Source organism: Myodes glareolus, chromosome 14 (assembly GCF_982192425.1).
Source record: "Myodes glareolus chromosome 14, mMyoGla1.1, whole genome shotgun sequence".
NCBI lineage: Eukaryota > Metazoa > Chordata > Mammalia > Rodentia > Cricetidae > Myodes > Myodes glareolus.
Window position 1 is genome coordinate 76,021,727 of NC_142039.1, and position 60,984 is coordinate 76,082,710.

Here is a 60,984-nt window from a genome sequence, read left to right on the forward strand (position 1 = left end):
CACACGAGCCGTGCTGGGGGAAACTGTGATCTGTTCTTTAACACTGGAAAATCATGAAGATGGACGAGTTGCTGAGACACTCTCTGATTTGACATCCAGCATTCTAAGGAGAGTGTTCCAAAAGGTTTCCTGCAGGACAGCTTCCAGTAGACCCATACTATCTCCATGCTCTGGGTCACCCTTGGGGACCTAGAGCTAGGGCCGAAGACAGCCGGTATCTGTCTGCACTGCGAACTATCCTTGCTTCAGGTCAGTATGGAGGCGTGTGAGCACACACTGTGTGTGCACAGCACTGTGCAGCTGGAGCACTGAGGGTTCCTGAGCACAAAGCAACTTGCATACAGTGATTGCCAGGGTGCCAGGGAGGCTTTATGACTCTATGGCTTTTCCAAAGTCATCTGAAAATGAATCCACCTAGCAAGCTCTTCTATATTGGGACTGGGACTCTGCTCCCTTGAGGAGGTGGGGGTCTTTGTCACATGTGTGCAATCAACAGACTGGATGGAGACTGTGCTGCACAGCTTCAAAGACTGGGTCACAACAAGGTGATTTCAACTGCTGGACGATGTCCAGCTAGGCCACCGCTTGAGAACCCTGACAATTTGTCTGCGCTCCAGCCTACTGGTCGAGTATCTAAAGACCCATCATGCACCACACCTGTGAGTAATGAGCATTTAATACAAAGATAAACTGTCTTCACCGTGCCCTTGCTTAGCTCGTGGCCCACTGAAACCGTAAACATCACATGACGATTAGCCCTTGCTCTTGAGTGTTGGCGTGATGTGGTACACAGCAGTAATGACCGCCAGCAAGATGGCCTGGGTGGACATAACTATGTCTCAGGAGTTGTGCTCTGATCTACACATACATGTGTGTGCGTCCCCAAGTAAATGTAAAATAAAGTTAAATAACTGAATAAATCACAGCAGTCCTCAAAGTGACACCAAAGTGACCTTTTGTGAGTCTCTGTGCTTTTGCTTGCTCTGAAATCCAAAAGCTGTCATACTCAGCTGACCTCATCCTAACACTCCAGCCCTCGTAACCGGCCCCCCATGGCGCTCCTCAATTTCAGATGCCCCAGGTCTCCACCTGTGCCTGCATCTCATCGGCTGCTGCACGCCTTTGCGCCTTTATATATTTCTTTGTTCTGGTTGAAAGTCTTCCCTATTCTACCTGAAGAATAGCCACCAAGGCGTACACTCAGCATGAGGCTGCCTGGTCATCCCCACCCTCCTACGACTGCTCCCTCTGCGTATCTGCACAGCCCCATGGGACTACCAGCCCTGCAGAAATTCAGCCCTTCTCCCCAGCCCTTCTGCCACAGGAGCGCTAACCACTGACAGAGTGTGCATGCATCTGTTTTCTTCGGGGCCTGGTCTAGGAGCCTATAGGAGGACACAGCACTCCCTTACTGCAGCTTGTCCTGCAGGTGCTTGCCTGCCTCCCCTTGAGTATTGATGTCCATACCCTGCACACACGGTAGGTGCTGTGTCCCACACCTCCTACAGGTTTCAGCCTAGAGAAGCTGTCACTTCTGACCGTGGCTTCCCCACCCCACAAACAAGGGGATTGGGTCCTGAAGGCCATGAGGCTAACAAGCAACAAGGCCAGGGAAAAATCCCAGTCTACCCACAAAGCCTGCATTCTTTCTGGGGCATAAGATGCCCCACTGATAACTAATGATTTCACACCATATACTCACATGGATGTGGTTCTTGTCAGTCAACACAGGATGCATTGAGTTATAGAAGCAGATAATCCCAGGTCTTAGCGACATGAAATGACTCTGAGAGGCAAAAACCACGCTGCAGGGCAACATCCTCTGGGATGGCTCAAAAAGTAAGCAGTAACTGCTCTGCCATGACACATCCCCATAGAGGATGAAGCAGGGACAGGAGACTGGAGACATGTCCATATGGATGAGCAGATTCAACTCTGGGAAGCAGCATGTTCCATTGGTCAAAGCGAGCCACAGCCACACCTAACTTCAAGGGGACGGTGAGGGCCCCTCTTCTAGACACTGGTGTGGAGTGACTACATGAGCCATACAGTCAAGGGTCACAAGTAGACCAGGGCTGAGAGTCAGAGCAGACCCGACTTGAGGTTACTATTCCCTGTAACATGAGGGCCGGCTTGTTGGGGTTTCTGTCCCTCCCAGTACCCCAACAGCCGGCAAGCAACAAAGAAAATCACTCACAAGACTCCATAAGATTATAAACTGATTGGCCCATTAGGTCAGGCTTCATGTTAACTCTTATAACTTATATTAACCCATTATTCTCATCTATGTTAGCCATAATGGCTCCATACCTTTCTCAGCTGGGCAGGTTACATGCTGCCTCTTCGGTGTTCTGCGCAGGAGTGCTGAGGGAGCTCTGCTTCCAGAATACTCCCAGTCTCTTTGCTCCACCCCTACTTCCTGTCTGGCTTTCCCGCCTATACTGCCTGCCTGGCCAATCAGCGTTTTATTAAAATATGATTGACAGAATACAGACAATTCTCCCGCATCATTTCCCTCTTTTTTTTTTTTTTTAACAAAGGAAAGTACCCATAGTCCATTTGTTGGGAATGTGGGCGTAGTATTTCAGGCTACTTCCTGCTGGTTGGGGGCGCTGATAGTCTTAAGGGGACCTAAAGAAAATTTAGAGTTATAATCAAGTCATGACTGGAGTATCCTGTGAGTCTCGATCATCTCAGGCAGCAGTCTTGGATCAGTTCTGGATGTAGACCTCTGTCATCTGGGCCATCTGTTCCTATCGGAGATTTTTCAGGCGGCCTCCCTTGGTCAAAGGTGATTATTCTTAACTCTGAATAAATCCAGAGTCTCTCGTTTTCTGTGGAAACAAAAGCAGAATCTCTTCTCCAAAGTAACATACCTTTTGACTTCAGTTTTGAAGCCAAGGTATTTTCAAAATATCTATATTGGATTAATTCAGCAGCATTTATAAACAAAAGTCTTTTAGCAGCTGTAGCTCCTTCCTCAGCATTCAAACAATTCAAAGAGAGCATAATAACATACGTTATCAAGATTCTCTGTGTATTTTCCATCTTTATTTTAACCTCTATTTCTTTTACTTTTACTTTGAGACAGGTTCTCTGTATATCTTTGTCCTGGAATAACACTGTAGACCAGGCTGTCCTTGAACTCACAGAGATCCTTCTGTCTCTGCCTCCCCAGTACTGGGCTCAAAGGTGTTTGCTACCACACCTTGAACTCACAGAGATCCACATGTCTCTGCTTCCCCAGTGCTAGGATTAAAGGTGTGTACTACCATACCTTGAACTCACAGAAGTTAACTACTTCTGTCCCTTAAAGTCTCAGAGGTCAACGTACCTCTGCCTCCCAGGCATTGGGATTAAAGGTGTGTTCTACCACACCCAACTACTCTCTTTCTTCCCTTTTTACCCTAAGAACTTTAACCTTTAACCTGCATGTATTTTTAACACATAGTAAACCATTTAGAGGTTTTTTTCCTCTTTGAATCTCTCTTTTTCTGACTACATGAGCCTTTAATTTACTAAGCAATATGGAAAGCCGTGGCTTTGATGGCTAGATCCATTTCATTTCTTAGCTCTCCAGTCTCATGGCTGAGATACCAGCCACAGCTGTGTTCACTGCCACAACTCTGTTTCAAGGTCCTTGCCAGCAAGCAAGCTGCAGCATTCTGCTCACAGACCACACTCAGTCGGACTGCCTGCCTGAAAGAGTCAGAGTTTGCTCTGGCAGGACAGCCCAGATAGCCGGCATTTTAAAACAGCACAGCTTTTCTCCTGCTACAGCTGAAAACTGAAAAGAATGCGTTCAGCTTGTCATCAACAACATTTAAGTATTTTGTGGCAGGACCTCTTTAAAGAGCTGCAAGGTTTTGCAGCTAAAGCTGAGTCAGGAAGCCTCTCTAAGATGAGAGCACTTGCTTGCCTCTAGCAAGCAAAGTAGACCTGAGAAATTGCTGCCACCAAGAAGCCATGCTTTACTCTATTCTTTTCCAAGCTTTCTCAGGCTTTCTGTGGATTCAGTTATCCACGTCTGGGCGCCATATGTAGTGAGGACCTGCGGGCAGGCCTGCTTTTCATCCTGCCCGGCTCCCGCATGGCTAGCTTAACCCCAGAAATAATTACACATAAGTTGTATTCATTTAAATACTGCCTGGCCCATTATCTCTAGAGTGTTAGTTACTGACTAACTCTCATATCTTGATATTAACCCATTTCTATTAATCTGTATCACACCACGAGGTGTGGCTTACCGGGAAAGATTCATCATATCTGACCTGGTGGCTGGCTCCATGGCGTCTGGCTCATAGCCCTCTTCCCAGCATTTTGTTCTGTTTACTCCGCCTACCTAATTTTCTGTCCTATCAAGGGGCCAAGGCAGTCTCTTTATTGACCAATGAAAATAACACAATAGACAGATAACCCTCCTCCATCAATTCCCTAAATCTGTAAGGTTCACTAATACAAGGAAACACGAAAAAGTGAGTGCAGTGGGTTTCTAGGCTTAAACCCCACTTAATTCTGACAATAACAGCAAGTCATGTTCCTGCGACCACAATTGAAACCACAACCAGCATTTATAGAGTGCTTCGCAATTTGCATGACATTCCCATTTATATCTTCGCTCCGTGAAACGTGAAAGCCTGCAAAGAGTGTTTTGAAATAATCCATTTCCTTCAGCTTTGCTCTATGTGATTAAATAAAACGGTGGGACCTGTCCAGGGTAGATAAATGTGGGTTCTGTAACAGAACGCCAGCTGCAAAGCGTGGCCAATGAAGACCCGGCGTCACAGAGACCTTCGACAGCAGGAGCCCATACTGCAGGGAGAGCCATGCGCCCCCTCAAGGATTGTGTGTCGACATTGCTCACCCATAGTCTATACTTGCCCTACTGCCCTGGCTGCTTCTTAGTTCCTTTCTATGGTGTAACAAAACACCTGAGACTAGGAGATGTGTGTGCCTGTTGTTATAAAGACATTTGCTTCTTAAAGTCTAGGAAATGGGAATTCTAACAAGGAGGGGGCATCTCCTTTGCTGCTGGTTGGGCCCACATATGACAGATGACATCACTTAGAAAACCAAAATCAGTACTCCATGAATGCCTCGCTCTTATAATTAATCCACTCTCTTGGTAACCTAATAATCTATCAATGCACAAATAGAGTATTCTTGTGATCCAATCACACCCCAATGTCCAACATAAGCAATCTAATGTCTGGGACACCTCAGACAACAGAAGACAGGCAGACTCTGGGCTTGGTAACACATATATCTCATAAAGCAGAAGCTGAAAAGCAATAGCCTGCTCATAAGCTGAACCTAGCCCACGATGTGATTAGTTTGGCCCACGTTTTAATAAATGAGTTGCTGCTGCCGTCTTAGAATTGAGGATCACACAGGAAAATTCTGGATTTCTAATACTGTCTTTAAAGCTGGCCAACCCAGCTGCCCGGGTCTCCACTCTGCAGAGTGTTCAGGACCACAGATCCGCAGACGCTGTTCTGTGGGGCGGGGCTCCCTGCCATCTCTGTCGCTGCCAGAGGCTTTAGTCCTGGTCTCTTTTGCTGATATTTGTTTATCCACAGACTTCTGCGCTCACAGCAACTGAGATAGGATGACAACAGAAACAGATTACAACCGCCTGAGGAGTGGGGAGACAGCTCAGGGAAGGGTGCTTGCTGCCCAGGCGGGAGAACCCGAGTTCAGAGAAAAAGAGAGAGAGCTCCCACTGATGTCAGCCCTTCCCCGAGTTGTCATTACAGCCTCTCTCAACTTGTACTGCTCTGTCCACTCCCACAGAGCATTGCCCCTCACTCCCTAAGTCAGGCCAAACATTAACGTCCAGTGAGCTGACTGCCTTCCAGCACGCCCAGGGACTGTGAGGATGCCCGGCCCCTTCTCTGTGCAACTGCTCTCCCCAGCAATTGCTACCCAATATCCTAGCCCATGGATTCTCTACTCTTATCCCTGCTGTGTCTACTGCTTAAAAAAATCTCACCTCCCAGCTGGACTTGAACATAAATTCCAGGAAACCAAGGTCCCTGCCTACTTTCTTACCAATGGAACTGAGCAGTTTATAAAGCCCCGGCACACAGTAGGCGCTCAGTCAACCTCAGTGAATGAATGAGTGAGTGTCTCAAGTTCAACTAACATGAGAACTTGTTAATTTTGCTGTTGGCTCATTTTCTGTTTCTTAGTTGTGTAGACTCTGCAGTTGAGATGTCACCTCTGTAACAATATCTGAATGTCTTAGCTACCTGTCTTTAACACAGATTCCTTTTACCTGTTTTCCTGGGGCTGGCTCCACAGTTAAGAGCCCTTGCTGCTCTTGCAGAGGACAGGGCAGCTTACGACTGTCCATAACTCCAGTTCCAGAGGCTCTGGCACCCTCTTTGGGCCTCTATTGGCATCGGGCATACACTTGGTACACATGCATACTTGCAGGAAAAAGACTCATACATATAAAATAAAAAATAAAAGTACCTGAAAAGGCAGACAATGTTTTCACACATTCTGTGTCCCCAGAGTTCCACAATAAGCATCGGTGGCTTGTGAGGGGGCGGTACAAACAATGACACCAGATACATGACCGCTTCATCTCTACAACCTATCGGGTATCAGCTTACAAAGACTTCACAGGTGTATGGAAGCAAAGGATCTGGAGATAGGGAGATGGTTCCTAAATACAATCACAGAACCCTTACAAGAGGGAGGAAGTGGGTGACTCATTTCACATACAGAAGGGGAAGGAATGTGACCACAGAGACAGAGGTGGGGGGTGTAGTCACACACTAAGACCACAGCAGCTCTGAGAAGAAAGCACAGGGCTCTGTCCTGGAGCACCCAGAGGGCAGGTGGCCCTGAGCAACTCAGCTCAGCTGGGAAAAGAACAGACCTCTAGAACACGAGAGAATAAATTTCCTTTTGAAATTTGAAGCCAAATATGTGGTCTTTTATTCCAGAAGTCATATTAGAAAGCCACTGTGACTCATACGAAGGTCTCCTGTCGCTAGATGTGGAAGAGACGAGCTTCCCTGACACTGTGAAGCATCCAGACACAGGGACAGCCAAGGCCTGGGCTGTATCTCTCCACCCAAACACCCCCAGGAATAAGTGGCAGCAAAATGCTCCCCCAGAAGATCCCAAGAAGTGACTCACCACTACTTTCCTACTAACAGTAGGAAAGATAAACCAAGACACCTCACTGTGGCAAATGGAGGCTGGACAGAGAAGCAAGGAAGGACACCGGAGGCTGTCCTCCCTCTCCTGTCCCCTCCACATGCTGGGCTCCAGTTTCCCCTGGGAATAAAGGAGGGAGGAGGCCACTGGTCTCAGAGACTTCACTCCTGGGGGTTCAGGAACATCCCCAGAGGTCCTGACCCCTTCAGCTCCTCACACCCTACTCTGCCTGCTGCATTTCTTTTTAACAAAAGGCCTTGCTGCTGCTGAGGTTTAGAAACAACTGGTCCCGCTCTCCTTAAGGTCATCCGGAATCTCCGAGGTTCCAAACTCCAGGACAGCAGCAGCGACTCCTACTCAGCGTCTGTCGAGTTTGCTGCTCCGCAACCAGGTGGAAGGGGTCATCCTAGAATCAGAAGGCCCCGCAGAAGGGCGGGTCTTGGTGTCTGGGTTGTGTTGGAGACCTCCTGTTCACAGGCTGTGCTTGAGCCACAGCACTTTTCCAGACATCCAGCCCCTGTCACCGTGCACTTAAGGAGACAGTTCTGGGAGTACCAAAGACGGGTTCTTCCTCAGAATCTGTCCTACGCAGTCCGATGACAACTACCCCAGCGAAAACAAGCCCAAACCAGAGTGCGCATGGGCGCTGTGAGGCCATTCATAAAGATCGGGCACCTTCAGTAGGATCTTCCCGAGTTTCCCCCGCGGGTCATACTCCTCCACCCTTAGGTGGCTGTTCTGTTCTCCTCGATTCACTGTGGCTCCTGAGAGAAAATGCATTCTTAGAAGAAACCAGCGCTTTGTAAAAGGGACTGGGCCCTCTGTCGTTTTATTTGCTCTGAGACCGGCTAATAAAAAGGCAGATGGGCAGGAGTGCCCACCAATGTTGCTAGATGATTGACTAAGCATGGTCGCCTTCAAGAATTCACCCCGTACAATTCCTGCAACCTGGCTGCAGAGAGAACCAAACACGCTTACCTTCCCAGTTCTTTATGAAATATGAAAACACTTGCTGCATGACCTCCCCCACCTGGGCTGTGATTAACTGCCCACTGTGGTAACAATGAGTCCGTTGTTTTTGCCTTCATAATTATATTGAAATTACTGAAAATTTTGAGAGCTCTTACCATAATGAAAATGATGGTCTGGAAGGGTGACTGACTTTGCCAAGGTCACAGAAGACTCACACATCCATGCCGGCAAAACACTGACAGGTGAAATAAAGTGAAAAATCTAAAAAGAGCTGTTGTAAAGAATGCTCGGGAGAGTTGTAGCGTTTGTACTGCATGTGCTTCAGAGAAACAACCAATAGGCCACAATTGCTCATACATGGTAGATGTTTGTTGAGGACCAAATGGATGGAGAGGCCACCAGAAGCCCAGGGAAGAGCAGCTGGAGCCCAAAGCCATCTGTGGGCAGAATTTCTTCTTCCTTGGCGGAGGACAGGCTTGGGGTTAGTCTTCGCATTACTAAAAGTTGTCAGAATGGCTCAGCAGTTAATGCTCTTCCAGAGGACCAGAGTTCGGTTTCCACATGAAGTTCACAACCACCTGTAACTCCAGCTCCAGGGGCTCCAACACCCTTCACAGGCACTTATGTGCACACACACACATCCATACACACACACACGTACACGCACACATACACACAAAATTAAAACTAAAATTAGCCGGAGAATTAGTGTAATCTGGGAGCCTGCATGGCATTCCCCTCTGGTCCTTGCCGGCCACCTCACCTGTAAAACGAGCTTGTGGTCCCGACAGGACTTCTGTGAAGATGAAATAAATGAAAGCCCAGCCCCAAGGACAGCACACAGTGTGTGTTTCCTATGATGCCACGCACAAAGCACAGCCTCTTGGGCACGGCTGAGAGGGTCCTGCAGCCCAGGCTGGAATCATTTCTAAGATACCCGCATGAGTCTTCTTAAAAATGGAAGCACCACAATTCTTGTATTGCTTCTGTTTGACATGGGGTTTCATGTGTGGCTTTGGACGTAAACACATTGTGGAATGGTACAGTTGAGCTGACAATTGTGTGGCCTCACATGGGCATCCCTACAGGGCAGTGGCAGTGCTTAACTCGATGTCAGTTCTACTGAGAAACAAAAGTGCTAGCTAGGATTGTAAGCCAATCAAGCACGATAGTGCATGTCTATAACCCAGCATTTAGGAGGCAGAGGCAGGAGGGTCAGAAGTCCAAGGTTATCCTCAGTCACATAGCAAGTCAAAGGCCATCCTGAGCTGCCTGAGGCTTCATCTGAGAAGCAAACAAATGAACATGGGTTGGTAACAGGCTTCCCAATATCTACAGGTATCAAACCTCCAAAGGAAAATCATTTGGGGATATTTTCTACCCTCAAATTACAGGCTAGGTATTTCAGTGTGACCACTATCCACATATAATTACATGTTTATCTCATGTAGTGTATGTTTTGCTTTTCTTGCCAGTGTAATTAATGCCTCCCACCAACGACACATCTAGGGACAGAGTTTATTCTGGTGCACGTCTCAGAAGTCTCTCTTTGGGAGGGTGTGGCAGAGCAAAACAGCTCACAGCTTCACAGAGTGTGAAGATGAGAGAGGAAGAGAAAGCAGAGGAGGAGGGGGAAAAGGAGGGGAAGAGGAGGAGGAGAAAAGTAGAAGGAAAGCAAGGGGAAGAGGGTCAGGGAGAAGGGGAGTAAGGAGGATCTACCTTCACTTTCCAGGGCTCTCTCCTTCCCTTTGTTCCACCCCAGCCTGGGGGGTAGCGCTGCCAGCATTTAGGGCAAGTTTCTTTCTTTAGTTAATCCCCCTGTAAACACACAGCCGCACACTCTCCTGATTGCCTAGGTGCATCTCAGTCCTATTAAGTCAATAGGATTAACCTGCTCTCCCCACAGAATGGGCCGTATAAACTTGACAGGTGTCTCTCATATACATATTAGATTCTCAGCCTCAGCCACAGAAGCCACTAAGAACTTTCATGCACCCAGGACACGGCAGTAGCGATACAGTGTGATCCATGTGTGTGGGTTCTCTCGGCCCTCCCCACAGCTCCTCACCCAGGCCTGGGCTTTGGGACACATGAGTTCAGTGTCCACTATAAGGGTGGAGAGGGTGGGAAAGGACAGGAAGGAGAGGCTTCAGAGCTACCGGAGGCCTTGATAAGAGAAAGACAAGGGTGAGTCTCATGGCACAGCCCTAAGGTTCTGCCCAGTCCCCGCTCCTCTTCCTAGACCACAGGGGAACCTTTGTGTCAAGGAGCGTGTCTTGACTAAAATGCCGTTTATGGAGCGAGGGGTTTTTGTTGTTGTTGTTTGGTTTGGTTTGGTTTTTTTTCTGCAGTCGTGTGTGTGGTTGCCTATTCGTGTGAGCACACGTGTTTGGATGTACATGCTAGTGTGTAGACATACAGAATTTATATGTACATACATAGGATCATTCTTCAGGACCCATGTGCCTTATTATTTGTTTCTTTGTTATTCTTTATTTACTTATTTGCTTGTTTATTTTGAGTCAGTGCTTCCATTGGCCTGAAGCTCACAGTGTATGCTGGGCTTTCTGGTCAATTAGGCCCAGGGATTCAGGTGCCTCTACCTCCCCAGCCTACACCAACCCACAACATTTTTTATATGGGTTCTGGGACTGAAACTCAGGTTAAAGGCAAACACTTCACAGGCTGGGCTATCTCTCCAGCACAGATGTACAGAGACGAAGCCTTGAAAAGTCCTCTTATTCATTGTCTTTACAGACAGCCCTATATGTTCACCCCCTGACCTAGTGAGGGTCGTGACCTCCACAGCCCCTCCCACGGTGACCCAGCCAGCCTGGTGTGTGCAGATCCTCCTCTGGGCAGCTTTGTTACATCTCCTAGGCCCCAAGCCTCCGGAACTCGCTGGCAAACATGTTTCTTCATTGTGGTTCTTGGCACCATGTACCAACCCTTTGCCTTCTGGAGACCCCACCATCTATGTCTGCCCGCAGTGTCTGGGACTCCTCTATGGCCAGGCTGTCCCTCCACCTGGCTGCTCAGTCCCCTTCTGAGTTTAGTCAAACTCAGGGAAAGGCAGGCTGCCTCCCTCTTGCCAGTCAGCCTTGGCCCCAACTCCAGACGGTCTCTGTTTTTCTGAACTGAAAGGAAGCGTGGGAGAAGGTTCTGGAAGGTGGCTGTGTAAATAGCCGATAACTTCAGCCACAAGAGTCTTCCTTGTAGCTGGCAAAGCCGGGACCAGGCGTGATGTGCCGTGATTCATTTGTTTTCTGAACCTCTGAAGTAATATTTGATGAGTTTCATAACAATCTTTTTACAGTAACAGGCAAAACTGACTCACAGGGTAATAAAAGTGGGCTCCCTCACTTCCCTTGGCATGGGAGATTGTCTCTGTAAGTCAGTTTTTCTGAATTGCCACTCTTTCGATGCTGTTTTTGAGCCAAGAAAATAATTAAAAAATAAACACCCTGGTAGGTGAAGAGCAAAGGTCATGAACCTCTGTCTCCATAGGCTGCGTGGGCTGTGCGGCAGCCTCGTGGGCTCCACCTTCGATGCCCTTTCTCTACACTGGGGAGAATACCTCTTGGGGTTACAAACGACTCCTTCAATTTATTCATCGTGGGTAGTTTCCGTGTTGACTGACAAATGAGATCTTTTTATGTGGGAAACACGGTAGAAGCCAGTCGGCCGTGTGGAAGTCTCTGCAAAACCTTTCAGGCAGGGGACGTTCGATTCACCCGATTTGATATGCCATCAAAACCAAGAAAATGTGGCAGGCGGCCTAGAGGTGAAGAGTACTGGCTGCTCCTCCGGAGGACCCAAGTCTGATTCCCAGCACCCATGAGGGTGCTCACAGCCGTCTGTAATTCCAGTTCCAGGGAGTCCAGCGCCCTCTTCAGGCCTCCATGGGCACTGCATGCCTGTGGTTCACAGCATGGATGCAAACAAAACACCCACACACCGAAAATAAAAATGGCTTTATGGAAGAAAAATATAGCAAAACTTCAGGGCTTGAAAACGGCTGGAAAAAGAATAATAAAAGAAAAAATTAGACAGCCCAAGACATGCTCTGAAGTATAACTGCAAAGGCTTTTCCTGCTGAGGAGTAAGTATCTCAACGACGCACCACCTCAGCCGGCCCAGACTTCTGCTGCATCCCCGATGCGGTCATCCCACAGGACAGCTGTTTACACTGCCTTTTAACACTCCCTTGTGTTAAAAACACTCAAAACCCATTCACCTTTGTATTCTTTCTGTAGACATTTGAGCTATGTTGGTGCCACTTGGGGGGAAGGCCGCCTTCCTGACTTTGATCTCTCTCATGACCACAGGACCCACAGGCTAACCTATCTAGCTACACTGTCTTCCTGCATTGCTTCCTCCTTCTGTCCCTCACCCTTGCAGTAGGCCTTGGGGACCTGTGGCCAGATGTCTGGAGAACATGTTGCTAGGCAGATACTGTGCTCTGAATATAATCCCCAGTTTGCCTTTGTTGTATCTTTGCTATGGAAATGGCGCCACCCAGTGGTAGAACTCGGGAATTACATGTCATCTTCCTAGTTCAACTGTCCGGCCTTAGGCAGGTAGACACAAGTAGCAAATTGTTTCATAGCATTAGATTAATTGATCTGTATGAAAATTTATTAGCATAAGATTTACTCTACCAGCCCAAACTCCATTATAATCTTCTATAAGCAGTATGATGTCTATACTATCAGGGAAGAGTTAATGTTGAGTTATTGGAAGAAAAGCCATAGTCATATTACTACCTAATAAACTGAAGTGTATTTGGCACCTTGAAGTGTGTGTGTGTGTGTGTGTGTGTGTCTGTGTGTCTGTGTGTGTCTGTGTGTGTCTGTGTGTGTCTCTGTTGTGTGTTTTGTGCACGTGTGTGCATGCTCACATATACTCAGAATGCATTTAGGTGTAGAGCTCAGAGATCTATGTTGGTGCCTTTCTCAATTGTTCTTTAATTTTTAAATTATTTTTATTAATTTCTTCTTTGACATTTCATGCACTGTGTAATACAATCTGGTCACACTCATTCCTTTACTCTTTCTGAGCCCAACAAGCCCACCCCACTCTCGTGACTTGCTTCTGCTTTGGGATTCCCCCAGGTTTGATGAAGGCCACTGGTATGGGTTTGAGGATGAAGGATCCACCAGGCCATGTGTTCCTGGTATGGGTTTGAGGATGAAGGATCTACCAGACTGTGTGTTCCTGACTTTTTCCTAGAGCAGTTTCACAATATTAGGGTTGATGCTAAAGTTCTTGATCCTTTTGGATTTGAGTGTTGTACAGAAACAGTGACGGGTTTTCACTCTTCTGCATCTTCCCCAAACCATCTGCTGACCGTACTGTCTTTTCTCCGGTGTATAACTCAGGTGCCTTTGTCAAAACTCAGGTAGCTGTAGCTGCATGGACTTGGACATGGGCCCCCTGCTCTGTTCCGTTGATCTGCCTGTCCAGTTTCACACCGCTGTCAGGCTGTTCTCTCTCTCCCTTCCCTCCTCCTCTGTTTTTCTTTCTTCTGAGATAAAGTCTCACTTTGCAGCTATGCCTGTCCTGGAACTCACTCTGTAGACCAGTCTGACCTGAAACTCACAGAGATCCCCCTGCCTTTGTCTCCTGAGTGCTGGGATTAAAAGCGTGCACCATCACATCAGGATACCATACTTTTTCTGTTCCTGCGTCTCTGTAGAGAATCAGATATGAAATCAGATAAGGTGATATGGAACCACAGTATTCTTTGTGTTCAGAATGCTTTGGCTATCCTAAGTCTTTTATGGTAGAAGAAGAAGGAGGAGAAGGAGAAGGAGAAGGAGAAGGAGAAGGAGAAGGAGAAGAAGAAGAAGAAGAAGAAGAAGAAGAAGAAGAAGAAGAAGAAGAAGAAGAAGAAGAAGAATTTATTTTTTTGTGTCTGTGAAGAATGGTCCTGAATGTTTTTTATCAAAATTGCATTGAATTTGTGGATTATTTTTGCTGCACTTGCCATCTTCACAGTTTTAATTCTTCTGATCCTTCATCACAGATGATCCTTTTCATCTTCCCATCTTCTAGTGAGTTCTTTGACTTTTTCATCATTATTTTTTTAGGTATGAGTGTTTGCCTACCTGTATGTGTATCTGTGCCGTGTGAGTGACTGGTGCCCTAAGAGGACAAAAGAAGCCACTGGATCTCCTGGAACTGGAATTCCAAATGGTTACGAGGGAGCATGTGGGTGCTGGGAACTGAATCCAAGTCTTCTGTAAGAGCAACGAGTGCTCTAACCATTGAGTCATCTCTCCAGGCTCTCATCAAGCAGTTTCAAATTTTCATTGTAGGCATTTTTTGTTGTTGTTTCATTAGTTAAGTTTATCCCTGGGTGGTAATAGGGTTTGTGACTGTTAAGAATGGAATCGCGTCCTTGATCTTGTTTTCCAATGTGGTTGTCATTGGCTAATAAACAGGAAGGCTAGTGGCTTGTGTTGCTAACTTGGTAACCTGCCTCTTTGTTGAGCAAATTCCCTAGGCTCCCCCACACCCCTTCTGCCCATATATACGTGACTTCAGAGTTGCTTCGTTGGAGCAGGAAGGTGGTGAACCTTGCAGCCTCTGATTAAGAGCGAGGCAGGACCAGGAGCATCCAGCAGAGGGAGGGCTGGACAAGCTGCAGAGACTCGGGATGCCTAATGAACTTGTGGCCCAACGAGGACAAAGGCAGTATGGAAAACAAGGAGTCTGCCTGCTACAGGGTTGTGGAGTCCAGGGTCTTGCCCTGAGAGTTCTCACTCCCCGACCTTCCTAACGGTGCTCCCCGAGACACCCAGCACTGTCTGCTGTGCTCCACGTGCTCCTGCCCAAGTTATGAGTGTCACAAACTGGAGGCGCCTGGCTAAGTTCCGGGGGCTGGCTGCACCCGGTTGCCATGACAACTGAGGGAAAAGCAGGACAGGCCAAAAAGCTATGAATTGTGCATAAGTTTCTTGAGTCTCTGCAACCTGGAGATTCCACTCCCTGAAGTGTATTGGAAAAGAAAAACCTGTAACGGAGTATTTCTGCTGCGTTGCTATGTAGGGGCCAAGGAGAGACCAGAGGGACAATGACCCGCTCGCGCTATGAAGAGCCCGACAGAAGCTTTCTTTTGGAAGAAGAGCCATTCTCACAGCAAATGCTGCACTCGGACTGTAGCACGGCAAACGCAGTAAGACCCCAGGGTGATGGAGAACAGTGCCTCAGACACAGCGTGAGAATCTCAGGGGAGGCGCGCTCTGTCACGGACTCCCAGCTCGCAGGAACCTCTGCCCACGGAAAGGCCTGCGCAGTGTGTAGGCAGGAAGTCTGTGAAGTCGTGTAAGAGCATTGGGCTGATGTGACCCAGCAGGGTCACAATCCACATAAGAACAATCCAGAAGGAAAGGGTGGCTCTCGGCTTCCAGCTCTTCAGAGGAGGGAGGAGGCTCAGATGACCGCACCGCTGTGAGCATAGATTCATTTTTTTTTGTGCAAAATGAAGGATAATTCAAAGTTCGGTAAACAGTCAATCTCAGGGCAGCACTAGAACCTGATAAAATTTAACAAATCAACCTGGAAACATACAGCTGGCTGCAATCCAGGGTAAGGGGAATCACTGTGTGGGATCCCTTTTACACTGTATTTGTTCATCTCTCACATCCTGTTCCCATTGTACACACTGTGTGCAGGGCAGATGGCGCCGTTAGTCTTGAGGGTCAACTTGATGGAATTGAGGGTCACCAGGGAGACAGATCTCGGCACCCGTCTGTGAGGCATTCTCTACTTTGAGTTAATTGAGCTAGAAGATCCACCCTTAAATGTGGACGGTACCACTCCCTGGCTGGGGCCCAGACTGAATGAAAAGGAGGAAGTGCGTTGAGCACAGGTGTGCATTTCTTCTTCCTGGGCGTGGGCACAGGCGTGCATTTCTTTGCCTGGGCATGGAGGCAATGTGACAGTTGCCTCAGGCAAGCGCCTATCTCCCTCACTTTCCCACCATGATGGACAATACCACAGAACTGTGAGCTAACACAGATGCTCCCTTAGGATGCTATTGCCAGGCATCTTGTCACAACAATGAAACAAGTACCTAATGCAGCCCAGAACTCGCCTTTACCGTTTCCAGGGCTTGACCCCCAAGGAACCACACCATAAAGCAGTACCCAGGGATCCTACTCACAGCTGGGCCTGTTCACTGCTGTTCAAAACCATAATACTTAGATAAGAAACGGATAGTCACTTTCTATCTCAGAGGGGCAGAATGGTGGCCAGAGCAAAGTCTGGGTGTACCCGTGCCACCCGCAGGCTGAGTAGCTTTCATTTCTTCTCTTCTCCAATCAGCTGGCTCTACATGCACCCTACCAAGACACAATAAAGGTGAGTCCAGCCTTTGGAGGACTGGCTACTTTCACCTCCTTCTTTCCGAACACCTCCTGCTAGGATGGAGATGCATTTTTGAGGTAGCCCAACCTGTGCACAAGAGGACCACGTGGAAAACACACCCGTCAGTAATCATCCTAGCCAGGGCCCCAGCTGGCAGCCAGCACCAGACATGGCAAGGGCTAGCACTGAGGGAAAGCCATGTTGGGCATTCTCCTCCACGTGATCACAGTTTAGCCAAAGTGATGCGGAGTGGGTACTTCTCCCGGTGGAGGCTTCCCAACCTCTTTTAGAACAGGGAAAGATGGAAAGGGGCTGTTCTTTTGCACCTTTGAGCTTTTTTATTGCTAACATTATATGATAAAAATTGACTAAAATACAGCACTGGGCAGCTCCCCAACAGTGAGGCAGCATGTGCATTTGATCTTAAAGAGCATGATTTTAAGCTTGCTTGAGCTAATTGTCTAATACTCTCTAGGATATAATTGCAAATTATCTGAGCCATGCTTCCAGAGGATAAGAGGGAAGAAACTATCTTAATTTGATTAGCCACCAATTTACCCACATCAATCTGATCACATGCCGGCCTTTAACGCTTCCATGGAAAATGAAAACACAAAGTCCAAGGTCAAAGAGAAACTAGCAAAAGTTGAGTTAGCTTTGTTGAGTTGCCGTTTCCTGCAGTCAGGACACTTTTCCTGCACTGAGACCAGAAGACCAAGAGGTCACTGCTCTCACAGTGAAATGCAGAAGCAGGCCAGCCTCCAGGGCCAGTGAGTTGGACTAGGCCTTCACATTCTGAGAACCACTGCCTTGAGTCTCACACAACTGACCTTCCTCAGGATCCTGTGTGCGAGCCCTCCGGGCTGTGCGCAGAGACAGCTTGAATACTGAGTGACCATGTGGTTCCCGGTCGTCTTTGCTCAACACCCTCCCTGCTGTCTGTTGTCACTGTCCTGACATTGATATCTGTTTCTTCCTGCTCCCAACCTCCATGGCTGAGGGGTTTCTGCTCAAGCTTGATGTCCAGTCTCAGAAAATTCTACAGTCCTGTGTGTGGGTCCCTGAAGGCCATCCCTTCTTCATATCCCTGGACCTATCCTCCACTGATGTCACCATTCAGAAAGGTAGAGCCCCAGACATAACAAAACCTACTTCTCCCTCTTCAGTTCCTGGGGCTCTGTCCTCAGCACTTACCTTTCTGAAGAGCCCGTTGCTGTCTGACATGGTCTTGTCTGTTTGGTCATCTGTATCGTCCTTCCATCTTAACTCCTGGGTCACAGAGATCATACAAGAGTTGTGTGCTCTCGAACCCCCATCACCACGTCAGATCATACATGCTCAGCTCAGTAAGTGCATTCTTAAGGCACGGCCACTTCTTTATGCTGAGCTTTTCTCCTGGGATTTTGATGTTTCAATCCTATTGGCCATCAGGGGACAGCCTGTACAAAACCCAATGGTAAGAATGCTCTCACCCTCACTTGCCCACAATTGCCCCACTCTGAGAGAGCAAGAGAAACAACCCTTGATACTGGTCAATAACTTGCAATGACTTGGATGCCCCATGAGAAAAACAGAAGATTGCTGTGTTGAAGGAATCCAAAAAGTCATTCCAGTGTGTCAACACTGGTTAAAGTGGAGGGAACTGTGGCTGGATGTGTCTCTTCTGCCCACCAGTCCCCAAATAATCACTCAGAGGCTTATATTAATTACAAATGCTTGGTTGATAGCTCTGGCTTGTTAGCAGCTAGCTCTGACACCCAAATTAACCCATATTTCTATGTATGCTCTGCCATATGGCAGCACCTCTGTTAGCATGGTGTGTTCATCTCTTGTTCCCTCTGCATCTGCCTGGCGACTCCTCCGACTCTGCCCTTCTCTTTCCCATTGCCCTCAGTTTGGTCACCCTGGCTAAACTTCCTGCCTGGCTACTGGTCAGTCAGCATTTTACTAAATCAACTTGAGTAACAAATCCTTACAGTGTATAAGAGGATCATCCCTCAGGGAACAGTACCAGCATGGGCCTGAGAAGAGCTATGAATGATCTCCTCTGTCTACTGAAAGGCATATCCTTCAGATGACATCCAAACACCTCTCTCAAGTTCCTACCTATCAGGAAAGACATCACACACAAGCATACACACACACACACATACACACACACACACACACATGCACACACACATGCACACACACACGTGCACACACACACACATACACACACATGCACACACACATGCACACACACACACATACACATGCACACACACATATACACGCACATACACACACACATACACACACATGCACATGCACACACACATGCACATGCACATACATACACACACGTGCACACACATGCACACATACACACACACATACACATGCACACATGCACACACACACATGCGCACACACACACACACATACACACACACATGCACACAAGCATGCATGGAGCAGGAGATTACAATTTTCTTCCTGTCTTAGATGAGCTGAAACCTAAGGAATGTCTGTTGTTTTGGTTTGAGCCTTGTTTGACTTAGAGGCTCACAAGCCCTGTTAACAACTACCCCTCCCCAAATACACACAAGAGAGAAGTTGCTAGGTTGAAGAACATTTTAGGGACAAAATGAAACAAGTAAGCTAAGCCAAGAGGAATGGATGAAATTAAGGAGTTTAAAGGGAAGGATGCTGAGATTGGGCCTACAAGGGACACAGCCTGTTGGCTGATCTTGCTTCTTGGCTTTAGAGAAGAGCAGGAAGAGGCAAATCTAGAGATATAAGTAGCATATTTGTAAAAGACCTTGGAAATGTGAACTTGACTCTGTAGCCCTTAGAGAGCCTGCAAGGTTTATGGCAGGATTATACAGCAAAGGCCATTTTGCATAGAAAGGTCAACACTGCTTCCCTGAAGGGCTGATTGGAAGAAGAGCTGACTACACAAAGGTTTGGCATTTTGTTGTAGCAAACTAGGTCCCATTAAAACGCACCAGCTTCCCCAGTTTTTTCCCCATTTTGCTTTTTATTTATGTTTAGGAGTGATGGGTGGGCCTGTTGGATCCCACAGAGGTGAATTTGCTCCACCTTGACTAAATGTCAGAGAGTTCAGGGTCTAGTCTTGCTATTTCAAGGTTATTGACAAGGGGTTTTACTTAAGGTGTGGTTACTAACAGGACCTAGGGTGTGGTTTCTTGGTATTTGGGTATTAAGATAGTAATTACTTTGTTTGTTCCTTATTTGTGTCATGGTAAAGAAGTCTTGCCTTCTTTCCCATCCCCACTCCTTTTAAATCTGGGTATTTAAAGATCATAGGAAATAAACATGAGCAAATTCAGTACTCACTGGTTGCCCTCCCCAGCCCTATCCTGTGTCTCTGTATTTCATTTGTATATATGTCTATTCTGACTAACAGTTCTAATGCACACTCCCCTACCATGGAACATACAAACCTGTCAAGGCTGGACTTTGACAAATGGCCCTCAACATGGAGCTAGCAACACGGACTCATGAATACATACTTGTGTGTGCCCATGTAGACACATATGGAGGTCAAACATTGATGTCGTGTTTCTTCCACCCCTCTGTTATAAGGCAGGGTCTCACAGTGAACCCGGAGCTTCCCTATTGGCTGGACTGCAGGCCAGGAATTCTCCGGACCCTCTTGTCTGCCTTCCCACCACTGAGGTCACAGAAACGCGCTGCCAACCCCGGCACACAGGAGCTGTGGAGTTGAACTTGGGTCCTACGCTTGTGTAGAAAACAGTTTCTGCAGAGTCATCCTCCAGCCCCACGTTTTACTTTTGAGGAGATTGCTGATGCGAAACCAAATGTCAGTCAATATTAGTTTCATGGAGTCAGGGAAAGCCATCAGGAGATAACATACTTGGCTCCCCAAGTTTATATCCAGACAATGAGTTGCCTGCATCCCTAAGTCTAACAATAATAGCATAATAGAATAAAGATGGTATCTCCATTATCACCATATTTCCATATCTAATTTATTGAAAAATATTGGTGTTCTTTTCTATTTGCATTTCAAAGTACATGCGCTCCTCCATTCTGATAAAAAGCCTCCATTTGTTTGTAAGAGGATTTAAATAATTACATCAGAAAAGCGTGAAAAGAAAGAGTTGATTTTCAGCTTTAACCAAAAAAAAAATTGCATTTTTGATTCCCTAGAAATAGGATGGTTTTGACACTTCTGTGAGCGTCTAAGCCAGACTTGGCAAGACTGAGTCACATTTCTGTTACACAAAGAATGGGAGATGCCTAAGGGAGGTGGGGAGAAGGCTTTGGTGTGCACAAAGGAGAAACACCCTTTTCTGGCTGTGAGGGGACATGGGAAGGAAAATGAGACTGTGTTTTTTAACTGTCATTGTGACACAGTCTAGAGCTATGTGAGAAAAGTCTCAACAAGGAGTAGTCTATAGATTGCTCCTCATGAGTTTTCCTGTGGGAGGTTGTCTCTGTGTGTGTGTGTGTGTGTGTGTGTGTATGTGTGTGTGTTAACGGACATGAGAATAGGTCTAAAAGGGGGTGTCACGAGTCCCTGGGTTTGTGTCCTGATTTGTGTAAGAGCAGCAAAAGCAAGCTAAGCAGAAGGCATGCCTGTGCTCTTGATTGTGGATACGTCTCCCTGCTTCAAGCCCTTGCCTTGATTTTTTCCGCAGTGATGGACCATGACCTACTCTGTGCCTGAAAAGAAACCCTCCCTTTCTCCTGTAAGTTAGTTCTCCCAGGATATTTTATCACAGTGGAATGAGACTAAAGCAGATGCTGAAGGCAGACTTGAGAAGCCCATTGCCAGGGTCTTAGATGGCTTTCCTCCACTGTTTGCTGGCTATGTGGGAAGAACACCTCACGGCGTGTTTGAGGGAAGCAGCTCATTAGGTCCTGGTGCATTCCACATGGCAGGACTGGAACTGACAGACAAGGGGTGCCTCCAGGGGTGGTGAGAAAACCTCACCATGTGTGGCTATAGAGGAGCCAGGAATCTGTCTGACCCTCCACAGAAAGAGTCAGTATGTTTGAGAAGGCCTGTGCTAACCTATGTTCTGTGGAGGAAGGGTAAGCATGAGTCAGCATGAAACCATGGGAGTCCACTGTACACATGAGTCCCATGAGGAAGCCCAGGGAACAGCATAGCCCACCTGCAGCTGAAGATGTAGAGGGGGGCCAGGGACCCCAGATTTCCCACGCCAATGTCTAGTCTCTCATTTAGCTGAAAGCTCCACGGACAGAGGAGCCTCAAGAAAGAATCTGAAATACTGAGTGTTGTGTTACCCTTCCTGGGAAGACAAGGAATCGTCCATTTGCTCCAGACAGGACCCTGAGGCCAGTGTGATGAGACAGTGAGCTTCTGGAGGTTACTAGAAAAGCGCAGATGGAGAAGGGTCATTTGTAGGAGCATGGGTGACTCAAACCTTCCACACCAGAATGTTCCACCCAAGCATCATGCGTGACAATTCACAGAAAATCAGCTATAACATTGAGGGGGCCGGCTTGTTGGGGTTTCTGTCCCATCCCGTACCCCACTGCCAGCAAGCCCCCCAAAAAATCACACACAGATCTCTACAAGTTATAAAGCTGATTGGCCCATTAGCTCAGGCTTTTTGTTAACTCTTAAAGCTTATATTAACCCATTATTCTCATCTATGTTAACCATATGGCTTGGTACCTTTTTCAGCTGTCTGCTCACATGTTGCTTCTTCGGTGATCTGGGCAGGAGTGGTGGAGGGAGTTTCCTGCTTCCCAGAATTCTCCTGTTCTCATTGCATCACCTTTACTTCCTGTCTGGTTTTCCCACCTATACTTCCTGCCTGGCCAATCAGCATTTATTTATAATATGATTGACAGATTACAGACAATTCTCCCACACCAATCAGCCTTCCTGGAGTACTGCCTCTCCAACCATCATCTTCCATCTCCTTCCTATCTATTTTAGCAGCATCCGTGACCACACACAACTGCGGCAACAGGCACAAGGGATAGCTAGGTTCTCAAGTAGGGACTCAGGGACACCCAGTTCTTTTTACTAATGAGTGTTAATGGCCCAATGCCAAGAACAGTGACCTGGGGAGGTGCTTAGTTGTCATTGTCAACATGATTAGATTTAGAATCACCCAGGAGGTTGAGGCACACTTCTGAGAGGAAGTAGGACATGTGCCAGGATTCACTGCTCTCTGGTTTTTGAACCACCAAGATGTGAACAAGCATCATAATGCTCCCATCGCCACAAACAGGAGATGGTGCCACCACCACGCCTTCCCTGCTGAGATGGACTGTACCCTCAGACCCCCAGCCAAAATTAACCTCTCTCTGTCTACGGCTGTGAGGAAAACAACACCCTGCGTTTTTACTGTGTTCTCTGGCTTATTCTGTCACTGTGACAGTGAAGCTGGGTGTCCTGTGCTGTTGTGAGTCACCTGTACATAGTGTGAAGACATAAGACTGTAATTGGTTTAATAAAGAACTGAAAGGTCAGTAGCTAGGCAGAAGGTGTAGATGGGACTTCCGGGCAAGATAGGAAGTAGAGGAGATGCCAGGAGACACAGAGAGGAACACGGAGGTACAAGATGGAAGAAAGGTAATGCCATGTGATAAAGGATAGATTAATATAAATGGGTCAATTTAAGTTATAAGAGCTAGTTAGGAACAAGCCTAAGCTATAGTGTGAGCTTTCATGATTAATAAGAAGTCTTCTTGTCAGTACTTGGGAGCTGGCTGGTAAGACAGAGAAAGACTCACTATGCTGTGCATGTCCGCAGCCTGTCTAATCAAGACAGCTGAAGGTGATATCATATCCAGGGGAAACAGCCTCACTATGACACAAAGACAGCTGGACAGTCACAGGTGCCTCTGACTTCTTCTCATCTCCAACACATGAAAGGCTGGTAGGGACATTTGAAACTCTAAAATCTGGATCTTTTTCAGGCCGTAGACTGTACTCATGGGACAGATGTTCCAAGATTATCAGTAGATGCCTGAAACCCTGAGTGCTATCAAATCCTTCTATGTCAGGCTTCCCTCTACACACACACACACACACACACACAGATTAAATGGAATCATTATAATGTATATTCATGAAACTTACATGAATATGACCTTACTTTCTTGAAAGAGATAAGAAAATATCAGGGTGGAGATGGACTATAGGAAACTGATGAAGGCAGACCTACTAACGACCTACTAAGGACACAAGCCATCAGACAGTTCCTTCTTTACCAGACTTTTCTTCTTTGCTTGCTCTGTGTTTGATTCTTGTGGCTCTTGAGAAAAAAAAAGAGTCATCCTCTTTGTTTTATAGAATTGTATGTACCTGATGTCTGTAAAATAATGTTTTAAGGAGTGAGTGAGTGTGTGTGTGTGTGTGTGTGTGTGTGTGTGTATTGTGGAGGAACTAACCTGCCTAATCCACATACATCAACGTAATCAGCATACATCAACATAATTAGCATATATTAACATAATTAGCATCCATACTTGTATCACTGTATATTTGTGTCAAGAACACATAGCACCCAGTTTCTGAGCATCTTCCAAGAACACATTGCAGGGTTGGGGTACAGGTCCATGGTAGAGCATCTGCTTAGCAGGGTCACAGCTCTAGACTGGATCCCCAGAACTACAAACAGAAGTCATGCTGGCCAGATAAGGAGTAAAGGACCTTTAAAGAAAAGTTCCTTCCAGTCCCACAGAGGAAATCTCTATGGGGGGCAGGGGAGATGTGACATTCCCAGTTAGTCTGTATCAATCACCTAGCCAAAGGACCACCCCTCAGGAAGGGGACATCATGTCTAGGAAGCTAGGCTCACCTTAAGTCACGCTGAAGAGAGGGGTGGGGTCCTTCCCAGAATGCCACTCCAGCTGCCATGCAGCTTTGTAAGTGTGACCTCCCTTCCCCCTCTCTAGCTCATTCCTAAGGATGCTGCCCCAGCACTTCGGGCTTCTTTAGCATTGTGGGCTGCTGTGGAATAATCCTTCTGTACACTGTGAATATGTATTATTCTGCTCATTAATTAATAAAAAGCTGACAGGGCAGGAAGTTAGGCAGAAAAGCCAAACTGAGGATGACGGGAAGAAAGAGGGTGGAGTCAGAGGAGTCTCCAGCCAGATGCAGAGGGAGCAAGAGATGAACGTGCCGTGCTAATAAAGATACTGCCACATGGCAGAGCATACATAAGGAATGTGGGTTAACGTACAATGTAAGAGTTAGTTAGTAACAAGCCTGAGCTATCAGCCAAGCATTTATAATTAATATAAGCTTCTGTGTGGTAATTTGGGAAGCAGCTGTCAGATATCTGGGAGCAGGTGGCTAGGACAGGAAAACTCTGCCTACAGTGGGCTTCCTTACTTCATATATATATATATGTATATATATATATATATACATATATATATATATGAAATTCAAAAATTTCTACTTCCTCCCCTCTTCCCATTCCCCTCCCGCTCCCCCACTCCCCCTCCTTCCTCCCCTTTCAGTCTTAAGAGAGGGCAGGGTACCCTGCCCTATGGGAAGTCCAAGGCCCTCCCCTTACTTCTTTTCAAGTCTCCCTTGCTGTCCTGTAGCTGCTTGTCCACCACTTGTCTACCCTCCACCCTAACCAGCGTGGTTTCTTTCTTTCTCTCCTCAAGTCTCCTCCTCTCTGAAAATGCTGACTTACAGCTTACATGCCTGAAGGGGGACATTCTCCTAGACTCCAGTAAGACTCTTCAACCTCAGCTTGCTTCCATTCTTAGATTTTAAAGTTTTTAAAAAACTGTTGTATTTTATGCGTGTGGGTGTTTTGCCTGGATCGATGTCTATGCCTCACTTCTGTATCTGGTACCCACAGGAGTAGAAGAGGGTGTCAGATCCCTGAGAATTGGAGTGACAGACAGTTGTGAGCCACCATATGCGGCTGGGAGTCAAACCTGGATCTTCTGCAAGAGCACCCAGTGCTCTTAACCACCAAGCCATGTCTCCTGCCCCCCCCATTAGATTCTTTTATTAAAGAGGCTAAAAGCCCCAGGAGGGGCTCTATTTCCCCTGTGCCATCTGGCAGCCACAGAAAGACTCCCCAAATGCTCGCTATAATAATTGGACGCATCATACATACTCTTTGTCACAGTCCTCCAGTTACCATGCATAGCCATTCAGCCCATATATTTACCCTAGTAAGAGTTCCACATTCACTGTTGATTTTACGAACTCTGTGATATTCTCTGAATGATGTATAATTCTATGCTATCATTACACTTTGATTTTATAATTAGAAATCAGACTTCAGTGGCATCCACCCAGCAGAACCAGTCTTCCACCTCCAATTTCTAATACAGTTGTTGTCCATAAGGTGGGGCTCAAAAGCCACCAAGTGCAGCACCCCACCGGAGAAGCCAGACTGATTCAGGGGTTAAATCCCCTTGGTTTTCTGAGGGGGAAAAGTATAAACAAGCAATGGAGAGAGAGACAGGACTCATGTGGGTCCTGTCTTTGGTGTTTTTGGTGTTTCTACCACCCACAGGTGACTGACAGTTCACAAGGGTGGGTGTGGATACAGAGGTTGCTTCACCTGGAAGGTGAATTTTTTTAAACCACAGTGAAAGTAAAGGAATGGGCACCAAAGGATGAACAACCGCCAATGGTATTTACAAGGGAATAAAGCTTCAGCCTTCGCAAAATTCCAGACGGCCAGATCTCTAGATGGTGGATTTTAATCAAAATGCAGCCAGCTGCCTGCATTTAACGTTAATTGTCAAGTTCTTCTCAGCCAATCACTGTGCTTCTGAGCTGGCACTGTGACAACAGCAACAAAGATGCGGAACTCTCCTCCTGACTCATGTGGCTGGGGTGGGATGAAGGGGTGTGAAGGGGTGAGGTGGGGACCAGTTCTAGATCTGGTCAGTCTTGGTGTGAAGGACTTTACTGGTTTTATAACACTAAATGACGTCTATGCCTGGAAATTCGTCTTCACCCTCCAGAAGCACTTACAGAGTGCAGTTCCAAACCTACAAGTCCCCATTTTCCCTTTCCAGTCGCCGACATCCTCACGAGGTAATGTCTTGGTTGGGCACTATGGGCACAGTCAGAGAAGCCTCTTTTCTTCGTAGCTCCCTCTTCTCCCCAACCAGTGCTCTGGGTCAGGTTACACAGTTTAGAGAAGTTTCTCTTTTGTCTCAGATTGCTAAGAGCTCCAAGCTTTCTATCAAGTCCTAGCCCCCCACCCCCACCCCGAGGGATGGATTCCTCAGACTGGTTTCTGGACTGGAAGGCAAGCCAAGCAGCTGAGCTGGCATAAATGGAAATGTCTAGAAAGAAAACACTCTCTTCCCCCACTTCTCTCTGTCTCCCCCTCCTTATAAATGGTTGGTAAAAATGGGAGCTTTCCTGACAGTGTCTTAAAAGAGCAGCGATCTCAGGAGTCACCTCAGGCAGGAGGAGCGGGGTGGGGTACTTATCGCAGCCTTACTCAGGCAACATGACCTTGAACCTGACTTTGAGATCTGCCAAGGCAAAGGCGGTGCCACTTTTTAGCCAGGGTGCTTAGCAACGAGTTTCTGTCCCTCGCTAGTCTTTTACATATAGATGGCAGTTAATATTCAAACAAGTGTAAGCAAACCCACAGGTTGATTGAATTAAATCTTCTCCAGTTCGATTTACATAACTTGATCAGAACCGAGAGTGAAAGTGGAATGGAATGGAGCGGAGAGCTGCAGACTGCAGCTATTTGGAATTAGGTGAAACCTCACCGAGCTCGCAAATTCTCTATTGCTGAGTGCCCAGCTGGCTGAGACTAACTGTAATTTCAAAATATTAACAGATGCGAGTTGGGGAGCTGGCAAGTTCATTAAAGTCTTAGGTAAACAAGAGGAAGAATTATAAAGAGGAGAATAGAAAACTTAGGTTAATGACCTTAAAATCTCATGAAGAGTCAGTCACCAGGTCACTGTGTTCCAACCTAGTTTATGAAACTCCAATCATTCAGTCAGTGCTCCCTTTGTTTCGTGGCAGATGTTGACTCTCTTTAAGACACCCTCATCGCTGCAGCTACACCCAGTTCTTATTCTTCACGACCGGCACACCATCCTGCACCTCCAACCCTGCTCACCATGCTTTTGCACAGGAGTAAAGCCAACCCAAATCTGGCAAGCACACGCCTCAATTTTCTTAATTGTACCTTCCCATGCTGTTCCCATCACCTGGGGTCTCGGAGAGGAGAAAGAATAGCAGCAAAGTGGTAGGCACAGTGTCACGGCGGGGGTACTTCCTTCCCCCAGCTGACAGCACCGCCTCCACCACTTCCCAGGTGTTTCTCAAACACAGAAACAAAATTAGACCTAAGTGAAACACCCTGGCTGGAGTAAGGTAGCAAAGGCCACGGACAGGAGGGATCCGAAAGCAGCGGCGACTTCACGTAGGCTTTGAATGATTTCTGGAGGGGATTTTGGCTTGGCAGATGTGGATGACGGGTGCACAGCAAAGAGTGCACAGCAAAGGCCTCTCAATTCCGCAAGACTCTGCTATCCCAGCAGCCCCCAGTGGCAGCCTTCTCCTCCACAGCAACCATGTTCCTTTGCCACAGGAGAAAGAGCGTTTTTCTTAAGACAATGTCCTGGAGTCGTTGTTTAAACTAATATGTGTAGGTTAGCTTTCAAAAATTAAAATTAAAATATTCAAATTTAATCTAGGCCTAGCGACACAGACCTGTGTTTTCAGGTGACAAAAGCAGGAGGACCAAGAGCCCAAAGTCATGGAGCCAGTGAGGTCACTCAGTGGCCCAGAGCTCCAGCTGCTCTTCCAGAGCTCCCAAGTTTGCTTCAGCACCCACACTGGTGACTCACAAACATTTGTATCTCCAGGGGATTCAATGCCTCTGGCCTCTGAGAACTCCGACACTCGCCCTCACACAAACACACACACACACACACACACTTGCTTAAAAAAATAAAATGAATTTACAAAAATAGTTCAAGGTCAATTTTATATTAAAAAAAAAAACTAAAAAATAATAAACAGTTGGGGACCAGAGAGATGACTCAGCGGCTAAGAACAAAGGCTTCTCTTCCAGAGGATCCAGTTTCAATTCCCAGTACCTACATGGCAGCTCACAACAATCTGTAACTCCAATTCCAGGGGATCTGACAACGTCACCCAGATGTACATGCAGACAAAACACCAATACATATGATAATAATAATAATAATAATAATAATAATAATAATAATAATAAAATAGCAGGGCTGGAGAGAGGTTAAGGGCACTCGTTCTTACAGAGAACACAGGTTCAGGTCCTACCTCCCACAAGCTCCTTCATAGCCATAGCCATCCATAGCTGCTGTTTCAACACCCTCTTCCAGCCTGCTCAGGCACTGTATGCATGTGGTACACAGACATATATGAATGCAAAACATTCATACACTTAAAATAAAATAATCAAAGCAGAAAAACTTAACTAATAATAAACAGTAAGTTTGCCCCAGTTTGCCTCTCCGCTGCTGTGGTACAACACTGACCACCTTGGGGGAGAAAGGACATATTTCATCTTACTGCTTACAGTCTGTCACCCAGAGAAATCAGGGCAAGAACTGATGCGCAGGCCATAAAGGGATGCTGCTTACAGACTTGTCCCCTATTGGTTGCTCGGCGGGCTTTATTATACAATCTGTGACCAGCAACCCACAGTGGGCTGAGCTTTCCCACGTCAGTCAACAACCAAGACAGTTCCCTGCCCACATGTCCACAGGCCGTTTTGATGACAGCAATGCTCAGCTGACATTCCTTCTTCCTGATTACGTCTAGGTTTGGGTTAATTTGACATAAATAAATAAATATAAAAAACAAGCAGCACAGCGTTTAAGAACATCCCCAGCTACATGCTGAGTGTAGGCCAGCCTGGGCTACATGAAGAACCTGTTTCAAGGATTTTACAACCGTGTGGCTGAGGACTTCTGTTGCCCGATTTAACTCATCTCTTTGGAGACAGGTTCTCCCCAGACTTCTCAGAGCAGAAGCCGTAACTAGCCCAAGTGCTCAGTGCTGGGAAGAAGCTGCAAAATTCAGTTACAGAATGTATCCACAATGTGTCCACGTTTGTGTTCCCCCTACTGGCCTGCTTGGGCCGGACACTTAAGAATTGTGTTCACCTGCAAGGTGGAAAAATAGAGATTGGTGCAAGTTCAGTTGCGTGAACTTTGATCCAAAGCTACCTCCCTGTTTATTTTGTTGGGGTTAAAACTTCCTTCACACACGACAAATTGTAACCAAAGTTTATTTGTGTCAGTTTGTAACCTACTACTGCCATGCGTCTCAGCCAATCAAAACCACATTCACATAAGACAGACAAGAGTTGCAACCAATCAAGTCACTTTTGTAGTTCCCTGTCTTCTCTATGCAACTTCCTTTCCTCTACTCATAAATGGAACTTGCCATGTTACACGGTCATGGCAGAATCAACACTTACAAGCATCATTATTTATAACAGTCAGCTATGAATGCAAAATTAATTCTATAACTTAGTCTTCGGGCACGCTTGTGACTGTGTCTGTAGATATGGGGGAGGGATAGCTAGTGTGTTGTCAAACCCAGTACACATCCCTTAAGCCTTCTGTGTTAGTCCCATTATGTCTTCCAAAGCAGAAGTCTGCCTTTCATCTTCCTTCAGAAAAATTTTAAAAAGGTTACTTGTCTTAAATTTGTCCCCAGCAGTTATAGGAGAAGAACCCATGTCCAATTCTCTTCTCTAAAAGCATTTCAACCTCAAAGTTGATGCTAGGAGTGAAGGCTTGTGTAACAGGAACCTTGGGGACAGCCACACTCACATGTGGGTCCAGCTGCTACAGAGCCTTCTCTCTTCTGGGACCTCCAAAGCACTCCCACCCACCCTCCTCTGAAGCTCAGTTTAGGGACTTGGCCCTGAGAAATCCTGTCAGTTTCTTCCCTAGCCCTGGCACACTGAAGCCCACCTGCTTCCAATGGTGTAGCCACAGGAGGCTGCCCTACCATGGTAGGGATTCTACATGAGCATCAGCAGGTGCCGGGTTAAACCTTTGCTTTGAGGATGGGTTTGTCACGGGGCCTCAGAGCCTGTTCTAGGGACTAGACACTGGTGATGGCTGCCTCATAGGGAGTTCCCTTTCTCACTCCCCAGTCACACAAACTAATTTCGTAAATGGCTAAAGGGAACACAGAACCCTGGATAAATTTCATGAGGCTCAGAGAGGGTGGAAGAGAAACTGGGTTTGAGATGGGTGACTTGAGACCTGGTGGGTTTTGATGCCCAACTTGGGGGTTGCTGAAAGTCTGGTTATATGTCTGGAACAAAGATTAAAAAGAGTGAAACTAATTAAAAGAGCTAGGAAGATGGCTCAGCTGGTGAGAGTGCTTGCTGCTGTCCCAGAAGGAAACATTAGAGAAAAAGACAAGGGGAAACTCAGAGATTACCCAAGGCTTCCAGTCTGAGAAGCAGCCACGGTCAGAGGAGCAAGTGTACTCTCAAGGCAACCAAGGTGCAAATAAAAACACAGATGCCGATGAACGGGGAAGCTGGGACTTGGGGTGCTTCCAAACTCCCCAGGAAAGCAACTACAGCAAGCACTCCGAGAAGGCCCCAAGCAAGGGGCAGGAATGAGAAGACAGTTGTCCTTCTGTTTCCGGGGAGTTGATTCTGAGACCCAGGATGATATCAACACCCAAAAGTGCACCCATCCCTGTGTGAAAGGGTGCAATGCTGCCTTAACACTTTTCCTGCCCTAAGCCCTGCAAACCAGTTCCGGGTGGCTTAGAAGGCCTCACACAGTGTGGCTGTAAATCATTATGCAGGTTTAAGATATAAGGACAGGACTTAGAAAGGTGGCTGAGTTGGCACAGTGCCTGCCTTGAAAACCCAAGAATCTGAGTTCAAATCCCCAGCAATGATGTCAGAGCAGGCACAAGTCTGCAACCCCAGCGCTCATATGGAACAGCAAGGACAGGAAAGGTCCTGGAGCTCAGTGGCCATCCAGCGTGGACAATCAGCCAGCTCCAGGTTCAGCGAGAGACCCTGTCTCAGAAAGTAAGGTGGAGAATGAGGGAGGAGGATGTCCCACATCTACTTTTGGCCTCCACACTCCTGTACACACATGTGCACGCACACAAGTATTCAAATCACACACATGATCCCTGAAGAGGGCAAAAATATATACATGTTCGGAGCACAGATATCTATGGTTTTCACACCCATACTTGACTGAATCTGTGGGTGCAGAACTCAGGGTGAAGGAGCCCAACTGTGTTTGAGAACCATTGTGAGGGCAGTAACAGAAACCAGTCCAAGGTCGTGAAGACTATGCCGAGGGTGTGGCTGACTACCACCAACCTCGGAGCTTTGAGCCACTTAACTCAGGTTCTCAGCTTCTCATCCATCACTGTATGGCCTAGCATCTTTTACCCTCTGCTTACTCCACAGTCCCTGCTAGATTTCTCACAGCTACTGGTTCCCAGCATCCCACCCAGAATGCCTTCTCCTTACCTCTGTCTCTGAGTCAAAGCTGGAGCAGCCCCTGCTGTCCATTCCCTCTGGGTAGACCACATGGAGCTGCCTATGGGCAGACACAGGGCTAGTGCTGTCTAACTGACACCTGCCCTGCCCGGTGGAGAGAAGGGGACACTGTCATCAATTTATGGGATGAATGTGGCTCTCAGGGGTTTTCTTCATCTGCTGCTTCTTAGTGGCATTCAAAGCAGTCATTGGTTCAGAGTGGCAGGCTTGTCAGTGGCCTGTGCTGCTGCCGCATGGTGTCCACGGTTTAATCAGTGTGCTCTGTTGTGATTGAAAGGTTATTGTGCAGGGTGTTGCTATTCAGAAATGGCTGAGGTAAGTTCCTCAGGCCCCTAGGGTCATGTCCTCAGGAAGTAATTCTTGAGCAATGACTGTTTTAAAAACTTGAGTTCGGCCCCACCCCACCACTCTCTTCTGGTCTGAAACATAATCACTTGTTGATTATAGCCACAATGCCCATCTACCGTGAGGCGAGGCAGCCCAAGGGCAAGCCACAAAGTTCTGTCCTCTAAACTGAAGGTAAATAGATGTTTACTCTTTGAACATTAGCAGTATTTCATGATAAAGATGGAAAGTTAGCTACAGATTTCCCTGTGCTGTGCATGGTGTGCTCTCTGCAGCCTAGGCCAGCCCAGAGAAAAGAGAACTGAGCAGTGTCTGCTGACTCAGTCCCTGCACCACGTGCAGCTCTCCCAGAATGGGGTGTAGGAGGACATTGTGCATCTGCTCCAATGATTACCTAGGGCCTTGTAATCTTGGGATCTCATCTTGTAATGAGAGAAGCTGGCTAATCTTCCAGAAGCCCTGGGTTCCAGAAGTTCTAGAAAGACACCAGCCTGGCTGTCTTCCTTGGGTTGTGTGTTTGGCCTATAACTTAGGCCAGGTTTGGCAAGCACAGCTCAGCCTTTCCTGGAATCTTGCCTTTATCTAGAAGCCAGCAGGAGTCCTGGCAGGCTCACAGTCCACACTGGGCAGAGCAAATGAAATTGCCCAAGTTTGTCAACAATTGCAGGCTGCCTGAGCTGGGACAGAGGGAGCTGCTGGCTCAGCGGGATGGGTGTTTGAGACTGAGGAAGTCTTCCCTCATGCAAGCTGAGCCCTGGGAGGGCTGAGATGAACTAGACCTGACAAGTGCTCGGGTCGTGTCTGGACTTGCACAGATGGAATTTTAAGCACATAAGACACCGCCATGCTGGTGCCAGGAAGCTAGCTTTCAAAGAGAGTTCTGTGGGTCTTGTAAAAACAGCAAGAACCCATGTCTTGGCAATGTGGTGTCCACTGCTTCTGACAGACAGGGAGGTGAGGCTTCTTAAAAAACAGCTGTGGAAGCTTCGTGCTGAGACAGGTGCATGAAACTAGGAGTAAGGATTAATGAGCTCTGTGTGCATGCGTGTGCATGTACATGTGTGAATGTGTGTGTGCGTGTATGTAAGTGTGCAAGTGTGGAGGGCCGCGACCACATTCTCCATTGCTTCAAGGAACAAAGGTAGAGATTGACCTCTGTGACCCCAAGGTGTGGCAGTACACGCCTTTAGTCCCAATGCCTGGGAGACAGAGGCAGATTGACCTCTGTGACCTCAAGGCGTGGTAGTACACGCCTTTGGTCCCAATGCCTGGGAAGCAGAGACAGGCAGATCTCTGTGAGTTCAAGGTGATGTAGCACACGCCTTTAATCCCAGCGCACGTGCTTGTTAACTCTCTACCGCTGCGTCCCTGCCTACTCCCGAGGCATCATCTGGGATAATGGGCAGTGGACCAATCCAAGAGTGACACGTCAGAAGCGAGGACTGTTTCCTTTATAAGGGCTGGGTTCCCCTCATTCTGGGTCTCCGCCATGTTGGCTGATGCTCGCTCTCCCAAGGGGCATTAAAGCTTTACTGCAGAAGTATCCTAAGTGCCCCGCGTCGTTCTTGCTGGCGAGGCCGAGCGAGGGGCATGCAAGTGTGTGCTTGTTCATGTGTATGAGTATGTATGTGTGTGTTCACCTGTATGTGAAAACTGTAAACCAATGCCAGTCCTCAGTCATTCTTCACCATATATGCGTGTGTGTCTGTGTGTGTGTATACATATATATTTAAGATTTATTTTCTTTTTAATTGTGAGAAGGGACAGCACTAGGTGACATGACTGCAATGCCTGAAAAGTCCAGAAGACAGCATTAGATCCTCTGGAGCTGGAGTTATAGCAGGGTGTGAGCTGCAGTTTGAAGCTGACAACTAAACCTGGATCCTCTGTGAGTAACCGGAGACTGATCGTTCACTTCCCAACTGCCCAGACCTGAATAATCACACAGAAACTATGTTAATTACAACACTGTTTGGCCAATGTCTCCGGCATATTTCTTGCTAGTTCCTACATCTTAAACTAACCCATTTCTATCCGTCTATGGATCACCATGAGGCTGTGACCTACTGGTAAGGTTTGTCAGCGTGTCCTTCTCCTTCGGTAGCTACGTGGCATCTCTTTGACTCCACCTACTCTCTTTCTATCTCTGTTCTGATTTCCTGCCTGGTTTTACTCTGCTAAGCCATTGGCCAAAACAGTTTCTTTATTAACCAATGGTAATAAAACATATTCACAGCATACAGAGGGTCATCCCACACCATCTGTGAGAGCAGCCAGTGTTCTAACTACTGAGTCCTGAGTCTTATTTTTCCAGACAAGGTTTCTCACTGAATCTGTAACTCACCAGTTCAGCTTTCTGGCTGGCCACTGAGCCCCAGGGGCAGCCTGCCTCGGTGTCCCAGGCATGGGCCTCTGCCACCTTCCTCATGTTATTGTCACATGAGGCACTCATGAGTTCTTCCCCGGCACTGGTGACGGACAGGTGCTTCTTACTGCCTACATATATGCAAATCATTAAAGGCAGCGGGCCATGGAAGTGCATACATGCTTGGAGTGTTCTATGACTCTGTTCTCTCACCTACTTCTTTGCACACCAGAGGCAAACAGGATGTTTTTTCTAGAAGGAGGAAGTGGAGTGAAAGCTTTGTTCTTCTGTCATTTGTATTATGAAAAATCTTGATTGCATACAGTATATAAGAGGGATTTTTACGTCATTTGTTATATTCCCCCAAACTGGAAAGCTGAAGGGGAAACCCTCTTGTTTCCCTCCTGGTGCTAGCTGACTTTCCCCTGTGGGGGTGACTGGAGGCTTCTCTGAGTGGTTTTCAGCATAGACAGCGGAAGAGAAGAGGTCCATGGTAACAGAGACCACTGGAGAATGGTTGCAATTAATGCTTGACTAACACATTTCATGACTTTTAAAACATGTCTTGGACAGTTCATAAGCCTGCTGGAGGAATTCCAAGTTAGTGATCATGCCAAGGTGTGATGGTTAGTATTGCTTATCTACTGGACAGAATCTACAGCCAAGTGAGAGCTGGGCCTCTTAGCATGTCTGTGGGACATTATCCTGACCACATTAATTGAGGTAGAAAGGCTTGCCCACTGTGGGCAGCATCATTCCCTGACTGGGATTCTGGACTCTTTATCCCCTTCTGGTACCTGATTGTGGATACTCCCACCATTATGGATTGTAAACCCCTCCCCTTACACTGATCCTGTCAGTGTATATTGTACCACAGCACTAGTAGAGGAAAGTAAAACACAGGCCAATTAAGAGTCTCAGCCCAAGGAGAACCTTTGAGAAGGTCACTATGACAACTGACTAGCATCCTGAAGGTACTTCCCCATGGGGTCTTCTGGGTCGAGTGTGGGTTGATGAGGGTGGTACCTCTGACATTGATGTCCTGTCATGAAGGAACTGCTCCATGAACGAGGTTCCCAGTGATACGTGGTCTCAGTCACAGACCCTACAGTATGACAGAGAATGAATTAAAATCAATTTATAAAAGAAACCAGACGGGAAACCTCTCCCCACGAAGGCTAACATATAACAGAGCATGTCCTAGAACTAGTGTGCCTTGTGCAAATGAGTCAAAAGCTGGGGATGCTGGGATATAAAAGCCTCAATCATTTGCATGGTGTTTGCCATTGATCCTCTGGCATTCCTCACAGCTCTGGCCCACTCAGTTCCCCTTGGAAGTGCCCCCTCTCACACACACTTAATAAGCTGTCTGTTCCTGCCACTATTCATGTGCTTCTCTTTTCGTCTTTGTCTTGGAACACAGGAACCTGGAATCACCATGAGCTCCCTGGGACTCAGACCCCCACTTATATCAACAGTGGTGCACCAGGGCTCTCTCTTTCCTCGGCTAGACCCTGCTGAATCTCTTCTCCTTGTACTAAAAGTTGTGATTACGCAGAACACCAAACCCACGCTTGTTGGCAAGTGCACAGGCTAAGCTAAACTCAAACCCAGAGTTTGACCCTGCTTTTACCCTGGCTCAGTCCCTTTGACGCCTCTGTTTCGTCCCCTCCACATAGGGCGGCTAAGATCTGCTCCTTGGACTCAGCCCAAGCAGTAAGTGCAGCACTGGCTTGCTCCCCCACACAGATGGGAGAGGACGCATGGGTTGTTCTGTCAGACCAATGACTCTTAAATTAACCACTCACCAACTGCTGCCCTACTTTAAATGGAACAATGCCATCCACCCACACCACCAACCTTCTGAGGGCAAGCTCGAACTGTAGCAGAGCTCCTGAGCTGAGAAATAGTGCCTGGTTCCTTTTCCAAACTTAAAAATAATAATAATAATAATAATGACGAAGAAAAAGAAAGAGAAATTACAGGCTTTCTTTCCCCTCCCACACCTCACAGACTGCACAATGCAGCTTCTCTCGGCTGTATTGGTTATATTGCCTCCCCCTTTCCTGCTCTCCCAGGCCAGCCCCTGCCTCGGGTCTTTGTTTGAGATGGTTCCCACTTTTCCTAAATTGTAGCATGTGATACACTGGGAGCAAGAGTACAGTCCTTTGTGAGTGCTAATTGCCCAGAACAATCTAGGGAACTTAAATTACATGAGCAAGTGATCACCTGAACAGGCCTAAACCCTGGTTCTCTGGGAGGATGGACATACGGACTTTCCTCCAGGGCTCCCTCTCACCTCGCTGCACATTGACAATGCAGTCACACAGAGGCTCTGGCCACATGGGCAAGCGTGCCCGCGAATGTCAGCATGAAAAGTCATCTTTTTGGGGGGAAAGGGAGGATCAAGACAGGGTTTCTCTATGTAGCCCTAGGTGTTCTAGAACTCACTTTGTAGACCAGGCTGGCCTTTTACTCACAGAGATCTGTCTGCCTCTGCCTCCTGAGTGCTGGGATTAAAGGTGGGAGTCACCATGCCCAGCTGGAAAGCCATCTTTATCGACACCACGAGGTCCCTTTAAATCTCTATTACAGCATTGCCTAGTTACAGTTACCAGATTTCCTCCTGGTATTTGGCCAGGCATAGCTTCTCATTCACCTTTGTATCCCTCTCCCCTGCACAGGATCTGATGCACAGTGAGCATGCTAACAGTGGCTACACTGGGTGAGCCACAGGCCACGGTGCACCGTCTCTATCCGAGGCGCACGTGCACGGGGTAGTGGGGATGGGAGGGTGGGGGGTTGATCACAGTTGACGGCAAGGGCAGCTGCGAGTGGCCAGGCTGAGAAGCTGAGCTTGTGCTCTCACTTTTAAAACAGGAAATGTCGCGAGAAGAAAGGAAAAGGAAGGGGAAGAGGCAGATGGTCACAAATACAGGGGAACCACATTCTGCAAAGATGCTGTCTTCGCCGTGTGAAAGTCAAAAGGAATATCCATTCTGCGACCTCTTTGGAATGTCAGCATTGCTGCATCTCTGGGAGAATGGAGACTGGGGCATCCCCTGTCATCATGCTGAATCTTGCATGGATTCCTCATGTTTGAGCACCACTCACCAATAGACCACCTGTCTCCGTCATCCCAGCACTGAGATTATAAACACTTGCCACCACTGCGGACATTTTTAAACATGTTCTGAGACCTGAACTCAGATCCTTAAGCCTGCAGAACAAGCACACTAGTGGCTGAGCTATCACCACAGCCACAATTCCCCCAAACGTTTCCAAGTTCTTTTTCTAAACCACTTCAAAGGGCTTCTTTATTGTTGCTATCACAGGCATGAGTGTCTCGGCACATATTTTCTGTGTCAGGTGTCCTGGGGCTGGAGTTACAGAGAGTTGTGAGCTGTGATGTGGATTCTGGGAATGGAGCCCCAGGTTCTCTGCAAAAGCAGCAAGTGTTTGTAACCACTGAGACATCTCTCTAGTCTCAAATACAATATTTGGCCTTGGTAGTCAGAGGCTATTACAGTGGGCTTTCTTGGGTTTAATGGTCACCCTAGTTTCATCATCCCAATAAATGTCTTCCAGAGACTTACAAGGGTCACTGCCTGAAGCCTTGGGGAGCACCCATGGCAGGGTTAAAGAGACAGGGACACCACCCCAGTAAGACTAGGGGGTAGAAATGAAGCCAACGTGAACTATTCCCGAATGGCCCGGTGGAAATGGACTCTGTTTGGAACAGTTAACACTTCCTTTCTTCTGTTTCTGCCTTCTAATTGGGAGTGTCTGTCTGATGCCTAACACACTATCTCATGTCAAAAACATGAATTCCTCTGATTTTGTGAGTTCGAAGCTAGAAAGGGATTTTACCATAGGAATGAGCTCTGCCTAGAGTCTCACCAACATCTAATTAACGTGAGACTCGGAATTCCAAGCTTTAAACTTTCTAAGTGTCCAAGAATGGACACAGGAACTAACTAGGACTTTTGAATGCATTCAGCATTCAAGCATATGCATTTGGTGGTGCCAAGAACAGAATGTCATACACTAAATATCCCCTACTCCTTGTATGTGGAGACTCAGTCTCCCGTAAGACAGTGTGAGGAAGGGGTGGGTATATTAAAAGGAGTCTGAAAACCCCTATGACAGTGTATGTGTCTGTACTGATTATCCTCCCCTCAGTTTCTGTAACAAATGCTTAGCCAAGCCACAGATGGGGGAGGGAATTATTTTGACTCAGAGTTTAAGAGAATATGACTCCATTGTGGCATGTTATGTCCAAGTTTCTGGTCCCCAAAAGAATTCATGGAGTGGATTTCCAACGCAAATTACATGAGGGTTTTTAATATTTAAACTCGAGTTTGGACCAACACCTTTCTAGCACCCCAGCATGGTGGGTGCAGAGAGTGTGGCAGGGAGCCCTGGGAGGGAAGAACTTTTACAGGGGAAATGCTGTAACCAGAGGAGCTCTTCTGTCGTCTTGGGATTGGGTAAGGAGGGCATAGGGTAAGGTAGTTTCTGAAACCACTGGTCAGTTTGGGGGCTCAAAACCTAACAAAGAGCCATAAATTACTGACAAGGTATCTTCAAGGACAGAATGCCTCCGAGGAACACCTGGACATTGCTAAATTTTATGGCCCTGTTCCTTAGCTCCTTAATTGGCTATTTTTAGGGTATCTGTTCAAATCTTTGTTATTGTTATACATCTCTGGAGCTGAGATCTTCCCCATCCCCAGCTCATTATATGACTTAAGATGAAGCCCCTGCTTTAAAATGGAGTTTGCAAAGTCAGATCCCCACAGGCAGCAAAGCACTGGCAGGTAGGATGTCTCCATCCCTGGCAGAGGGGATTCACAGTGTGACTTATTGCATTCTGTTAGATCAGGAACCAGACAGCAGAGGGCTCAGCAGAACCAAAAGTCCATATCAACTTCAAGGCCTGACCCCGGTAATCCACTCCTGCCACTGAGGCCATGATCCCTAAAGTCCTACAACCTGCTAAAGAACATCACCAGCTAGGGGTGGAGAGTGCAGACATGAGTGTTGGGGGAGGGAGTGCTTGTTTTGTTCCCAGCCGCCCGGCTAGATTAGACCCGAAATAATCACTCAGATACTGTATTAATTAAAACATTGCTTGGCCCATTGGCTCTAGCTTCTTATTGGCTAACTTACATATTAATCTGTAAATGGAGACTGCTCATTCATTTTTCAGCCACTGAGACTTAAATAATCACACAGAAACTATATTAATTATAACACTATTTGACCAATAGCTCAAGCATATTCCTAGCTAGCTCTTACATCTTAAATTAACCCATTTCTATTTATCTATGTATCACCATGAGGCTGTGGCCTACCGGTGAAGTTCTTTTTCCTTCGACAGCTACATGGCCTCTCCCTGACTCTGCCTACTGTCTCTCTATATCTCTTCCAACCTGGATATTTTCTGCCCTCCATAGACTAAAGCAGTTACTTTATTAGCCAATGATAATAAAACATATTCATAGCATACAGAGGGGAATCCCCCATCACTATCTGTGGGCTCCATGACCTCAATCAAGCCCAGGAACACTTGTCTGGGCTTGGCTTGAGATTCAAATTAGCTCAACTTTAAGAGACAATGCTATTTGCATTTTCAGAATGGATTATTATTTGCTTTGTTAAGGTTTAAGGGTACTTTCTCTTTTGTGGAATTGGAGGAAAAAAAATCTCTTTATTTTTACAAATTCATTGAGGCTTCAGGGCATCTGCTGTTGTTGAAAGACACTTCAGTCAATTCTCAATGGTGGCTTATTTAAATAACTAAAAATTAAAAGGAAAAACAAATGCTTTGGGTTTTGTGAAAAGTTAGAGTTGAAAAAAAAAGTCAAACCAACTGTCATTTCTCCGTCCCCACCAATCTGCCGGGTCCACAAAACTCCTGGACAGTGATGGGCATTGTTCTGATTTCCTCAAGGCAGGAACTGCAGTGTGATGGGCTGAACCACTTCCCCTGTCTCTGCAGGAAATGTCACTAGCACTACATAAGCAAGATTTCTGTCACTTTGTGTCTCGAGTTCCGGGGCTCTTCTCTAACAATGTCTGACACCTGTCAGCTTACCAGACAAACCATCAGGGTAACAGACAGCCCAGGCGTGGCAGGAGAGCCTTCCAGGAGGAAGAAGACTTGTGGAGGAAGCGAAGAGACCTCGGCGCTTCAGAAGCAAGCCTTCATGTAGGAGACAACATGGAAGTATCTGGGGCAGTTTCACAGCCGTCGAATACACCAACTCCTTTAAAATGCTCGCTGAGGACTGGCAGGATGGCTCGCTGGGTGGGAGAGTTTGCTGTACAAGCAAGAGGATCTGAGTTCAAATCCCCAGCACTCAAACCTGGGTTTGACCTTGCACCTTGTAACCCCAGCACTGTGATGGGGAGAGACAGGGGCTGGGGCTCCTCTCTGATGTCTGGTAGAGTTTGGAAGTAGACCGGACTGATCCTCAGTTGTTTTTTTTTTCCTTGGGAACCTCTTTTCCTGCTCCGGTCACACTGCTTGTTAAGATGTTTATTTCCCAAGAAGCCTGTATGGACCTGACCTAGGCCCTCTGCACATAAGTTACAGTTGTGTAGCTTGGTCTTCTTATGGGACTCCTAACAGTGCGAGCAGGGACCATCTCTGACTCTGTTGCCTGCTTTTGGGACCCTTTCCTCATACCGGGTTGCCTCATCCAGCCTTAATAAAAGAGGAGGTGCCTAGTCTCACTGTAACTTGATATACCATGACTGGTTGATATCCCCAGGAGGCCTGCCCTTTTCTGAAGAGAAACAGAGGAGGAGTGAATGGGGGCAGGGACAGAGAGGGGAGATGGGGAACAGATTGGGAGGAGTGGAAGGAGGGGAAACTGGAGCAGAGAAGTAAATAAATAAATAAATAATCAAAAAGCTATTTATTGCCTTTTTGATTTAATTTTGATAAATAATATATGTCTAATGATTTGCTCATTTCTTCTAGATTGGTTTTTCTATTTTGGAAGATAAGTTTTTAAAGTAATCCTTAATGATTCTCTAGATTTCATTGGTATATGTTATAATAGCCATATTTTTTAAATACTTGCTTATTTTTACTTTATGTGTACGGGTATGAATATTTTGCCCGCATGTACATCTGTGCCCATACATGCAGGCCAGAAGAGGGCATCCTGTTCCCTGGATCTGGAATTACAGATGTGTGAGGCACCATATGGGTTCTGGGAACTAAACCCAGGTCTTCTGCAAAAGCAGTAAATGCTCTTCACTATTGAGAGTCTCTCTGGTCCCTACAATTGCTGCATTTTCTTTTTGTAACAAAAGATTGTAGCAAATGGAGTGTTCTTTTTCTTAATATGTGCCAGCTTTTCTTACCTCCTCTGGCTAATTTTAGCTTAAAGTTTCTGTGGTGAGATAGCAAAACAGGTGCACTGGTTTGCTTTTAGCGTCTGCTTACTTGACAAATTGAATTCATCATTTCACTTGACGTGTGTGAATGTCTCTGTCAGGGAGGTTTGCTTCCTGGAGACAGCGCGTAGAAGGGTCAGTCTTATAACGCTGTCACTGTAATTCTGAGCTTTTAATTTGAGATTTAGGGCCTTTTACAGTTAGGGTCATTTAGAGAGATTTGTAGATCTCCAAAACTTTATTGGTTATTTTTATAGTTGGTTGAGCTGTTCCTTCTGTTCTTTCTTCCCTGTTTGCATTAGTTTTGCTGGGTCCTGTGAGGCATGATGGAGAGTTTCTTAATGCTTCATTTCTCATGGTTTTCTCTCATGAAATTTAATCTTTCATGTGGTCTTGTGACTGGTTTACCTCAGGCTTCTGGTACCGGTTTCCCATCTCAACACTCACTGCCCTTCATGACTTCTTGTGCCCTATTATTGGTGGATTTGAAAAATTAAGGTTTTTTTTTTTTTTGTAAAGGTCATGACATTTCAAGTGGGAAAAGATACCCACCCTTGTCATCCACCCGTCTTAACCAGGAGACATGTGCCTCCATCTCCTTACACACAAACAAAAAGTACTCTTAATGCCCACTATTCAAGATATAAATTGTAAATAACCAATAAATGTGAAGTCCAAGGCATGCTGCTGGCAAATATGCTCGTAATATTCTGTCCCCTTTAACTTTATGAATTAACTAATCATAATTCAGGGGTGTCGCTTTGTCCACATGCTCAGTCCATTTTCTTCATAAAGAGTAAACAATAATGGAATTAAACAGCAATGCTTTGCTGTTACTGTTCAGTTTCCTAGCTTTTATACTGTAATACCAACTGCAAGGAGTAGAAATCGCATTCAACTTGAATTCATAACACACAAACCAGCACTTGCCAGAGCTAGGGATAATTTCAATTATCTCTTATTTTGACACTTAGAACATTACATTAGAAATGCCTCCCATTCTCTCAGAACCAAGTAATGAGCGGATCCAAAGGGGGAAAAGGAATCTAGTCTTCACGTCTTGCGTTTTTGACTTTAGGTTCAGTGCTTGCCTCTAGCCGCTAGCTGCTCTGCACCCGCTCCTACTCCTGGTGCTGGAGAGACAGCAACTACAGACAAGCTCCCCTTTTGTTGTCTTCTACAGAAATCGATAAGAATGCAATTTGAACAAGGTATGATTTTAATCAGTGCTGCCTCGAATATAGTGCCAGGGAAACTCTGGGTCAAAGAATTGGAGTTGGCCAGAGCCACACCAGGAGCTTGTGCTCCTGAGGCACAGGTTTAAACGGCTGGGAGAACAATGTAGCTGTGAGTAGATTGGGGCATTCTCTTTTCGCTTCCGCTGGCTCACCTGGGGAAAAAAAAGTACTTATACAATGTCAAGGGCATTTCCCCTGAAGGAGAAAGGAAACCTGTAAGCCAGCCACTCACCAGAGCGTGGGAGACTGGTTGGGCTCAGGACTTGTTTCTGTCTGGGCCTGGCACACAAAAAGCCTAAGCTGTACACTGTGTCCATCCTCAGTGTTTGAAATTTTGAAATCCTCGGTGACCAGGTCCAGTGTAGGCAGCTGCGGAGGAGCTGGGAAAGCCAGGCCTGGCCCAGGTAACGCAGGGGAATGGTCTTGGAGTCACTTCGGGCAAACCAGATGCAAGAAAGGGACTGGTTCCAAAAGCAGAAATGGGGACAAGCCTGCTGGGTCATAGTTCACTCTGCCAGCTCTTGCCAGGCCCTCTGGGCTTGACTGGGGCACAGGCAGAAGTGGCTGACCCTGCCTTCAAAGTTGTAACTGTGAAATCAGAGCTGGGTGTTTTATGCAGTGATATGTTTTTTATTATTGTTGTTGTTACTTTTATTTGTTTGACGTTTTTATTCAGTATGCAGGAGTGAGGAGAGGCCAGAGGACAGCTTTGGGGAACTGGTTCTTTCTGTCCCCTGTGGGCTTCTAGGATAAAATCCAAGTCATGCCTCGTTATAAGCACACGTATCTGCTGAGCCATCTTGCCGCCCCCTCATCTGTTCTTAATCTTAGGGAATGGACGCACAATTATAGGCATCCACAGAAAGAAAACCAGCTTGCCCAGTCAAGTGGCCTGCAGAATGTCATCCACAAGTGACAGAAATGGGGGAGATCAAGAAAGTCACTGCAGCGGGCCAGACCAAAGATGTAGATAGAGTGTGCTTGGTGTGGGTTTCTGTGAACGTGTTGAACTAACACTGTTCTGTGAACTAACACTGGGCGAGGAGAGCACAAACCCTGACCCCCACCCCGCACCCACCTTCCACCAAGAAAGAACCTGACCAACCACACTCTAATGTTCTAAGAAATTTTACATCTTTACCCAGTGCCCACCTGGGATGTGGGCAAAGACAGGGGTGGTTAATAAATAACACTGCCGAAGAGGAAGGCAAACCTGGATACAAAGTAACTCTGGTGACCTCCAAACAGCACACACTAGCCCGAGGCGCCCTGAATGAAATCTGGGAGAGTGAAGTCACAGCCCCAGATCGGTCTGGCATCCAGGCCACTGAGTTCATTCCTCAGAGACAGGCCCAGCCAAGCGTTCAGCATCCAACCTTGGGCCCCATAACTGAAACTAGGAAGCTCTGAAAGCAAACGCGGATGAGCCTGCCTTGAGTCGTTAGCCTCCTCTGGGCAATGGCTGGAAATGATTTCAGAGTGATAAAGCTCTGGAAGGGATGTGGAAAGCTTCAATTTGAGCTGCAACGTTCTATAAAGGAGAGAGCCTCAAGTCCATCTCCTCTTGCTAAATAACACAGAAGCTACAAATCCATCTTTCCCACACGATCCTCAAGAGGGGACTAAGTGGGGAAAACAGGATGAAATGTAAATATTAACAGTCTGCTTTCTGTCGGTGTGAGAGCATGACCAAACACAACTTAGGGAGGGAGGAAAGGGCTTATTTCAGCTTAACAATTTACAGTCCCTCATAGACGGGAGTCAGGACAGAAACCTGGAGGCCAGAGCTGATGCAGAGACCAGGGAGGAGTGCTGCTTATTGACTTGTTCACCATGGATTGCTCAGTCTGTTTTCTTCTAGAACCTAGGACCACCAGCCCAGGGGTGGCACTATTCACAGGGCGTTGGGTCCTCCTCCATCTACTAGCAAATAAGAAAACACCTCACAAGCCATTCTGAGGATGGTAATTCTTCAACTGAGGTTCTCTCTGCCCTGGTGACCCCACTTTGTGTCAAGCTGACAAAAAATTAACCAGCACATTTGTAGCACAGTATTTGACTTTACAGATCAGGAAGCTGGGAATGGATCCAGCTGTACCACGCTTGGGCACACCTCCAGAGGACTCTGCATCCTACCGTGGATATTCTCACTCATCTGTGTTCATTGCTGCTCTATTCATAATAATCAGAAATTGAAGACAGCCTTGATCGAAGTCCAGATGTATTAACCAAAATAATTAAAATTAAAATAACCAGAAAAATGTAAGTAAAATATAATTGGCCTGTTATGTCTAAATGAATTACTATGTTCTTTTAGAAACGAACATTTCAAGGTTACTCTGACCTTCATCTAACTTTGATATCGACGATGGTCTTTGTGGGTTTGTCCTTAAAACCTCTGTATTCCTGAGCTTGGGTAAGAAGAGACTTTGCGGAGACTCAAGCCCACTCTTGTCTGGCCACCAATGAAAAGGTCTCAAAACCTTTAATTGGCTTAATCAACATGATTGTCAATAACTATTTGGCTCATATTGGCAGGGTTCATTTCAAAAGGCTAACTTTGGGTAGTTGGTGTTCTCCCTCCCATTGTTAAGATAAGGTCTCTTGTTTCTGCCGCTGTGCTGTGCACTCTCGGCTAGCTCTCTGATTGCCTTTGTGGGAGTACTGGGATTACAGATGTGGGCTACCACATCTAGCTTTCTGGTCGTGTTCTGGGGATCGGAAGCATGTCTTCAGGATTGCTGGGCTAGAGCTTTTAAACAGGGAGGCATCTCTCCACCTGTACACTGACCCATCTCCTCCATCCACACACTGACCCATCATCTCCTCCATCCACACTGACCCGTCTCCCCCTCTGTCCACAATGACCAATCATCTCCTCTCCTCCATCCACACACTGTACCATCTCCTCCATCCACACACTGACCAATCATCTCCTCCATCCACACTGACCCGTCTCCCCCTCCGTCCACACACTGGCCTGTCATCTCCTCCATCCACAATGACCAATCATCTCCTCTCCTCCATTCACACACTGACCCACCTCCTCCATCCACACACTGACCCATCATCTCCTCCATCCACACACTGACCCATCTCTTCCATCCACACACTGACCTGTCTCTGGGGAGTTCAGCTCCACAAACACCTTGGCAAACGCTCTTTGTCTTTTGCCTGGAAACAAGCACATGCTCAGAGGTGCTGACTTTCAGTGGGGTGCAGCAAGGGGAGCCCATCCTGAGGCAGAGTGTGACCTCAAGCTGGAATACAACACGCTCTGCTCTCGTGGCAGTCTCAAGTTTAAGATCAGCGCTGACAATGACTAGGGAAGGCCTGACTTTGTGGTGGTGTGCAGGCAGGTCAGCATCGCTCTTTCCAAAGGGTTTTCCGATACACACTAGAGAAAAGTGGAGAGCCGTGAGAAAATAGAACAAATATTTGGAGGTACAACAACAAGGTTAAAACATAACTCAGGCTCAGACTCAGGCCTCTTCAGAGTCTGTCAAGGAACATAAAAATATAGACAAGACAGGAGCAGTAAAAAAAAAAAGAGATGGGTATGGCTGGCAGGGATGTGGTAAAAGTCTTCAAATTCTAGCTATCTTAACAATATATTCTGAGACACACCTACAGACTGCAATGCTCTGGGGGTCAAAGCCTGGGACTTCCTGGCTCTGTCAGGCCATTAGAACATCGCTTCCTCTAGAGTTTTTTAGGTGTCTTAGTTTCTTTTCAATTGCTGTGACAAATCACCGTGATCAAAGCAACTTCTAAAAGAAAGAGTTTCTTGGGGTCCCACGGTTCAGACAATGAGGCCGTCGCCATCATGGAGGACAGCACATCAGCAGGCAGGCAGGCGTGGTTCTGGAACAGTAGGCAAGAGCTCACATTCTCATGAAGAAGAGGAGGCAAGGAAAGAGCTAGCTAGTATGGGCTTTTGAAACCCTTAAGTTCACTCCCAGTGGCATGCCTTCTCCAACAGGCTACACTGCTTAATCCTTCCCAAACAGTTGCACCAGTTGGGGACCAAATATTAAAACCATGAGACTACATAGGCAATTCTCATTCATATCATCAGAGCAGGTCATCCAATTGTCAATGGAGTTCAGCAGCCTTTCTTGAATCCAGTCTGTGGATGAGGATGCAAACAATATTATTCCTTCACACCCATCACCATGGGAGAGGCAAAGGTTCAAGGCTTCCCTCTACAAGCTAAGGAGCAAAGAGAGGAAACAAGGTTTGTAAATGCAAATTGTAAACCAGTGTAGGTTCAAGGCCAATAAACCTGCCACAGGAGAGATGACCCCAGGTCTGCAGAGGTGCTCCAGCAGAAGAGCATTATGTGATTTCTGTCGTGCTGGAAGAGTTAGCAGGAGCTAGGGAGACAGGAAGTTGTAGCTGAGCCTTCTCATTTATTTCAAAAAACATTGTCTTTTCTGGGATTAAAGTTGCAAGCAAGCATTTATAGTGTCTCTGCAAACCAACTGGGTCCATCTGTGGATCTTGTTAAAGATGAGAGATGGAGACTTTGACAAAGATTTCCAATGTCTAGGAGAGAATCCAGACATAAGCTCTGGAAGCACAAATGGCTGAGAGCACAGCAAAGCCACATGGGACTGGGGGGGGCAGCTTTTTTCTCTGGAATCTGCCGGAGTCCAGACAGCCCTTCTCTTAGCCCTAGCACTGTACCATCTCAGACAGTTTGGCTAGCTCATTCCAAGGACTATATAAATTCCAGAAAGGATGGACCTGTCACAATATTTATGTGAGCCCAGCAATTTCAAGCTGTTCATTAACATGGCTTTTTCCATCTCAGTTTGCTGTGTAAGACCCATAATTAATCTTCCAATAGCTATCTATCTATCTATCTATCTACCTACCTACCTACCTGATGTGGGACCCCCTTCTGTGTGCTGTGAATATGTCTTATTACCATTGGTTAATAAAGAAGCTGCTTTGGGCCTATGGCAGCACAGAATAGAGCAAGGAGGGAACTCCAAGCAGAGATAGAGGAGAAAAGAAGGTGGAGTCAGATAGAGGCCATGTAGCTGCCAAAGGAGAAAGACGCCTGCCCACTGGAACCTTACCAATAAACCACAAGACATGTGGTAAAATATAAAATATTAGACATGGGTTAATTTAAGATATAAGAGCTATTTAGAAATATGCCTAAACTATTGATACAATAGTATTGGGATTAATATAACTTCTGTGTGATTATTTTGGGTCTGCGCAGCTGGGAAAACGAATCAGCAGCCTCCCATTATACCTACCTACCTATGTATTTTATTATTTATTGAGGCTGGGAAGCTGTGCACCCTTGTGCAAAATGGAGAAGCCAGAGGACAGCTTTCAGGGGTTGGTTCTCTCCCACTGCTTTGTGGGTCCTGGAGATGGCGCTCAGGTGGTCAGACTTGGAGATGAGCGTGTTAACCCACCAAGTCATCTGCCCAGCCTAATAATTCGTCTCAGCTGAATAGAAAATCTTTACAAAAGAAAGATTCCTGATACAGCTATCACCCAAGGATCTACAATTCACTGGTGGGAAATACCCTTCTTTCATTCTTATGGTTCTTCAGTTTCAGACAGCCAAAAGACCAAGTTAATTTATATTAAACTGGAGTCTATTGGTGTTTATTGACCCACAGGTTGAGAAGCAGGGCTAAAAAAACAGATACCACCAGGAGACCGTTGGCCTCTCTGGTTTGTCATTTATTAGCCTTTGGTTTAGTCCAGGGCTGGGAAAGGAGCCAATGTGGGATCTTTTGGTTAAAGCAGGAGAAAATGTCAGTGCATCTCAGTACTGTTCACAACAGCTGAGTTCCAGAATTCCCTCTGGTGTGCACCAGGAGGAATGGCTAAGGATGTGAGACAGGCGCACAGTGTGTCTACTCAGCCACAAAGAAGGGTAAAACTGTGCCGTCTTCAGGATCTGATCCAAATGCATCGTATAACCCTAGGAAATTCTCAAAGGATTAAAAAAAATGTTATTTTAGAAATAAAATGTTTTTACAAAATCCATTATTATATAAAGAGTACCCACCAGTTGAAACATCAGCAGCGCGTGGGTCCTGCGCCTGCAGGTCCATTCTACACTGAGCCTCTGCAACTCTACTGTTCCCCACTGACAAAGGTCCGAGTCAAGGCTGTGTGCTCCAGAGTGATACCCACTCTCAGCCAACACCAGGGGAAGAGGGTGGTCGGCTTTGACTGTTGAGTAATGAAATTGTCTGTCTTTCTCACAAGATGGGTTGTCATTTCAGGACATATTCTTATGTACTTGGCACCAGTGATTCAGTCAAAGAAAAGATTTTTACGTGGAAACTGACTTACTTGTCAGTGTTGCTTATAAGTCCTTGTTTCTGTTGCTCCGATGTGACAGAACAGCAGGATGCTGCACTGAAAGAGACACCAGTTGCCCTGGAGTTGATGATATTCAGGACCAGCAAAAATGGATGGGGAACATGAAAGATGTATGAGATCATAAAAGTCATAAAGACAAGACTCACAGAACCTGTTAAGAGTCAAAGTATAATGGTTTATGAATGATGAAATATCTTTTAATGGGTAAAATTAAAAACCCATTCTAAATGAGCTGAAATGTCGACAAAATTATAACAATGGAGACTCATATTTCTTTCCTTGTCAAACAGGTAGATCAAGAGAATAAGGAGTCAAAACTCAAGCTTGTAGGTCTTCAAAAAGCTTTCTCTTTTTTTCTTTCTTTCTTTGTTTCCTTTCTTTTTAAATTTTCGAGACAGTATTTCTCTGTGTAGCTCTGGTTGTTCTGGAACTCACTCTGTAGACCAGGCTGTCCTCAAACTCACAGAGATCCTCCTGCCTCTGCCTCCCTAAATGCTGAGATTAAAGAAGTGTACCACCACTACCAAGTTTCCAAAGGCTTTCAAATGCTTAAATAATGTAGAACCTTTAGAAGTGCCAATAAAGTCTAGTTTTATTTTTTAAACCCTACAGCTGGAGAGATGGTTCAGTGTTTCCCAGCACTTGCTGCTCTTGTAGAGGACCAGGGTTCAGTTCTCAGCACCAACATGGTGGTTCACAACCATCTGTAATTCTCGTTTCAGGGTTATGCTGCCTCTTCTGGCCACCACCTACACTACACAGCATACTGCACATACATACAGGTAAACACTCTTGCACATTAAATAAAAGCAAATATTTAAAAATAATCCTGATACCAACATGCATCAACACCCACTGAGGATGTTTTCTGCTCTGAACATTCCTTCCCTCCACCAAAATTCGGTACTCTCCCTCTCTCCCTTGCTATAAATGTCACCTACACTCTGGGGAATTGAGTGAGGTGTCAAAAACTTCAGACAAATGAGGGATGTGCTAGCAAACATTCTATATCAGATCAAGATGTCCAGTGTTCTTCCTGGCCACTAATCCCAAATGCATGCAGTTTGCATTGCATCTAGGAGGCTCTCCGGGAGCCAAAACATAAGCCTCATCATTTCCACTGCCGCCTTTCTCTTTCCCCTTCTGAGTTCCCTCACTGTCCTGGGAAATGTTTCCGTTTCTGGAGGCAGGGAGCCTCACTGCCCCCCATACTGCCTCCTGCCTGGTCTCCTGTCTGTGTCTTTCCCTCTGCTAGTCTGTTCAAATTCAAACTCCAAAAATATATTTCTTTTTACTCTTTGGCTTTCTTTCCCCTCACCCAAGAACTGACCCACCCAAACAAGATGACCAGCCAAGCCCCAGAAACTGACGGATTCCATCTGGGGGTGAGGCTAGATAAGGTGAGTCTGTAAATCTCCCCAGATGGTTCTAATTCGTGGTGAGCTTAAAAACTTGAGAGCACTTACTCGAGGGGAAGTTCTTCAAAAGAAAAAAAATCTGGTTAATATTTCATGTTATTTCACAATCATGCACAGTATTACATAATCATACACAAACATCAGACGTTAGGCAACTCCTTGGAAACCAATCTAAACCTAAGTCTCAAAGAGAAATTTGAAGAAAATTGTAAAAATATTACATGCCATGGTAAATACCTACTAATTTGTGGTGGAGGACAGGGGGGATCAGATATCTGATTGTCAACCTAATCCAGGCAGAACACTTAGAAATTCTTGCTTTCTATCTTGTACTTTTAATTGTCTTGGGGTTTTTGTTGTTCCTTTATTTTTTTTCTTTCCTAAAGAGCATCCAGTTTGGGCCAGGCTCTGTAGTTTTTTCATGTGAAGGAGCTGAATCTAACTTGATTGCAACTGGTGACCAATAAGACAAACCCAAACCAAATCAAATCCTGCAATTGCTGGATCAAATCCTTGACAGTAAACAATGCTCATCCCAAATCTAAACCGCCCTCCTCATTCTGTCTCTGATGAGGTGCAGGCTCTGCCTGGTAGCACAAGGCCATAGCCAGCTTCCTGTTCAGCTGCCTTGGTAGCTGCCTGGAACGCAGGTCCTCAGGAGATGCCGAGCTTTTTAATAAGGGTGAGGACTTTACGTACAGTTAGTTCCAAATCAGAAGGGATCATTGGTCTGTAAGGTCATCACTCTGGCAATAAAATCTCATAATTAGAAGAAATATCACAATAATAGGCAAGCATACAGAAATAAATAATTGACAAAGAAAAGATAGCGGCATCCAGTCTAAGGTCAACGTGCAAAACACAAGCTCCAGAGCCAGATCCAAATCTCGGCTCTACCTCCTGCCAGCTGTGTGCCCTTCAGCAAGTTGCTGAACCTCTCTGCGTTTCACCGATCACATCTTCAAAGCAAGAGTCATTTTAAAAACTTCCCTTGCAGGGTTTTTACAAGAACTAAATCAGAAAATATCGATTAAAGCTCTTGGCAAATGATATTTAAGACAGACTTTCTGTTTAATTCCATGGATGCATCTCTCCTATGAAGTGGTAGAGATCGCCTTGAAGGGTCTGAGTGTAGAAACAAGAAAGGGAAACGCACAGGTGGCCACAGAATGGAACAGCTGACACCTGAAGCTGCAGAACCCCACACATAAAGTCTCTCTCTCTCTCTGTTTGTCTCTCTCTCTCTCTCTCTTTCTCCCTCTCTCTTTCTCTCTCTCTCTCTCTCCCTCTCCCCCTCCCCTTACACACACACACACACACACACACACACACACTCACACACACTCACACACACACGTATAGTCAGTTAAAACCTTTGCCTGATCCCAAGCTGACTGGAGACTACCAACAGTTTGACCCCTCTAAACCTGTTTTCCAGGTTCTTCCCTAATTCCCAGGATTCCTCTGGAGAAAGGGAGCCCTGCTAATACCTCCCTCAAGTCTTAGTTCTTTCAGAAGATGTTACTGGTGTTGGTTCTCCTTTTCCTCAAAACTCAGGTAGAAAAAATTTTTTAACTAGCTCAGATTTTATACAAGAATGGACTTAATGATACATAAAATTCACTATTTAAAATAAGAAAAGCGGTTTTGAAAAGTCTCTGATTCCTACTCACAAGGCAAAATATAGATTATGTTCGAATAATAACATGACAGTAGGCACAATGGGGGATAATTATCCTTTCTCCTCCCATGCTTGGCCTTGCTTTTTTCTCTTGCCCTCGCTGTCTAAAGTGCTCTTCTAGCGCACACAAACCTCCCCCACATGTTTGCACACTGCCAAGTGATACCCACAACCTGACCCAGAGTCCAGCGATCATGAGGAGAGCTGTACCAAGAACACACACACAAGTCAGAATGTGCTTAAAAAGTGAAGCCAACCTCCTACGCGTTGGCTGAGACCTCACCCTTAGCAGAGAGCTGCCTTAGGAGAATGAGGGGTGATGTGGGGGCCTTCTTGAGTGACAGCTCCCTAGCCTGGCCTTAGATGCAGTTGATAAAGTGTGCTCCTAGGCTGTCTCAACTGTGATGGTCAAATCTCACTCATGCATTGGCGTATTTTCCTACAGACACCAGAAAACCAAAAGAGAAAAGAATAGAATATTATGAGGCAATTGAAAGGCTTTTCACAGTCTTTTAAAACTCTGCATCAATTGCTGTTTTATTTATCTGTGGCTGTAGAAGCCCAAACGTAATAGCATAAAGCTGCAGACAGCTTTCTCCAGGAGAAAGGAGAGGGAGGGAAGGAGGGAGGCCGATGGGAGGAGGAGCTGCTCCCACTCCTCCTGCTGCTGCTGTCACAAGGAGACTAGGGCCTGTGTGTTCTAGGTGCTCAGCTGGGCTGAGCAGGACACCTACACACGGGTCTCGGTGTGCCCTGAGCTTGCTTTCATCAGGACAGCTGGGTTCCAACAGCCCACAGCACCCTGTGCCACCTGTGAGCGCCAGTCTCTTTGGTCTCACGGTGACATTGCTGCCATCTTTTACTTACTGCGAAACAGCAGGAGAAATCAATTAGACTACACTCCTGCTTCCACGGGTATTTCAGCGCTTGCGCCTGACGGCCGCATGGTAGCTGGTCAGCTTCGGGTCTTTTCTGAGACTCCTCCCATTCTGTCAATCCCTCCCCTCAGTGTGCATCCCACACACACCACTAGAGCACGCCATGCTTTGTAGATCTTAATTTGAAGCTGGAGCTTGCAGCCCCTTTCTGGGTTTCCACCTGCTACATGGCCGTCTGGCTCACCACTGCCCATGCGGGTTTGGCATCCTACCACCTTTCTGGAACTTCCTGTGGCTTCTCCGTTCTGCCTGGACTGTGACATTTACTAAGGGAGCTTTACTGACGCTGCTGGTTATGGAGTCCACCATGTTCACGCTCTCCGGCTCCGGAGAAACTGGGTACCTCCCCATCTCTGCTTCCATCCTCCACTGTGTTCCGAGGCTCTTCTCAGCTCTGTTTCCACCCTCCACCCTCCCGACAGTCACGCTTCAGCCCATCTTTGCGCCAGGCACCTGCCAATCCTCTTTGGTTTTCCTGTTTTAGAAAGAAAGGCCCGAGTTCCAGGGCTATAAACCTTTAGATATGGTATTCAATATGGTCGTCAGAGCATCCAGACGATGATCATTCTCTCCGCTTTCTGTTTTATTTTAGGACGAGGTCTCACATAGGGCTTTGATCTCTCTGTTTAGCTGAGAACGATCTTGCCATTTGATCTTTATGCTACACACCACTGTTCCCTCTACATGCGATGCTAGGGGGCAAACCCAGTCTGTGCACGCCAGGGAAACCCCCTGAACTATACTGCTCTCTGGAATGGCACCAGTCTGTGCTTTGTCCCTAAGTGGGCCCCAGTGGCACCCTGGAACACTGTCCTGTGTTCTGTCCTGGGAAATGATAACCAAGAAGATTGTCTCTCTTGGAAGACGCTGATGACAAAGAGGCCCACGTAAGGGACCTTCTTTTCAGAATCCACAGTCATCCGAAGAGAACCACGCTATCTGAAGACCCTAGAGGCCCCACCTCAGTACACACTGGAGCTTACAAAACTGAGGGTTCTCATCCCGAATTCCGCCAACAGCAGGAAGTGTCTTACAGCTAAAGTGGTGGCTTAGGTCCACACACAGCAGGGACTCCCGCGAAAACCAAGGAGGTACACAGCCTCGGGCTGAGGACACTCACACGCAGTCACAGTATAGACTTGTCTGGTATGAGTCTATCAGCTAATAAACCAGTGGATGGCATGTGTGTGTGTGTAGGAACCTCCTGCAGAATTTCTCCTGAATTTCCTCAGTTGTGTGGACATGATATCGGCTCTATTTTTTGACTTCCATGTTTGGTCTCTCATACCTAAATACTGAAAGCCTGTGGGAGACGGTTTCACACAGAGGGTCTCACTTCACCCGATCCAGCCAGCTCCTTCAAACTTGAATTCCCAGACAAACACCCAACCGGATATGAAGGAAAATAGTTGTGTTAGCTGTGCACATGGGTTACCTCCAGGAAGTCTGAAAGGAGGAGGGGCGGACACTCTGTGAGGGGCTTCCTGCACCCGATGGACAAGCTAAGAGAATGCTGAATGGGAAAGGGACCCCAGCTGACAATCCCTAGAGGAAAGACAGGCTCAACAATCTAAAGGAAAAGGGCTCATGGATTCCGTTTAGAGAGGCTGGTTGTTGGATTTCTTTGACTGCACCAGCACTCAGGCATGGAGGTACCAGCAGGGGCGGTACCTTTGAAATCTCAGCCACACAGCCCTCCTTTATTCCCTCAGCAACTCAGCTACTCGCTACTCAGATGTCAGAGAGACAGAAACCAACAAAGCCAAGACTTTCTCTTGGTGAGCTTATGTCCTAGAGAGAGGAGACAAATGGTTCATGTGTGGGCTAAGGTGGGCTGTGAAGAGAAACCAAGCTGGGGAACAGGGAGAGGCAGGACTTGGGGGTGGAAAGAGGATTGTTCTGCATAGGAGGACCAGGAAGGTCTCTGAGGTAGCACCACTGGAGTAGGGGCCTATAGACAGTGAGGGTGTGGAGGCAGGGGTGTGGAGGGGGGCGTGGAGGCAGGGGGTGTGGAGGCAGGGGTGTGGAGGGGGGCGTGGAGGCAGGGGTGTGGAGGGGGGCGTGGAGGCAGGGGGTGTGGAGGCAAGGGTGTGAAGGTGGGGGTGTTGAAGGCAGGGGTGTGGAGACGGGGTGTGGAGGAGCCACAGGGAGGCAGGCATGTAAAAGCAGGATATTTCTAGCAGAAGAACAAGCATAAAGCAGGAACTCAAAATGAAAGCCTCTTTAGCCTGCCCCACCACTGCCTCAGCCCAAGCTCTTTCTAGCAGTCCAAAGCTTTACAAATTTCTCCTAACTTCATGTCAAGACTTAGGCTACTGCAAGACCTTAATTATGTGCCTGGTAACTGAAAATATGTTTTCTTATCTTCTCAAGAAACCAACATCAACCAGGCAGTGGTGGCGCATGCCTTTAACCCCAGCACTGGGAGCCAGAGAAAGGTGGTCTCTGTGAGTTTGAGTTCAGCTTGGTCTACACAGCTAGCTCCAGAACAGTTAGGGCTGTTACACATAGAAACTCCATCTCGAAAAACAAACAAAATAAAAAGGAAAAGAAAAAAAAGGAAAGAAGGAAAACAATGTCTTTGTAACCAGCAATAGAGGTCTACGTAGTCAGAAATGAGTGGCATTTAGAAAAAGAGAAGACAGCCAGGAGGTGGAGGCGAACTCCTTTAATCCCAGCACTTAGGAGGCAGAGGCAAGTGGATCTCTGTGAGTCTGAGACCTGTGTGGGCTACATAATGAGTCCCAGGACAGTCAGACTGTTGCACAGAAAAACCCTGTCTCAAAAAACCAAAAAACAAACAAACAAACAAAAAACAATCAGGCCTGGGCACCTAGACTTGTGACTCTGAGATTGATGACATATCACAAGGCTATACTTTCAGTCTGTGCTGTGATGGAAGACTCTGAATGAAAGGAAGGATCTATTTGCTTGTACATTCAGGTCACAGGTCCCCACTGAGTCCTCCTGCACCATGGAAGGCAGGAAAGACCATGTCTCACAGCCATGTCCACGAATGATCTGATAAAGACAATTCATCAGTTGAATCTCGGGTGATTCTATATGATGGTGACATTTAAAGCTGCCCAGGACACAGGAAAAGGCCTCTCCAGACTGTACACAGGTGTCACTATGGTATCTCCAGGGGCTCCAAAGGGAAGCTAACAGATGTCGACTAACCTGCGTACATAGAAAACAGAGCACCAAGCACAGGACCCAAGCAAGCCATTTCAAAACTAATCCTTAAGGGGAATACAAGTGTCTCTCTGACCCCTGCTTACGTCATGGCCTCGGGAGTGGATCAGCGTAGAGCACACACTTAGCAATCTAGAGTCTCTCTGGGTTCACCTCTGGCACCTTCGGGGGGCAAAGACGTGGGCAGTCAGGCGAGCCACTGGCCTGACTGTGGAGACTTCCATGAGTGCATTTGATCAAAGGATGACTGCTGTGAAAATATTTTTTGTTTTGAAGATTTATTTTATGTGTATGTAGGTGTGGCTAAGTATAGTATATATGTTTATCATACGAGTTCAGTGCTCCCAGAAGTCAGAAAAGGCCATGGAGCCCCTGAAACAGCTGCCTTGTGAGTGCTCTGGCCCACTGAGCCATCCCTCCAGCCCTGAGCACAGTTTCTTCTCAGCACAGCCTTAAATGATACAAGAAAGCCTCTCCCTCTTGGTCCTCTTTATTTATTTAATTATATATTTTATACATTGTTTTTTTTCAAGTATAGCAGATTCCCAGGCCTCAGAAGCCACATCTTGTAGCTAAATCATTTTTTTTTCTGAAGCGGCATCTTTATTCCACACTGAAGGCTTCCTAAGCTACTTCTGTGAACCTTTTTAAATGACCTGCACCAAAGACTGCTAGCCTTTCAAATCCCTTAATCCTGTCCTTAACACTGGCTGTCATCAGAGGATGCAGGTGTTCCGGTCTCCCAGACAGACCTGAGCCCCTGGAAGCACTTAATGGGCAGGTGATGATTGACATCTGCCACCCTCGCTCTGGGCTCAGCCATCTTCAAAGAGCTGAATCTCTGACTCAAGTGTGAGTGTCACCCAACACGTTACCTGCAAACCGTTACACAGAATGAAGTTAAGAAGTTAAGTTACACACTCAGAGAACAACAGCTTATGCTTTTTATTTAATTTTTTATTAACTTGCTACCAACACAGAAGGTTGTCATTCAAGAATACCATTTAGTTCAATGTTTGGTAGATATACAAACAAGAAAAAAACCATTTCTAAGATAGTTTCCAAAAATAACTGACAGGGCAAAGATGTGTGTGTGTGTGTGTGTGTGTGTGTGTGTGTGTGTGTGTGTGTGTATTACCAGTTACTTGAGATAAAGTTTTGGTATGTAGCCTAGGTCAGTGGCTGTTTTTCAGTCCTCCCAGCCTCTTCTCCTGAATATTAGTTACAGTGTGTGTCACTACACCCAGATACTGAGTTGTACCATTTGTCTAATTATTCTTTTATCAATAAAAAAAAATTGGGAGTCAGATATCAGAGTAAGACCCTGAATGATCAGAGAAGCAACAGTGAAGTGACCAGTGACCTCCAGTCTCTCCATCCTTCCCTACCACTTCCTGTGTCTCCCTATATGACTTCGGTCCTCCAAAACTTTTAAGGCTAATTTTGGCTAACCTTGTGTCCTGCTTATCCAATTTGGACCACATACTGTGATCAGTCAAGGCAACAGCAGGGTTGGGGACTTGCCCAAATGGCTATGAAAGCAAAATCCCCCTGGAGATTCTTCGATGCCCATCACCCTGGAGATTCTTCGATGCCCATCATCCTGGAGGTTCTTCGATGCCCATCATCCTGGAGATTCTTCGATGCCCATCATCCTGGAGATTCTTCGATGCCCATCATCCTGGAGATTCTTCGATGCCCATCATCCTTTTTTGAAGTAAATTGGTGTTGCTAGGAGAAGATGGATCTCCTTGTCATGAAAAACCTTGTGTTATTAAAACATCTTCAATGCCATATTCTGTAGGTCTCTGAAGTATTTGAAGATCATCTGTATATCTCAAATGCATCTGTTTAACCTTGTGTTGTGGCCACAAATTTGATTGTTATAGATGACTAACTACTAACCCACATTTCTTAATTATCTTAAACAGTTTGTAATAATAGCCTTTAAGGACTAGAACTTTACATCACATTTTTAAATGAGCTGCACAGGTACAACACCTTAAACAAGAATAGAAACATATATACAGAATGTTAAAACAAAAATAACCTTAAATTTGTAGTTATATACAAAAATATCTTAAATAAGAGTAGACACATATATACAGTATAACAAAAAACTTTAAATTTGTATCAATAAACAATAATTTATACCAATGTAAAATATTTAAGACTAGTAGATGCTTTTTTAATTTAAAAGTCTTGGGTCAATATTATCTCAGGACCTATACCTCGAGGCCTGTAAGACAGAGAAAAGCCTGGCTTGAGTTTGAGGGATAGATAGTCTCAAAGCTACTGAGGATGAGACAGCAAAATCTAGCCGCTCCTCCAGCCAGAGGAAGGGAATGGCTGTCTCTCATTGGCTGGAGGCACCCCCACATCATACGATGTCACTTAACCTATATAAGCTGATGCTCACAGTAATAAACTGAGCTCCTGCTTTGACTTGACTCCCTATCGCGTCTGACTGTCCTGTGTTGTGGGGCTGCAGAATGGACGGACAGCACACTCACCTTTCCCTGGGGATAAGGCTAAGGAGGCCGGGCAGAAAGTAGATTTAATAATCTACACTTTTCTCTTACCATTCCTGTATCCTCCTTTCCTTTTCAGAATGAAATACCTGAATCTAATCTCCTTTACTTATTTCCCTCCCGGACTATGATTGCAACCAATCTCCCTAAATGATGACAAACATCAATAATCCACTGAACAACCAAAAACCACCCACTCCACTGCTTGGGAATGTGGGCATTGTGTTCTTAAAATTACTTCCTGTTGTCTGGGGGCGATGGCATCTTTAGGGAAGCCTGAGAAAATTTGAGATAATGGTCAAGTCTTGGGGAAACTGACCGCTGTCCTGTCTCCCTGTGAAGGGGAAAGTACAGGGTTTATCTGAAGTCCTGGCTGGAGGAGTCTGTGAGACTGCAGTTTGCAGTTCAAAGCTGATCTTTGGGTGGCATTTGTCACAGTCTAGATGGAGTCATTGTTGTGGGGCCTCATCATCCTTCTGGAGACTTCAAGGGTCGTTGTTTTGAATGGCCATGGTTCACTGGCGAAAGCTTAAACATTTTACATGTCGTAAGCAGCAGATCTCAGAGAGGTTAAAGGACCACAATCTATTAAATACATCTGAAGTACATAACCTTACTTCTTAGTTACCTGATTCAGACTCAAGCACAAAATTATGTACAGGAAGCTAGTAGATAAAGCCTATTTCTAGAATTAGTCAGTACTATATATGACCACTAATATTACAACAGAAAGTATATCTTGATAGATATAGATAGATAGATAGATAGATAGATAGATAGATAGATGTATTAATCTTACAAATTTTGGGATAATATTTATATCTTAAAAAAGTTTTAAAGAGTCAAAATAAAACCAAAGAATTATGAGATTAGTGACAACAGAACAGTCTCTTAATTTTGGTTTTTCTCTGTCCCATACCAACTGGCTCTTCTGACATGAGACAGAGATTTTGGATTTTCCTTTAACAAACATGATTGGATTTAGAGAAGGAGAGAGCCACACTCCAACTCCAAAGCTAGCTTTAATTTTTAATTGAACTGGGATTACAAAAAGACCATTTGCCTTTTATGTCTGTAGAGAACAGAAGAAAGGACTATTTGGAAAGATTTATGAAATTTTATCCTGTTGGAAATGTGACATACCAATAGGACAACTTATTCTTTTTCTTGGGACATTTTCTCTGGATGATTTGTCCTTTTTCTTCAGTCTCATTTGTACAGTGGTCTTCAGATTCCTTAGTTGGATGTTTTTTATTCTCCCAGAAAGACAAAAACAAAACCCTGCCTCAATCCTATGCCCCAACTCTAACTTTGGGAAATTTCTTTTTTGGCAGGTTATATTTGATCAAAAGTATCATAAGCCAGGTAACATCTGTTGTTCCAGGGTAGGAGCACAAGGATTAGAATTATTAAGCTAAAGGAACAGAAAATGAATGAAAGTTATGCCCTGGCAACACT

General features: G+C 46.2%; 4 long non-coding RNA genes across 4 annotated transcripts; 2 read left to right on the forward strand and 2 right to left on the reverse strand.

Annotated features, from left to right (window-relative positions):
* Window positions 1-10,615: 10,615 nt before the first annotated feature.
* Window positions 10,616-32,405, reverse strand: LOC146892124 (uncharacterized). Its single transcript, XR_015004994.2, has 3 exons — window positions 32,010-32,405; window positions 17,713-17,957; window positions 10,616-12,163 (listed from the first exon to the last, which is right to left on the reverse strand). It is a non-coding gene; the product is annotated as an uncharacterized LOC146892124 (long non-coding RNA).
* Window positions 32,406-32,974: 569 nt separating this feature from the next.
* Window positions 32,975-38,890, forward strand: LOC125408967 (uncharacterized). Its single transcript, XR_007234644.3, has 3 exons — window positions 32,975-33,338; window positions 34,146-34,272; window positions 37,630-38,890. It is a non-coding gene; the product is annotated as an uncharacterized LOC125408967 (long non-coding RNA).
* A 4,363-nt stretch (window positions 38,891-43,253) lies between these two features.
* LOC125408966 (uncharacterized) lies at window positions 43,254-50,286 on the forward strand. Its single transcript, XR_007234643.3, has 3 exons — window positions 43,254-43,373; window positions 45,468-45,662; window positions 49,783-50,286. It is a non-coding gene; the product is annotated as an uncharacterized LOC125408966 (long non-coding RNA).
* On the reverse strand, window positions 43,364-44,107 carry LOC146892125 (uncharacterized). Its single transcript, XR_015005249.2, has 2 exons — window positions 43,633-44,107; window positions 43,364-43,552 (listed from the first exon to the last, which is right to left on the reverse strand). It is a non-coding gene; the product is annotated as an uncharacterized LOC146892125 (long non-coding RNA).
* Window positions 50,287-60,984: the final 10,698 nt, after the last annotated feature.